The sequence below is a fragment of the Mizuhopecten yessoensis genome, unplaced genomic scaffold (assembly GCF_002113885.1).
Source record: "Mizuhopecten yessoensis strain PY_sf001 unplaced genomic scaffold, ASM211388v2 scaffold7831, whole genome shotgun sequence".
Lineage (NCBI taxonomy): Eukaryota > Metazoa > Mollusca > Bivalvia > Pectinida > Pectinidae > Mizuhopecten > Mizuhopecten yessoensis.
Window position 1 is genome coordinate 44,563 of NW_018407244.1, and position 58,821 is coordinate 103,383.

Here is a 58,821-nt window from a genome sequence, read left to right on the forward strand (position 1 = left end):
GTATATTGTACTTATGTTACATGAAGCTAGTTGTTTTGCAGACGTCAATGGATAAGGTGCATATTTATATCAAGATCATATTTACTCTTTATATCAGACCAGTTAACAGTTGTACTGTTGTATTTTGTTAAGTCCTGTTTCACAATTTGTGTTTTAATTAAATGATATGGCAATTTTAATGTCACAATTATTGTAGTTCATTTTATATGTGATTATTCTCATATATTTCATCTAAGCCTTATTTATTAATGGGAATTGTATTACCTTTACAAAAAAATATTTTTGAGGAAGAAATTTCTCATCAGGAACAAAATTGCTGTCAAAGGCAGAAGAATGAGATAAAAAAAACGATAGTATGAATTTGTTGTAAATTGTGCACACTCTTTGACTAAAGCAATGTATCCTGCTTGTTTTATCCGTTTTCATATTGTTCCATATAGCATCAATCAAAAGTGCAATGTGTTTGATGCACTTTATGATATATACAATTCTTGCCAGATATCCAGTAATTAATAAGATACATACAAAGCCCTTTTCGTTCTCATTATTGTCTTGTATTTTGTTGACTGTACGTCGAATGCTTGTAATTAGATGAAGGTTACACTCAACACTGTTAACTCAATCTACCCTCATTAGGTGGAGAGTATTAAAACTATTTTTCAAAACAAGTCAGGACAGCAATTATTAACGTATTCAAGCTCTACGATTTAAAGAAATAACTTTTATAACCAAAAAGCATCAGTTGTATTACTAATTAAAATACACACCTGAAGATGTCACGGTGGCCTTGACGACGAATTTCTTTTCGACTCAGGGTCTGGATAACGGTCTCCAACACAGGTAAGGCTAAGTTCAATAATATGTTGATCAGGTAAAACAGTGCTTTTCAGTCAGAGCTCTTGGATGAAATTTGGCCAAGATATTTAACTTTTATAAAACAGTTTAATAAATACCGAATCGTCCGTCAATGTAAATTTAGAAGCATCCTGTTACCTTGATAAAGGCAATCAAAAGTGACCGCTCCTTACTTGCGAGAATCCTGTAATCGTCACACTGTACAGTCCCGTCCTGTAATCGTCACAATGTACAGCCCGTCCTTTAATCGTCACACTGTATATCCCCGTCCTGTAATCGTCACACTGTATAGCCCCGTCCTGTAATTGTCACATTGTACAGTCCCGTCCTGTAATTGTCACAAAGTACAGCCCCGCCTGTAATAGTCACAAAGAACAGCCCCGTCATGTAATCGTCACACTGTACAGTCCTGTCCTGTAATCGTCACACTGGATAGTCCAGTCCTGTAATCGTCACAATGAACAGCCCCGTCCTGTAATGGTCACAATGTACAGTCCCGTCCTGTAATCGTCACAATGTACAGTCCCGTCCTGTTTTCGTCACACTGTACAATCCCGTCCTGTAATTGTCACAATGAATAGTCCTGTCCTGTACACGTCACAATGTACAGTCCCGTCCTATTTTCGTCACACTGTACAGTCCCGTCCTGTAATTGTCACAATGTACAGTCCCGTCCTGTAATCGTCACAATGTACAGCCCCGTCCTGTTTTCGTCACACTGTACAATCCCGTCCTGTAATTGTCACAATGAATAGTCCTGTCCTGTACACGTCACAATGTACAGTCCCGTCCTGTTTTCGTCACACTGTACATTCCCGTCCTGTAATTGTCACAATGTACAGTCCCGTCCTGTAATCGCCACAATGCACAGTCCCGTCCTGTACTAGCCCCTTTACAGAACGGATAGACCTTATTACTTAAGAGTTTCAAAAATACTGTTGTATACATTTCTATGATTTTTCTTCAGATTATTAGAGTTGGCAAAGAACTGACACTAGACCGATTCTTAGGTTTTTGACAGAATTTAATTCTGCTGGATTTTATTTTGCCTAGAAATTTAAATAACTTGAAAAAATAAACACCTTTTTGTATACGGATTTCCTGCCTTTTTGCGATTTTCAAAATAAGCTGTCGACATCTATACATGCACATAATATCGTTAAAGAAATCATTCTTTTAGTTTTGTTTTATTTGAATAATTTCCAAATAAGCCCTTGCTTTACTTTAAAATATCCAACTGTTTACCGCACTATCCAGTAATGGTTTGTACATTACATTTGGAAAAAGGGTAACTTTTGAAGTTTTCGTACGTGATTCACATTGTATTCAAAACCTTTGTACATTGAGAGCAGATATTTAAGAAGATGACATTGATCTGAAGGTAGTATAACATTACATATACATGCCATTCTTCTTCATATTATAATATAATGTTGATCGGCAATTTTTCGACTGTGCGTCCACCTCTGCGTTGTCAATGTGAGTGTTTATAGTTAGCCGCAATAAAACAAAGCAATCTGTTAAAAAAAAGATCGGTTTTCCTTAAGGAGTAAAACGAAATAAAAATGCAGGTAACACATCTTGAACGATAACATCAATCGGTCATTGGTCAGTGTTCCTGGATCGTTTATAAATTGTTGACAAAATACATTTAGTATGTTGCTTTATTGTCAAGTAAAACGCTTGGCTGGATTGACGTTAGTTACGGCACGATTTCTCACCAGACACATTTTTTCACGCGGTGAGAAATCGTGCAAAACAGATGGCATAGGTGACACGTTTTCCCACCCGGCACGATTTCTCAACCCAACTATCTATCTCACTGGGGGATGGATTTTGTCTGTGGTGTCTTAAAACTTCCTAAGTGTACATGTAATATATGAGCTGACATGACTTCAAATGAGTAGTAGTTCAATGTACAACATGCCTAATATTTATTGATTGATTTATCTATCAATCTATTTATTCATATATTATTATATAATGTCTTGCTTTTTACCGAAAGTCTATCTAAACCCCGAATACATATAAAAAAATACCATTTATGAGTACTTATTTCTATGCTATGACTATTGGACTAAATTTCCAGGGTTTTTTCCATATAAATAATTGAACTACTGGTCTTTATAGCATGCACAAGTGATTTTGTTGTATAATGTTGTTTGAAACGTTTACCTGCAAGACCACAGTTACCTTAAAAGTAAGTGTTCCGTAATCGTTCAAGATATCTGCTGGTCAAATATTAAGAGGTACATAAAAATAGTTAATAGACTACTGATTTACGATATAACAGCATAGCATTACAGACACTTCGAGGCAGGTGAGTAAACATATTTGATATACAATAAAACAAAGTAACTTGAATCTAAATTAAAAGACCACAACAGGATCCGAAAAGAGATTTATAAACAAACCAGTGTTCACAAAATACTGAGACTGTGATAGATGTTGCGGGAAGTTAAACGCATTTACCTCATATTATGTAATACCTGTCGTAATGTCTGCCATCTTGTTGAAGGTCAACAGCTTTTTAAACTCCAGTGAATAAGTTTTACATTATTCATGCACTGAAATGCTTTAGCTGCAAATCAGATGCAAACAAAATCCGATACTCTTTGTTATGATAAAATGAACCTTATATTTTAATCATACCAACTGTATTTTGTTCACATAGATTCAGTGAGGCGACAAGCCGGTAGACATTTACGGTGGCCCGTTAGAGCTATAATGTGAAATGATTTATTAATGACTGCCACTAATTCATCTGGAAACGAGGCCGCCAATTGCTTATCACACAGACGTTTATAAATCTATCATGTATTCACTTTTAAAAAACGCAACAAAAGTATCGAAAGATCTTCTGTAAGTCAGTTATTACTCTGAATTTAGTGTCTTCAAACTGTCGCTCGGTGTCTGAATGCCCCGTGTTATAAGGAAAATCAACCAACATTTATAGAGTCAATGTCGACTAGTTGGTTCACTTCTCATTCAGTCAAAGAAGGCTTATTATTTCGAAAGAATTGAAGAATGTAGTAAGGACCATAGACAGCTGTTCAGACTCCCCAAAAACTACACGGGTCAGAAAGGTGAACAAGTTCATTGATTATTTTCTGGAAAAAAATCAGCTCGATCGGAAAAATATATCGGAAGTGATCTCTACTGCTGACATTAAATTTGATGAGGAACCATTGACAAAGCTCTCACCAACAATCAAGGACGAGTTGCGCAATATCATCATAACCTCGCAATCAAAGTCCTGTGAGCTTGATCCACTGCCTACACAAATATTTAAATATGTCCTGAAGCACTGCTTCATTTGTTTAGCTCAATTATGAACAAAATTATTGGCTGAGTCAAACGTTCCATTTTGATTCAGCCGTCACGATTATTGCGGTCGGAGGGTTTCGGCAACGTTGTGGAATATCTTACCATCTGCTATTAGAAAGTCAAATACCCTGGCCAAATATAAGAATACATAAAAACTCACCTCTTTTTGTCTGCATTTTAGGCTCTTTGCAAAGACGTCATGTACATACCACTCTTTAATTATTCATTGATGTGCACATTGCGATGATTATCTGTTTGCTTAATGTATAAAAGTGATTATAAGCCTTTGAGTTTTGTTTCACAATTCTAACTAAATATTTACCCTACTATCATCCATAGGAATGAATCCCTATAGTAGAATACGGTTTTGAAAGTTTTTTCATCTATTTTCCCTATTTCATCTATTTCCCCGCTTCTCTGCCCCAAGGGGGGTCACACCCTCCGTTTCTACAAAAATATTTACATTTGCATGGCATTGTTACTATATATGCTATTTGAAATCTGTGTCGTTGATGGGACTTTAAATACCATGCACCACGAGACATAATTCGTAGCGTATTAATACAACATCGACCGGTACTACAATATCCAGTGTAAATAAACATGACGGCTGCTGAAATATCGCTGGGCATTATGTGACTTGACAATGTAAATGTGCAAAAGAAAAAAGGAAATACTTGTATTACAACAAAAACAAGACCAAGGTCTGCAATATCGTACAAAATGCACATCGGTTAAAATAACCAATGCCGGCAATGGAAACTATTTTGACACTCATGAAATTCATCAGAAATATCGTCTGTTACACTGTAGAGATGAACAGGGGTTCGTTACTAATGTCTGAAATACACATATGCTATAGACTTACTGACGCATATGATATAGACCTACTGATATGAGTCACAGGGCACATAAACATACACAAGGCATATCTGTATTTCAAACATTTGTAACGAACCCCTGTGCTCCATCGCAAGATCACTCACTTCAAACGATATCAGTATCACGCGTCTCGCAGCCACGGTTTCCTCAGTTTCTGACGACATGTAAAAAAACGAGGCTGTTGTAGAATCTACCGACTGTAGTCAGATTCCCATTCAATCAACAAATAAATTCACGCCTTGATTCCTCCCAAAAACTTCCGAAAATAACTCAATCGTGGTCAGATTCACGGTGTTCATTGTATTTATCCTTGCGCGACAGTTTGTTCCTGGGAAAAAATCGAAACAATAAAAAATCTTACTTTCAGCTCAGATTCCTATTGCTAAACTTAAATCACTCTGTTGTGTCTGTAAATGCGACAACACGCTTGTAGCCATTTTTGCGAACTACTTTAATTGTTCATGCCCAAGGTATACATCATACAAATATTCATGCGCGAGGCAATATATGATGATGGTGGTTGTGGTGTTGGAGGTGGTAATGGTGATGTTGGTTGTCGTGGTAAAAGTATTAATGGAAGTGGTAGTGGTATTGGTGATAGTGATTGTTGTGAAGGTGGCAATGCTGGATGGTGGTGTTTGTGGAGGTGTTGTTGGCAATGTTGATGGTGATTGAGATAGTAAAGGTGGGGTTGGAGGTGTTGATGGAAGAGTCGGTGGTGTTTGTGGTGGTTGTGATGATTATGTTGTACTGGTGATAGTGATGGTGATGGTGGTGTTAGTGTTGGTGGTGATGATGATGATGGTAATGGTGGTGGTTTTGGTGGTTTTGGTGGTTGTGGTGAGTGTGTTAGTTGTGATGGTGCTGGTTGTGTTATAGTTATATTTGTTTTGGTTTTGATGCTGGTGGTTGTGATAGTGGTGGTGATTGTCGTGGTAGTTGCAATAGTGGTGGTGGTAATTGTTATGGTAATGTTGGTGGCGGTAATTGTTGTCGTGGTTGCGGTAGTGGTTTTGATGCTGGTGGTTGTGATAGTGGTAATGGTGGTGGTTGTGATGGTTGTAATGGTGATAATTGTTGTTGTGCAAACGGTGATGTTGGTGATACACAATTTAGTTATAGTAGTTGTGGTTGTTGTTGTGGTTGTGGAGTAGTTGGTGATGGTGGTGGGGTTTGTGTTGGTTGTCGAGGTATTGATGGTGGTGTTGATGGTGGTGATGATGGTGGTGATTGTAATAGTGATGTAGGTGTTGAAGAAGTTCGTAGGAATGATGGTGGTTGTGTTTGTTGTGTCAGTTGGTGGTGGTGGTGGTGTTGGTGGTGGTGGTGGTGGTGGTGGTGATGGTGGTGATTGTTGTNGTGGTGGTGGTGGTGGTGGTGGTGGTGGTGGTGGTGGTGGTTATGAAAGTTGATGAAAGTTGATGAAAGTTGATGTACTGGTGATACAAATTGTAGTTGTAGAAGTTCTGGTTAATGTGGTGGAGGTGGTAATTGTTGTGATTGTGTTTGAGTTGGTACTGGTGGTGATGGTGGATGCAGTTATTGAAGCGGTGGTGGTTGTGGTTGTGTAAGTGGTAATGGTGGTTGCGATGATTGTTGTGGTGGTTGCGGCAATGTTTGTGGTGCTGATGCTGGTGGTTGTGATAGTCGTAGTGGTTGTAGTAGTGGTGGTTATTATTGTTGTAGTGGTGCTAGTGGTGATGATTATGGTGGTTGTGCTGATGTTTTTAGTAGTTGTAATGGTGGTTGCGTTGGTGGAGCTGGTGGTGGCGGTTGTGGTGGTAATGGTTATGGTGGTAGTGGTTGTGGCGCTGGCGATCGAGGTTACTGGTTGTTGTGGTGTTTATGATAGTGTCAGTTGTGATGGTGATCTTCGTGTTAGTGGTGTCGATATGGTAGTGGTTGTGATGGTGATGGTTGTGGTGATGGTGGTGCTGTTGGAGGTGGTGGTGATGGTGATGGTTGCGGTTGTTGTTGTGGTGGTGTTAGAAGTGGTGATGGTGGTACTGTTGAAGTTGTTTGTAGTTGTGTGGCGGTTGTTGCCATTGTGATGGTGGTGGTACAGGTGATGCTGTTAGTAGTTGTAACTGGTGATGATGGCTGTGGTCGTGGTGGTAGTGGTGTTGATAGTGGTACTGTTGTGTTACTAGTGGCAGTGATGATGGTGGTAATGCTTAATGGGTTGGTTGTGTTGGTGGTGGCGTTTGTTGTAATGTTGTTGGTGATTGCCGGGTAAGATACAACTGATCTTAAAAGCATATACTACTTGCATCATCATCACCATCACCACCTTATCATAACGATCCTTAAAAACCAGCAACGACGATGTAGTTGTAGTAGTTGTGGTTGCGGTGGCGGTGGTGGTGGTGATGGTGGTTGTGGTTGTGGTGGTGATGGTGGTGGTGGTGGTGNTGGTGGTGGTGGTGGTGGTGGTGGTGATGGTGGTGGTGGTGGTAGCGGTGGTGGTGATGGTGACGGTTGGAGCGGTGGTGGTGATGGTGGCGGTGGTGGTTGTGGTGGTGGCGATGGTGGTGGTGGTGGCGGTGGTTGTGATGGTGGTGGTGGTGATGGTAGTTGTGGTATTGATGGTTATGGTGTTTGTCACTCTTTCAACAAGAAACCGTCGGCTTCTCGAAAGCTAGGCCTGTGCAAGTCTAGTAACTTTAGTGCAAAGGAGAACCGGTCAGACGAAGGATTTCTTTGTTTATCAACGACAATGCTGATGAGCCGCCTGAGATACATGTATGTACTCGCATGTGTAGGTTCAAAGTAAGTATGCGTAGCCTAGCTACTTTGTCAGTTCGAATTATGTGTCACAACAGAGACGTATATACTACTGGCTTTATATGTCTCTGGTCACAACATGACTCCCCGTCCCCCTCCCCACCCTGATGCGATTTTCTTCAAGTCAGTCGGTTCAATCACAGAGGTTCGTTACACAAGTCTGAAATACACATATGCTTCACTGATATCGATCACAACACACATAAACATACACAGGTGTAATGAACCCCTGTGGTTTTAATCTAGCTGCGATAACGTAGCTTTCTGACGACGAGATATTATTATTAGACGTGTTGAAAAAAGTTTATTTTGACAAGTTATTTCATCAGTTTTGTCTCTTCTATTTAGTTAAAAACAACGAAACTTTTTTTTTTTTTTACTAGCATCAAACATTCCATTAAGTCCCCTTTACATGTACACTGTCTTTTACCATTAACGTTATTATTTCTAATACTTGTTCTACCCTTTAATTGTATCTGTATTTAATTAAGGCGTTTATTGCACCTATTTTTTGTAAACAAATAATACATATTAATAAATGATAAATGCATACTTGCCAACCTTTGGAATGTTTGTTATGGGGAAAAAGCCGTGTGCTCAAAATCAAATATTACAAAAAACATGAATAATTATAAAAGATGTGCATATGCCCCCTAGGTAAAAACACTTTAGAGTGTAAATCGTCTTTTTAGTTGTTCTCTCTGATGAAATCATTGGGTATCAGAATAGTGTAAGCAGGTTTACTGGCCAAAAATGGTCAATTCTAGCACCGACTTCGATAGCAATCTAATTCCCTGTTCTGACCTATAAGTCGAAAGGTATTAAGCGGACGTAGCTCACGAGATTTGGAAAAAATAAGCTACATGTAGATATGATTCGTCATTTCACCACGGAATTAGAGTAGACCTAGGGCCATGACTTAGACTAATTTTTATATGTTTCACTTTTCGAAACGTGTGAAATAATCAGTTCATAAATATGAAAATGAAAAATTGAACTACTGATTATATGTAACGTTTAAGTCAATGTTCAACAACACGTATAGTCAGTTTAGCTATGTGGTCACAAACACTAGCTATAGATCATTGATATATCTGGTCACATACACTAATTATACTATAAACCACTGAGATACCTGGTCACAATCACTAATTATAGTTCACTGAGTTACATGAACCTAGTCACAAACAGTAACAGACGCACTACCTATGGACAACTGAGATACCTGATCACAAAAGATAATATAGTTCACTGAGATACCTTGCCACAAAAACTTACTATAGACCACTGAGATACCTGGTTACAAACTTTCACTAGACCACTGAGATACCTGTTTACAAATACTTATCATAGACCATTGAGATACCTGGTCATAAACACCTACATTAGACTTTTGATGTAACACTTCCTCAGAGATCAAGTCCAGTCAGGATACATTTTTTTAAAATATCCCGTTCGTGAGGTGTTTAGATATTTGAGTTGTTGGGTAAACAACTTCAAGGACGAGCACTGCTTTAATAAGTTAATTGCATTCATAGCCTTAGACATCGAAATTTAATTCACAAAATTATGTAAAATGTAGTATGGCAGGTTTTGACTGTATTGTATTGGAGGTGAGTTAAAAGTCTTGCAGCTGTGAACAAGTCAGATTTGGTTTCAGAAGCTGAAATCATTAATATTAATTTGTCTTGAGCAAATCTAAATAAATTCATAACTCAGGCACCCTTAAAAGCTTTTAACTTTTTGATGTATTGGTTTTGTGCATCCAATTAAGTATGTTATTATAGTCATATGCATAACATATCTTCTGATGTCGATCACTTTTCAGATTAATTTTAGAGATATAGTTTGAAGACGCTTCACGATCAGTAGATTTCTTTACACACGTTAGTCCGAATCGGTCTGGCGTCGATTAACGACAGAACTCCGGCCCTCTATAACATGCGAGAAATAAGCGACCCGCGCCAGGGATATTTTATAAACAAATCGTCACTTTCACATACATGTCGCACTTGGATCGAAAGATCTATTCTTTATGCAAAAGAGGAACATACATCGTCGCTTACTTAAGTATTTTTAAAGATAATGTGTTGCGATGCTTTCTTAACTGTAGAGGTTAATACACACACGTGCCACGCCGCCGATCGTAAAATTCAATTAGTTTCCAATGTGATAAGAAAAGCAAAGGGAAAATGTAAATATAAATGCAAAGGTGAAAACATTTTAAAAATGAAAAAAAATCTTGAAAGAAAAGGTCAGTTGTGCTATATATATTTCTATAGTGTAATGGTCATCACACTCGCCACTCTGTAGTGGGAGACCCAGGTTCAAATCCTGGTGGAAATATTAGTACAACTTGAAATTTTGTAAATACTGCAAACATATACAAACATAAACAACTGGTTATATACAACTCATTTCCCATTACTTGGTACATTTTATATAAATATATGTATCCTTGTTAATTTGTTCTTTACTGCATTCATACAACAACAGGACATTCGAACATCTTGGTAGGCAATGAGTATTTCATTTATGATCTGTGAACTTAAGCTAGTCAAATGCAAGCCACATTTATTAATTACATGCGGATCTCATCTGAGCCAAAAAGAGGTCAAATTGACTCAATTGTCAACAGTCTTCTTATTTAGGCACCGATATGCTAAAAGCCAACACTCTTTATAGATGGAAGGGTCCTGTAGGCCTATTTAAAGTTTATGAATATTTTGCTGCCTCTGGATCATTCATTCTTCCTTGAGAAAGGGTCAATGTTTAGGCTAAAACCAAAATATATGATTTTGAGGCAACATTCCAGAGAAAAATAGGTTTGGTCAGTAAGCAGGCAATTTTATTTGATTATTTTTAATTTGTATGGATCAATATATACTTACAGTGTAATTACAAATGTAAGAAAAATGAATTTCTATGCATTTCAATTGTTATTATTCTGTGAAGAAATTTGGTCAGGATCCCAAGACCATAACAATGCATGTAAGCTTTGCCGGACTATTAAAATGATCTCCATGGATATAAAGTAGGTGATAAAATGTTCCCTAAGGTCCACAGGACACAAACAAGGTAGGTCATGATCTGGTTCCCGAAGCAAATGTAAACCTTGTTTTGGCCTTACTGTAGTTTATATGGGGAAATAACACTGTTGGGTACAAATTCAAAGTTGTTTGGAATTACTACATTTTTGTATCATGTGACTGAATTTTGATGGTATGAACATTCAGGATCTGGTCCTTCCCTAGGGCCTGTTGGGAGGGGCCAAAGACGGTTAATTGGCTGAAATTTCAATAATCATCCTCTTCAGATCCAGATAGACTAGAACCAAACACTCTTCATGGATGGTTATGTCTTAAGTCGCTATATCTGAAATTGTTATTTCATTACCCCCGTGTTGTTCATTCCTCCACTTTATCATTTTTTTCTGAAAATTGTCAGCAATATATACCGTATGTCCGACAATTATATACCCGCCAAAAATGATATATCAATAATATAGGTTGGTAACTCCCATTATGAATTTCTCTCAAGGAATTCAAAAAGCCTTTTTGAATTAAATGAACTTTTGTTCTGTTTTTGTTTGATTTGTACATCACTACAACAAAGAACATAAATGCATTACAACTCAGGTCCATGTGTCTCTTGTATAACTTGGTGAGATCACTGTTGTGTATTAATCATTTCTGTGTTGTAATTGCAATTGTCCTGTTTATATCTTTTGCAGCCTCTGGATTCTGAAGATACTGGTACAGTGGTATCATGCTTTAGGTTCAAAATATGTTCACTATATAATGCTTTCTTACATTAAAATGTAAAAGATGAAATTATTTTATCATTTAGTTTTTTAAAAGGAATAGAGCTTCTCCAATATTGGAATATGGAGAAATTGAATGCTGGTTTAGGGTTACAAAATGGGAACCATAATTATATATAACTACTTAATATTGATTTAGAATCATCTTTCATAACTACTTAATACATATTTTGAATCATCTTTGAGCTAATTTAATTGTGTTTGCATGTCACCTATAGACCAGGTAAAGCTTGTAAATGAGAGATGTTGTAACATCATCATTTCTTTATTGTTTGTCTGTTTGTACTTAGAAATTAAGTACATGAATTAAGTTCTTTGCAGGTTATGAAACGATAGATACACTCGTACTAACTGTGATTGCTCCTAGGGTCCTGTCACTCCAGCATGGTGACCTTATAACATTGAAATATTTGAAATTAGTGTCCTATAATGAAAAACACCTACTGGCCATCCATAGACACATACCAAAGTTTTCTGCAGGTCTGTTACCACCGTAGAATACAATCATGCTAGCCCCTTCCAGGGGTCATATATAGCCGAGAGATACAACATAATTATTAGTGAACTATAGTTTGAAGGTTGTTTCAAAGAAGAAAGAAAAAAAAGCCCAACTTATGTTTCAAAGTTAACATTTTTTACTAGCCTGGGGCATTAGGCTTAGCAATTTAGTCAACATGTAGATTTAATTTTCATTAACTGACTTCACTGACCTCACTGTGTCCTATAGGACCCACATATTTTTCAAATTTACCATTTTTGAAAAAGTCAGGACCATACGGTATGATACTAAAATGGGAAGTGGTTGGCTCCAAGGCTTATGCTGGTAGGTCAAGTCTTCTACTGGTACTGAAGATGGAGATTCCTGCAAGAAAAGACATGAAAATTGAATCGATTTCGAAATGTACATTTAAATATATTAATAAACATTATACTTTGACTTATGATTTCTAGTTTTTATTAAAGTACAGATACTGTACTACTCAGAAATATAAACAATTAACATATTGTCTAAAGATCAGGGGAGATAACTTAATTGTAAGACCTATACCCCCTCAATTTTGGACTTCATGTACACAAAAACAGGACACCAGCAATTCTTTAGAGAAAAGAGCCAAATAACAGACACAACAGTAAAGACTAATTACTGTACAAACAGTTCAACACCACGATGATAGGATTACAGAATGTTAACATAACACCAGCTGAGATGAAAGACAGTGATAGGAGAGGGCTGCTCAAGGTGTAAGGGAGGTAATCGTGAAGTATCACCAAGGTGTATATTGTGAGCACAGGACCAAATCACTAGTGTGTGCAGGGAAGAAAAGAAATAACTGGCTAACAGACAACTTATACTTACCAAGTGATTTCAAGATCAGCGATGGAGAGGCAACTGTGTCAAATACACTGATGGAGAAAGTGAATGCCCGTCTCGGTGACTCCGTGTTGGAAATGACCCTGTGGAACCTGTCGACCCAAAAGGTAAAATATGTGAACAGACAGCTGAAGCGGTCTCTCCCATCAAGAGTGAACGTTACTCGTAACTGTTCAGGGAGAGCTCATAGGGCGGTTTATTCTGTGAACCATGGACCGGGAACTGCCATTAAAGAACTGTGTAGTGGGATTGGGTCTCCAATCACTGCTGGAAGCTCTGTGTCCAAGGACCTAGATGAAGAACAAAAAAAAGACATTTGTACAATAAAGCACGAAGTTAATCATTGCGGTGAAATTCAGAAGAGAAATAAGAGACACACACTATTCAATTACATGCCTGTAAAATTGATTAAGAAATGTATGTGAAAGACAGAGTTATGATTGAGAAAAATAAATGAAACATTAGAATATTGATACCTTAAGAAATAGTCTTTGCTATTTTTTAATATATATCTTACAAGAAAGAAAGAAAGAAAAATAAATAAATAAATAAATAAATAGATTATTAATACAAATAAAGACAGGTCCATATCAACACAAAAGCCGGCTGCTGGCTCATGGTAGTACGGATTCAGATCCGCTTCATACTGCTACCATTGAAATATTCATTCCATGTTTAGATCTATCTTAAATAACACCCCACCATGTCATATTTAATTGACACTAAGTGGGCAAGTTCTTTAAAATCACGTTAAGAGAGTCATTTGGTCCAGTTTTTAAAACATTTGGTATGACTCTAATGTGGAGAAGACTTCCACACATACATGTAGGGTGTCACATCCACAGTGGATGACCTTGACCTAAACACAAAATACATGTATTACGTACCTGCTGATCACATCAGACATCTTGGAACATGCCAACCGGAACATCTGTTTAGTAATTTGCAGTAATTTCTGGCCTGGTTGGCGTCATGGGTATCGATGACTATGTGCTGTATACTGAAGCACAGTTTGTTGTGGCAGCGATGACTGACCTCCAAAATCTTGCCGTCACAGTCCCTCTTCGGGAAATCATCCTTCAGCAATATGTAATGTACCATCAGTGACAGTCGGTGCCCTCTCTCTGTCGTTCTGTGTCCATTTGTAAACATAGAAGTTAAAGAAAAACAGTATAATAAAATATTTGATTAATAAGAAGGATGTTTTAGGTAATATCTCATTTTAATCGCCAAGTGGTGTGAGAGTGCCAAACGTACAAAGGCTAACATTTGTTTCCGATGTTGAGGTATTTTATATTTTACGCTGAGGTTATCGATGATAAAAGACATTTCACAAGGTATGAACTATGTTGATATTTATGGTCCGATATATCAAGCAAAGGAGGGTTTCACGCCTCTGGTTGCTTCATGCAGAGGAGTTGTTTACCAAAGCTTCAGTCCTTTTTCCAATTCGGTCCTCGCACCTATGCTCTAGGAGTGTCAAACTAAATGTATTCAAAATCTTTTTAGCAGTTTTTGACTAGAGTAAGATCTCCTATTGGTTCCAGTTATAGAAAGAGCGAACGACAAAGCTCAGCAACACTCTATTTTTTTCTCAGATGGAAAACATATTTACTTAAAAAAAAAAAAAAAAAAAAACTTCAAAGATTTAAATTGATTACTTTTGTTTTTAGTTCAGCAAAAGTTGATAGATTTTTTTTTTAATTAATTGACAGCACATTGGTCCGCATCCATAAATAGAGATGTAGTATGTACTATTTCCGCTGATATCATGCACAACTTGAAGTTAAAGTGTGTCTAAAATATCGTTAACTTGTCAAGTTAACGTAGCAAGCGCAATCGAAATCAGAATTGACCGCCATGTTGGAAAGTTCGTCTGCCCTCCGTTATAGGTCAGACGTCTAAATATGGGTGTTATGACCCAATATGGAAATTGTAGTAAACATGGCGGTATCAGTAGTAATACTTTATTTGGTCACGCAGGCCATATATAGAACGGATAATTGAGATAACATCTGTCATGGTGGTCGTTTCTATTTACGGACTTCGTTAATTTCTTGAAAGAGTTTTTTCGTTGGTAAGGATTCGTTTTTTCAACAATTATGCAATATTTTGATAATATTATACTCATATGAGTTGTGAATCATTTGTAATCTTACAGATTAGCAATTTTAATTTTGCTCCATTAGTTGGCATAGGACTGCTTCGTAGCTCTGACGACGCAATATATAAAAGCATCTCTCGGCGTCGCCAGAAAGCTACGTTATCGCAACTAGTCTCACTTGATCACCGTCCCCACACTCGGCTGTAGTTAGGTTTTCTCCCTTTTATAGCCGTCTTTCCGATAAGAAACAGTATGCTAATACAAGTTCTAGGTATATCACTAACATGTCATAGAAATAATACACATGGATAAATATCGCCACCTACCTCGCCGGTGCATTCTTCCACGAACATTTTTTTCTTTCTCAAAACTAGCTTTCCATGAATTGAGCTTACATGCTCGGTAAGCACTCGACTGTGCTGTACAGATTAGTGAGGTACAACTGTAGTTGTTCCAATAGTAAAAAAGTGCAAATCGGTGAGAATATGTGCGTGTAGTTTAAATAATTGTTTTTCAAAACAGTAATAACGATCGAAAAAAATTGTATATAAACCTGTTTACATATAGTAGCATGTAGGGTGTCAGCCTGGCTGGCTTTCACGGATTTGTCTCGGTGCCAACTTTCGTTATCACAGCAACAACTCATTTTCAACAAGATCATTTCGTTTTGCGTTATTTCCGACAACCTAGACAAGTCAGTGGCCATGTGGGTTCGCGAGTTTTTGTGATTGTGTCTGGGTTTGTGCACTAATTAGTAAGTTGATAAGTGTTTGCAGAGGCAAAATGGTTCTAGATAAGATTAGTTTTCACAGAATCAAAATGTGTTTTTGTGTCCACCTCATCTGGTCAAGGACATCTCCCCAATTTACATATCTGGTAACTCCATTCTCGCTATCTGCGTATGCTTCCCCCTCCCTCCTGTTTATAAACTGTTATGTGATAACCGTGTGCATGAATACTTAAAACTTAACAGCAAAACAAAATTCTTATTTGTTATCGACGCGTGACCGATCATACATTATTTGCAATTTAATTGGGACTCGATCGGCATACGCAAATTATCAGTCAGATTAACATTTTATAGATTAGTTCGTCTTTTAATTTGTTATATTTATATACAAATTGCTAGACTCTGTGTGTCATATCATGTGTCCAAATACACTGCCCTGCCAAAACAGTCCGGTTACTTTTACTTTTATCAACACTGCGACACTGCCAAATTTCAATATTACTGTCATTAGCAGCACCATCAATTGAACGTGTATATATATACGGCATTTACTCACCTTACACCTACACTATTTCTTTGGATTTCACTCACCTTGTCAGCACTGTCAACTTGACGTCTATATAAATACGGCATTTATTCATCTTACACCTACACTTTTTCTTTGGTTTTCACTCGCCTTGTCAGTACAGTCAACTTGACGTCTGTATAAATACGGCATTTACACCTACGCTATTTCTTTGGATTTCACTCACCTTGTCAGCACTGTCAACTTAACGTCTTTATCAAATAAAGCATCAATAATAATCATAAGTTATATCTATTAAAGAACATAAACGATTTTAATTGTATTCATACTTTAAAGACAGGCTAACATTTTTAATATCTGGCAAAGGGAAAATCCGATCTTTTAACAGTCTAATTATGATGAGATCTGAGTTGATAATATTTACTAAACGACAATACATACTCTTGCGTTGGCTTGGTAATCGCCCGAACCCAAAAACGTGTGTCAGCCGTAGCTATATTAGAAAAGTAATTTTATTTCGTAAATTAATTTGCTTTAATTCCCAGAAAGGAATGTTTGTGTAAAGGTAGTATTGTTCCATATGGTCTGGGATGAAAACAAAACACGTTCATTCCTCATTTTAAAATAAAATAAAGCTCAGTGATAATTTGAGTGACCTGTCACTGAAATACATAGTTTATTCCCGACGTATTTTATAGTGGACGAATTATCATGATAAAATTTGTATAATGCGTACTACAAATCGTTGTTAATTCGTGTATTAACTTAAAATAAACATGGAAAATGTCAGCTAATCAGTAGTAGTCAATTACACTAATTATAAACTTTAAAAGTAACTTATTTATTAGGTTGGGGAAGTCAATGTCGGTACGAAGGATGCATTAATTATGGTCGGCCATTTACGAAAAATATTACCTAAATTAGTTAAGTGACAACAAATATAATTCGCACCTGGTCATTATTTGATCAGTTGTAATGGACAAATGTATTCGTAACAGTCAATGCTAAGGACAAATCGATAAATATCGCAAATTAAAAGACTGGTGACAGCACATCGAATTTTACCACACGCAATAATGTCCCTTTTTACGTAATTTTATTTCTCTGCCCGAGCATTTAAAGCCACAAAATGTTGTCTTCTACTGTGGAACTATGTCATTTGTCGGTAAATCATAACTGGGTTTGCTGATGATGATGCCTCCAAACTATTGAGATCTCGATTACGTTGTTTTGTAAATGATTTTACTTGACAGTACGCATTGTAACATAGAACCGAGTGCATCTAGTAATACTTCTTTACCGTACAAACTCTTTGTACTTCTTAACATTCCCAGAAAATATGAATGCTTGTATCTTGTTACATGTTACAAAGTGTACTGAGATGACTAATCACTATTTCTAATTTCAACATGGATGATTTGCTGTCAAGATATGAGAGATTATTATATACTGTAACCTTAATATGTTTAGTAATTTGTGTTACAAGGGGTTGTGCACGTATCTGTCCGATTGAAACCATTCAAATTGAGCTTTTGTGCCCATGTTTTCCTACCATTAGCAGTGGTACTTTTCTCAACCATATGATTATTTAAATTGTTTATCTCGTTTATACTATTTTACGAAAATAATCGATATTACTGGGAATGGCAGGGTGTACTATGGCAATTTCTTCAATTCAACCTGAGCTAAATATTTTCTTACGGTAAATAATACACTACTATGTTAGAGAAAGTTTGTATTTTCTTGTCATAGTCACTACTTTATTGTATTTACTTGTCATAGTCTCATTTTTCAGATACAACTTTCCTTGATTTTTTTCCTTTTTATTAGACCTTAAACATGCTTAAAAAATGTTAACAACATTGATTTAGAGAACATATTTATGACCTTATATTTACTATTTCATATAAGACAATAATTTTGAATTATGATATCTCTTCGTTTTATCAAATTAACTGTTTCATAAAAAGTAAGATAATTACATTTATTCTATTGAGGGTATGGTCACCAGAATTGTGGTACAATTAAAGACTGTATCTAATATGTTCTCCCGATAGCACCTCACGTTAACTTAAAGGGCCTGTCACACCTAGTCGATTTGGGTCGTCGGAGCTATATCGAAGCACAAATTTGACGATTTACGGGGATCGGTACTAGCAAGGAAGCGCAACGGAATCACATCGCTAGGAACGGTAGTACATCGTCAGGACATCGGCGAAAAATTAAGCAACGGCAGGCGACGGAAGAAACTTTTGAACATGATCAAACATTTCCGCCAATGCGCTGTCGGAGCAAGCAACGGAACTACAACGGCAGTACATCGGTTGTACTCCGGTATGGCTTCGTTGATGTCGGTAGAGCACCGTTAGCGCCACGTAAATGATCAGCGACTCTACGGTGGCCTCAATTTGTACCGTACTGGAACCGATGTGATACCATAGTACTACCGAATACCACCGAAGTAGTACTGATGCGCCGCCAATGTACTAAAGATGTACTACCGTAATATCGGCAGCGCAACGGTATCACTCCGCTGTAGCTCCGGTCAACAGTGGCACATCGTAAGAAAAACGGCGGCACCTTGGTATAAGGAGCCTCGGTAACACTGAAGTGACAGAAAAGTAGAATTCGGTAGCACATCGTCTCTTAAATCGGTAAAACAACGGTTTCACAACGGAAACGCCGGTACTACATCGGTATTGTTACGGTCAATTTCGTGTGACAGGCCCTTAAAAGCACTAATTTTGTCTCTCCCCACAGCAAGTACAGTGTGTTTTTCTTCCTATTAAAACCACCTAAGTTTTGTCTATATTTATTATAGTTATCTTCAAAGCCAAACACCGTACGCTGTCGTGAGCATCGAACTAGCAATTTTGTTAGCTGATATTCTGCAGAACTATGCTAATTGCAGTAATGGGCATCCAAACTGGAATTAGGTTTCACTGATATTTTAAACATTTTGTGCATTTGACTATTTAACAATGGCACGTTGCGACTGAGATAACATAATCTTTAAAAGAATGCACACTGAATTTATAACGTGGTCCCCAGTAAAAATATCTTAAAATTATAGTGATAATACAACGAGGGTCACTGCCATTGTAAATAGTGTCATTCACTGAATACACATGTAATAACGGCTACATAGCTCTTCGATATCAATATCAATATATGAAATAGGATCCTAACAATCCTTAAATATCAGCAAAGAATAGTAACTATGCATGGTTTTTTTCACAACAAAAAGAATGGAAAAGGGCTTCAGATATTTTGATAGAGGAAGTAGATTAAGAGCTTCATTAAAGAAGAATGTTACGCAATTAATAGGAAGTTTTACTTGTCAAAATGTTGTCATGACTTCAAAGTCTTCTAATTATTTTTTTTCCAGTTTCATTTTCTTAGTTTGCACTTTAAACTAATGTACTAATTACTTGATGTAACTGAAGTCAGTAAGATTTGAACTTGTGTACCAGTGAATGATACAATATATGAAAACTTTTTCTATATAAAATTATTTTGATTTTTCATTCGAAATCATAATAATAAACTTCTTTGAAGAGCAAAACTGTCAAACTAAAGTACTAAGCAGGGATACATGCAGTACTCCTTAAACATTGCGCCGAGATATAATTGGCCTTTGATGTTTTACTTGTGTTAACTTCTTAAAACACTGATCAACAACTTCCCGAAAATATACTAATCTCAATCATAAAACTATATCATAGCGCACTTCCTTTTCTCATAGACTTATATCATTACACCTCCCTGTCTCAATCAACAGTTAACTGCTATATAAACTATAGTATAGTAGCTTGTCTAGCAAATGACGGGTCATTTTGGGACTTTTGTGTAACACAATTTATGATTTCATTTCATTTCAACAAATTTTATTCATGATGTTGTATGAATTGGATCGGACAACAGGTTAGTCCTATATCAGTTCTCTCCTGCATGTATTTGTATAAAACAGTATATATATATATTATAATTTATTGCGAAATGAAAAATTGAAAAAAAGACAAAAAGTATTTACAAAACAGATATCATATAGTAAAGGGGACATAACTCGAACTACTTATGAAAGTTCAAAGGTCAAGCTGTGCTACTTCTTGACCTCACCAGAGTAATGAGTGAGTTTTAGACAAATCCTTTACTAGATCCTCCCTATGAGTTCAAAATCCACACAAAGTGACTCATAAATAGTTGAATATTAGGCTTATATACATTACATATTATGAATTAGCTATGTAAATAGTGTATGGTATATTAATATTCACATTATAATACGTTAGGAATATAATTATACAACTTGTTATTAGTTACATCCACAAGTCCATGTTGATTTAAGGGGTGAGTATATCATATTCACACTGTGTTTATAGTAAGTGCTTTATGATATTGATAACAATCAGCATGTTTGATGTTCATGTTTAAAATATTAGTACATTATGATATAAGTTGATACAGTGTATAGAAAGTTATATACATCTTCTTGAGTTCACGATAAAGGATGAGACACTCTCTAGGATATTTTTATTAATTTCATTGTAACATTGGTTTCAACCATTTAGTTAGGTATGTAGAGTCTAGTGCGAGTGATAATCATTGAATAGAGTAGTAGAGAGTAATTGTCTGTGATTGTTGTATCTGGCACAGTCAAAGAAGTAATGATAACTTGTTTCCTGTATATAACCACACTCACATAAAGCAGATTATAATAGATGATCATTAAAGTAATCAAAGTATATGTTGCTAGCATTATTTCTAATTTGACACAGTAAAATATTGATATTTCTATCACCAGAGGTTTTTTTAACACTGTCTGAGTACCATTATTAGGTATACTATTAGTTATGTTAATTAGTTTCTTAAACTGGGTAAGAGATTGAGATATCTGGGTCTAACTGATTGTAAAGTCGAAAGGTTGAGGAAAAAAAACTATTAAAGTAGCTCTTAGTTCTAAATACCGGGGGTTAAAAATTCTATTTAGTCTTAGCTGATACCTCACATTTGTTAAATCATTTAAAAACGTATCAACTATATCATTAAGGTATTTTAGTGATGTATTATGCAATATTTTATACATTAAAATTAATTTATGTTTTCCCTCCTAGTAGCTAAGGTTTACCATCCCAATTTTTTGTACATTTTATGGTGTGATGTACCTCCACGAAGCCCTGTCAGTACTCTAGCAGCATCTAGTTGGACTGATTCTAATAATAATTTTGATTATTACATTCGCATATTCTAAAATTGGTCTAACACAATTTATGATGCAAACCAGACCAATTTATGATGGAGGGTGCCTGCCCGGCCGACACCCATTGGTCTGGCTTGGTGCCCAATTTTGATATCGGAACAACAATTGTTCTACTACAGGGGTAGTACAGTTTTCCCGAATTTATCTATATACGGTCTTTTGTATTTTCTGCAAAATTATCAGTCGTAGAAATTTATGCAATTGTAAAAAGGTGCAAATCGGTGCGAATATGTGCGTTTAATTTAAATAAAAGATGATATTTCTTTTAAAATCTGTTATAACGATAAACAAAATAGCTGTATAAACTTGTTTACATATAGTAGCATGTAGGAATTCAGCCCGGCTGGCGTTCACGGATTTGTCTCGGTGCCAACTTCCGTTATCTCAGCAACAAATAATTTCTCAACAGTATAATTTCGTTTTGCGTTTTTTTGTGATTGTGCTTTGGTTGGTGCACTAATTTGTAAGTTGTTTGCAGAGGCAAAATGGTTCTAGATCAGATTAGTTTTCACAGAATAAAAGCATATATATTAATCAATACAATTTTGAGGAATTCTCTGGAGCTGCCTTATCTGGCGCTAACATCTAGTCCTATGCCAACTGTCTATTATCTCCCTATGTGTGTATGCCTGCGTGCGTGTTGGAGAATTAATGTGTTCTGTTTGGTGTGGGATCTCGCTTCCAACGGCATCATTTATAGTGCCACCTCCCTTGAAAGCTACAGCACAGATATCGCAATATACACCCCAGACTAATTTAAACTCCACCTGGGTTTTTGGAGTTGTGAGTGCAGGGGAAAATACACTTTCTCTGAGTATCCATGCGTACGACGACTTTTGGGAACAAACCCTGGCCGCCTGCGTGGAAGTCCGGAGTGTTAACCACTCGACCCATCCGCCCGTACTTACCTTACTGTGTTTGTGTGTTTAACATGTCCCTATGATTGAACTATATAATCTTGTCGATCAATTCAAGTTTGTCCAACGGTAATTATACATAGACGTACATAAAATGTGTCTACATCGCTTAAACATCTACAGTACTGAAGAATATATCACTTGATGGTTTGATAATTTTTTACTTGCAAAGGTTTCTCATTGTAAGAGTGAGGAGTATACACCTTTTTATGGAGAGTGTCCTCATAATACAACTGGACCTTGTCTTTTGGTAAGAGTCAGAAAGCAAAACCATTCTTTTAGGAAAGTCTCACAAAATACTTCATAATAATATGCCCCTGTAAGAGTAGTAAATCGCTACCATTTCTATGTGGAACCTCCTCATTATACTGCTGAACATTGTCTCATTGTAAGAGTAAGGAATCAAAACCTCAATCGGGAGACTCCTCATAATACTACTAAATATTGTTTAATTGACATTGTAAGATTGAGGAATTCAAACCTTGATCGGGAGACTCCTTATAAAATTTCTTAATAATGTCTCATTGTTAGAATGAGGAATCAAAACTTAAATCGGGAGACTCCTCATAATACTGCTGAAAATTGCCTCATTGTTAGATTAAGGAGATGCAACCTTAATATCGAGTTTTCATATTATTTCTAAAAAACGTCTCACTTTAGAGTTTGAAACATAAACCTTAATTAGGAGACTCCTTATAAAACGTCTTATCGATGATGTCTCATAGTAAAAGTGATATATCTTAACACATTTTATGAGTTGCCTCATAGCGATGCTTATTTAAGTCTTACTGGAAACATGAAACAAAGATTTTTTTTGTGAAGTCTCTTTATAATACTACTGAATAATATCTTACAGTAAGGGCGAGGAACCGAATGCTTTCGTCTCATTATACTGCTGAGAAATGTCTCATTGTCAGTATTGAATCTAAACCTTTTTATCTCTTTGATCCGATGATATTATTCAGTGAAAAGTTACATGTTATATAAGTGTGATGTTATTAATTAATTCATGTTATACAACCTTTTTGACGCCAGCAAATAAGATATGAATGACGTCACACACTTCAAGATTGTAAGCAGAATAATCAAAGATACCGCATTTAATTCATTATTTTAAGAAGAATGTTCATGTAGACTAGGGAATACCATCTCCCTATACTTTTCCTGATACAGTAGATGTTGATATTTTGAAGAAAAAAACAAAGAACCGAAGGATATAGTGTCATGATATTTGACTTACAATTTTGCATCTTCGTGGGAAGGAGCCTGACAATGTTTCAGAGTAAATATGATCTTCACCTACTCTGAAGTTAATAAGAATTAAGACTTATGTTGTCTTTTAAGGTCATAGGTGTTAAATTTGACAAAGATTTAAACGATTTCTCCAGAGGATCCAATAGGCCAAGAGTCACGATATTTTTCTTGTCTTGATTCCTAACGAATAGAGTGGGATATAGTCATATTGATACGTCTGGTCTTTTGTCTCAGCTAATGATAGGCCGTAATGGAGTCTTAGATCAGCATAGAGTAATTCATATTGATATTTTAACTTTTGGGAGATCTGAAATTTTGATTGTTTTAAGCGTGGCGCGCCATCAATCGCCCATCCGGAGTCAACCTTTCCCTTTAAACAACTTCTTCTCAATGACTCAATGATGAAATTTTGCCAGAAACATGCTTGATGGAGATACAGATGTCTCATGTGTCTTATGTGTTACATTCGTCTAGAACATTCTTCTCAATAACCAAGTCAATCTCAATTTGTAAACGACTCATATGGGACCAATTCTAAGGTCAAACGAGCCAAATTCTACAGAATGTTCAAACATCTTCTTATTTAATTATCAGGAACCTAAGATGTTCGTAATTTGACTATTAGCATGCCTTGATAAAGGGCTACCATTTTGCTGAAATCAATTACTTGACATAGCTCTCGTGGTCACAGAGGTCAATGTATTAAAATATTGTATTACGTTTCTCTACAGAACCAAGAACAATGTACTTGATAGTGTTTCACCTGAAGTGTCATTTAATCAGTTTAAACATATTTGATTTTGGGACCTCTTTTATGGTAACTGGTATACGATGATACACAAAGTGAGGTATACGGGCTCGTTTGGTTTCTTGTCTACTCTCCGCAAGGCGTCACTATGAAAATACAAATTGGACTGAGTTCCTTGCCGTAGAATATCTTTTCTCTGCCAGCCTTCGCTTAAAAAATACAAAACGTAGTATAAAGGAGTGCAGCTTTTCGACGAGAAATGATATAGTAGTAAGTAATTCAGTGTACATTATGACTTTCTATGATGTGACCAAATAAAATGATAAAATGACGTCAACGTTTTGTCACACCTGAGTGATTTAAGCAGGTATGCTTTTAATGCATCTGCCACTGAATTAGCGTTTCAATAAGAGACAACAAGGAAATCGCAAACTGTATATAACCCATTTTAATAAGCATGGTAAGCACTTAAGCAAACTTGAAATTAGTACAAAAGAAATAAAATGAGTACGTAATACTCTATCCGAATTTAGAATAGGTCCAAACGTCGAGTCTATTGTTCGGAGTATCGCTCACACGATCTCCCCTTTTCTGGGAGAAAATTAAAAAAATCCAAATGAAGCACCCTCAAATATGTGGGGTTTAAAAAACCAGCGTATATGCAATACAATCGTCATTGTCAAAGAAGACAAGCTTGAGAAAAGGTTTTAGATCCTACTTATACTGCTGCTCCACAAACGGTCAGCTAAAGCTACATACTTCGTATATCCTTAGTGTAATTTGGGGTTCAGCGGTTTTATAATACTGCATCTATTATATTCCAAATTATCACAAACTGTCGAAAAATAACCAGTAGTCCAGGAAACTTAATTTTTGTTAATTTGTTAGTCTTGGATTAATTGCATTTATCCAAAGCAGATTCCACTTCACACGTCTCAAAATTTTGTTTGCATGTTGAAGGTATGCAATCATGTTGATTAATGCAATTTCGATGACTTTTTGCACTTTAACATTTGTCACTAATATACGTCAACGAAACAGCGCTGTTTTATATTATCTTTTTGGAAAATAACACTGTGCTCTCCGCTTCGTCTCTGCGATAAAACACCGTATGTAAAATATATGTTTTTCCCATTTGGATCGCGAAAAAGCGAAGAAATTCTGGTTTGTCGCTGCAACAGAGCGTCATTTTAATGTTGTGTTTTTAACATTTAGCATTCACAAAAGGTCCAATGAAAGCATGGTAAATTTAAAACAAACTGGAAAACCATCCAACTACTGACTTTCCAACAGATAACACCGCTGACCCTGCAACATCTAATAATTTGCCGAAGACATTCTTATCTTCACGTTCGTATTCTTTTCGGACGTTGTTACGCATGTTTTCAGTGTCCTCTCGGTGTTTTCGTTCCATTTCCTCTAATTCGAGTTTTTTCTTACGTTCGAATTTGGCAATTTCAATTTCCCTTTCTTCTATTTCTTTTCTTTTTGCTTCCATTTCCTTTTCCATAATCTCTTTTTTTCGAAGGGTTTCTTCAAGTTCCATGGATGTTTCATAATTGTTTGTTTCCACCGTTAGATTTTTCAGATCCTGTGTATGAATTTCCAGTCTTGTGGCTTCTATTTCTCTTTTCTGTGCTTCAATTGTTTTTTTTTGGGCTTCCATTTCTTTCTCTATCTTCTTCTGTTGCAGCGCTATCTTCTCTTCTCCCTGAAGTTTGATCTCCTTTGCTCTTCGCTGAAATTCTAGTTCTGATCTCTCAAAAACATCATTCGAGAAGTAAGATTTTCCTGTTTCATTAATGATAGTTTGTACCATACTCATCAGTTCGCGTACGTCAAAGTCAGTTTTCTTACCTCTAGGAGAGTTATCAAACGCTAAATATTTGTGACCACATCTCCGTAGAATAATTTTCAGTTCCTCTGGAACCTCGTTGACATACTCTTGAATAGTCACACCGTCGTTTTCTAAATCATCTCTTCGTGTAAATAGTACAATCAGGTACCTGAAGAATTCTTCACCAAAGATTTGGCTGAAGTGGGTGATTGTGTCCTGCTCTTCTGGTGTGATGCGCCCAACTTGTACAACAAGAATAAAGGCGTGTGGTCCGGGAGTGAGAATTGCTATGCATTTAATGATTTCTTTTGCGACAACGTCGTTGGATAATGACGTGTCAAACAGTCCCGGAGTGTCCACTACTACCAACGTCTTGCCAAAGCGCTCTGCTGTATGGAATTCACATCTCTTTGTCACTGACGACCCGGACAGTTTAGACTTAAAGGCTTTCTTACCAAGAATGCTGTTTGCGGTTGCACTTTTACCATTCCCTGTTCGTCCTATCAAAGCTATCCGGTACTCGTGTTCTACTCCGTATGAAGTATTTCGATCTATAGCAAAACAAATACAAGAAACATAAGTGTGTGGAACGTGGGAACAGTGACAAATAGGTTAAACTTGTACAGTTATATCAGCTCCAAGTATTATTGCCTGTATTGTGAGACAACTAAAATTACTACGACAGAATATTGTAAATGCATCAGAAAATGTAATTGAAGTTTCAATGACAGAATATTAAAATACTATGTCTTATCACAATTCATTAAATTATGATATTTCCTTGATGACTCGATTTGACTTTTATCCATATAGATTATCAGTTATAACATTGAGGACCTCTCTCTGTTCCTGTCCTTTTCTTCCTGTCCTTTTCTTCCTGTATGTCTCTCTCTATACATGTATCTCTCTCTCTCTCTCTCTCTCTCTCTCTCTCTCTCTCTCTCTCTCTCTCTCTCTCTCAATTCGAATTCTGTTAACCTTTTAAATAAAATACATACCACTCACAGCCATATTTTTCGTGTCCTTTGTTGTCTACAAACAAAGGGAGATAATTAGATATTATATTAGGCAAGTATGTTATTTAAAATAGACAGATAACTTAGAGTATTCACATGTTGTAAAGTCTGCACAATCAATATTATTTCTTTTCTTATACCTCTGTAAATCTATCCAATTAATGCATGACTACCAACTAATTTATATTATTGAAATAAAATAATAAAACTGTCTGTGATTTTGTGCTTAAATTGTATATACAATATGCATGTACCTTTATTTTCTACTTAGTTAGCAGAGACTTACAACCTATGAAATACTGGAGGAAAATATTATCTGATTTTTGTAAAGTTGTAACAATTTGATGTTGGTTCCTTAACTACTTTTCTTAAGCAATGTTATATATCAGATAAAATGACACTATAGCATAATAGGCATAGAAAAAGATAAAAAAAAAAAACAAGTGCTGAATTATATACCAATGTTATTTAAAACTTAAATAAAACAGTTGATTTTCATTTTTATTAAACATTTAAGGCAAGGATAGATATGAAAATGTCCATGCGTGTTTAAATGGAGAAATAACTCAGGTATTTCAGGTTTAGGAAAAAAATAAAACTAATTGGAAAAACGTGTCATATTGATTGATTCCTGAGAGAATACATGTATATTCTTTTACACAAAAACAAAATGTTGATCTTATTCCAAGTATCCAGTCAGGGCCTAAACTAGGATTTTTTTACGACCTATACTATATTTTCATTTTAAACGCCTTAATTTCTATTCGGCCCTCACTAGTGGAAAGAGTGTCTATGAAAATGCTTATGAGAAACAATATCAGTTGGATATGTTAAACGTTCTTTTGATTTGTATTCCTTTAACAAATCGTGTGTTAGGAAAAAGGTTAATCTGTAATGTCAAGCTAAAACAATGCAAACAGGGTATTTTTTTGTTGTTTTTTTATTATTTATTTGAACTATCAAGAACGGTATTGTTTTGCATGAATCAGTGCTAACTGCCTTCAAACATTAACATCTGGTAAAAAATTGTAGTATACATTAAACTGCTATATATACAGCGGGACTACAATCTGTCTTTAAATTATCATAAAACAGGAAAGCCTTATTAAAGTACCAGTACAATGAACAAACAAAACAATAAATATTTATTCTGAAAAACATAACTTCACGTTACATTATGTAACGATGAATCTTCAAAAATACACCATTTTATTAGAACTTGCAATTGTGTATAGCCCGATGTTCAATCTGCATGTGATCGGATTTACGGAGTTCAAACGGTTAAAGAAGATTTTCTCAAAACTAGCTTAAATTATATTCTAGAATACATGAAAACTATCAAAAAAGAGAAGAGAAGATACCTTTTATATTTTCTAAAACAAATCTTCAACTTAAACAACACCTTATCACGCCAAGCGAACTAAAAAGCGAGGGACAAAACTAAATTTAGCAATGCACTTCTTTCTGTATGCTGTAAGAAAAATTTATATTTTAGCAGTAATTTATAGCAATCTGAAATATGTCACATAGCGCTAAATTAAGTGTTATTTATCATATACTTAATATATATTAATGGCTGATCAATAAATCTCTAATCTGGGAAGAAGTCTAATAAGAAAAAATACTTCGTCACAAATTATTGTTATACACTTTAAAAATGTATATATATCATTGTCAAAATCGACATGAAAACTTTTGTAACTTGGATATAACAAATTGATATACACAAGTAAATAAAACTTACCAAGGCAGCACACAGCTTTTCTGTAACTGCTGGGATATCTCCGAGTAACCAGCTGCAGGTCAACGTCACACCGGGTCGTCTGTATGCACTCTCGAATGTATTCAGATTGTCCGCTTTTTATAAACGACATCCCAGTGATCAAGTGGGTTTTCCCGGTAGTCTCACATTTCACTTCAGAGAAATTTCTTACAGGATGATTTTCATGATTTTTTGTAAACACTCGAACGCTTTTTAAAATATATGGCAACTAAATTCAGTATTTTTCATGCATTTAGGAATTTTGATATTTATCTTCTTTTATATATTTGCTATCTTATTGAACAAAAATGAATAGATTTTGTTGGTTTATGCATCATATTAACAGCTAAGCTCGTTTAAGGACGTGCGTTGTTTATGATATGTATGCATGTGTGCTGAGGACGGCGGTATATTTAAACCCTAAAAACCAGGCTACAGTTGAGTGCAGACGTAGACCCCAGTGCAAAGGTAGATTACAGTTGGTTGCAAGGAATACCTTTGCAGATCCATGAATGATTCGTTCTGACTTGGTAAGGTTCAATGACTTGAAGATATCAAAAGGAAATCACGTTTTCTTACATGCTGTGTCTACCTTGGTTACATTTTGTTATTAAATCTGGAAAATCCGTTATAACTGGAGGAATAACGAATCCTTCCTGGTATTCAGGTCTGCTATATATTCTAGCAAAAAGTTTTAAAACGTATTATAGTTCACGTTCCATATAGCAGTGGGTGGTCTGGTGGCGCAGTGGACAGCACACTTACCTTTCACCAAGGCGGCTGGGGTTTGATTTCCCAATCAAACGTAAAAAGGTATCGGGTCACCTGCCCAACCATGTAGGTTTTATCCGGTACTCCGGTTTCCTCCCACATCAAGACTAAATAATTATGATTAATATAAGTTTGAAATCAAATAAAAAAGGTGTATCTATACATTCCATAGCCTGAATAGGTTTCAGGTCTCCATAAACATTTGCTGAACGGGCAAGATTTGCTAATTCCGTGGCACATCGTCTATCATAAGTCAACCTTACATTTTAATCGATTCCATGCCAAACACGTTTATGGAATTTTGACTTGATATGGCATGAAATATCCCCGAGAAAAGGTGATTAATTGATATATATACGGCATGCGTAGTCCCTCATTGACCTAAGGAAGCATAATGGAACTTGAGTTATTTTTAATGATCTCTTATTCAGAACTGGAAAAGACTTGAGCCTGATTCGGCATTGAAATCGTAATATTCCGATAAAATGGCGATTGAAAAAAGGCTTTTCGTCTTTTCATTTTCCATTTATTGGGTTGTGTGGTACGGTACCTGAGCAGGCCCGGGGCGAAAATAGACCTGTTGTATTCCACAGCATGTTGTAAGTTTCGACTTATCTGGACCCCTTTGAAATCGTTTTATTTTCTTCGGTGTTTTCTTTCCAGAAACCATCCAAGAACAAATAATAATGATAAACTATATTTTCTGAGAGGATAAAACATGTTTATCAAAGCGTATATTCCACAGGTTCCTCTTAGTAAAATATCAGTTAGTAAAATAACATAGCACAATGTCCGGGTCGTCTGTATGCACTCTGGAATGTATTAAGATTGTCTGCTTTTATAGACGACATTCCAGTGTTCAAGTGGGTTTTCCCGGTAGTCTCACATTTCACTTCAGAGAAATTCTTACAGGATGAATGTCTTTATTTGTTCCAAATAAACTAAACTAAACTCAGTATTTTTCATGTATTGAGGAATTTCGATATTCAACTTCTATTATATATTTGCTATCTCATTTAATAAAAATGAATAGCTTTTGTTGGTTTATGCATCATATTAACAGCTAAGCTCGTTTAAGGACGTGCGATGAGTATGATATGTATGCATGTGTATTGTGGGCGGCGGTATATTTAAACCCTAAAAACCAGGCTACAGTTGAGTGTAGACGTAAACCCCAGTGCGACGGTAGACTACAGTTGGTTGTTAGGAATACCTTTGAAAACCCACGAATGATAAGTGCTTGCATATTAAACAATTATAATTATGATAAAGATGCCGGTAGTCAGTACAATAATGATCACAATTACTATGCTAAAAAGATAGGGAGTAAAGAGTTAACAGTAAAGAGTTAACAGTTAAAAGTAACCAGTTAACAGTATACAGTAAACAGTGTCAAATGTCCCTTCATTGCAACACTAGCAATCAGCATCTAATTTTGTTTCTCCTGTCGGTAGTGTCTCCATTGGCACGTTAAATCTCCGACAAACAACCAGACATTGTTCGAAAATATTATAACAATTGTCAAGAAAGAATGAGCACATAGATTGTGGGTTAATACTTATTGTATTCCAAGTATCTTGTTATTTTTTTACCAGATTTACAGGATGCGATGAAGAGCATTTTGTGTATGTCGGTGTGATCAGGAATACTTGCCAGTATCAATTGATTTTGAGCGAGCAAGGCTACGGAGGTGTAGTAAACACCGTATTGACACAATCATTCCCTTGGTGTTGACACAGATTTAGCACAGATATATATATATGTATCATGGTTGTCGGGTGGCGCAGTGGATAGAGCACTTGCCTTTCACTAAGGTGGCCGGGGTTCGATTCCCCGATCGGACGTGATAGGTATGGGTCACCTGCCCGACTTAGTAGGTTTTCTCCGGGTGCTCCGGTTTCCTCCCACATTATGACCCCCTGCGCGCTAAAATGCGGGCCAACAAAAGAGTGATTTATATAAGTTGAAAAAACTGGCTTTTTTTTTTAGAATTTCCCGTTGCTGCCGCGGGAAACACAGAGTAAAGCAGTTAAGCATATCGAATAATGACAAGATAATGAAGATGCCAATGGTTTATTATCTTTAGTAGTCGTTTATCATCATTGGATTTGATTACATACAAAATGTACGATATTGTAGATGGATCACAAACGTTACAACAAAACGTTAATATATGTGTATATGTGCCGGAGACAGGGTATATGGGTCTACTTGCCTGCTTCTAATGGCGCTGATCTGATGCCGACTTTCAAGTGCTATCTCACTGAAATATCATGCCGAAGGCATCCAGCATAGCATTCCACCCAGCTACATTAAACTAACAGCAGCTGAAACAGTTGCCTTGACCCTAAATGCTGAACGCTCAGCAGGAGATAACAGCTATCAGTTTTAAGGACTTTGGTATGTCCCCCCTTAGGGACAGAACTCGTTGCCTTTCTTACAGGGGCGAACGTTTAGCATTAAAATCTAAAGTGAAGTGTTGATAAGTAAGGCGCTAGCCAGTAGGAGAGCTCCAATGGATTCTTCGAAATGTCATATTAATTGATGCATTGATATCTAAATTGCTTATTTATGTACTATAAAGCGCCTTAAACTTATTGTGGCTAAAGATGCATGTTTTAGATAGATATGATTATTTATCAAATGCTGTTTGATTATTACTTTTTTATGGTTTGAAAGGTATTATTTTATTTATGATTTTTGTACATTTCATATGCAAGATAACTCTCCCTTGTTGTTAAAGCATGAATATTAATTGTAGTATGTTGGCAAACCACAATTGCTTATGCTTGAAATACTCATTAATATTTACATATAGACGCTCAAATTACAATATTTTGATATTGCGAAAAGTGAACAGTTGTCAGCCGTGATTATGTACGATCTTGTGACAGTTTGCATCGTAGACTAAGTGTCGACAATATGCACTCTAAAGCGGGATGTATTTGTCCGCCTGTGCACGCTTGTGCGACCACAATCATGAGAGTTGTGAAGTATTATTGCGACCCCTCTTGACCTCGATTGTACATGTTAATTACAAGACTGTAGTATCGAATAGATCGTTTTAACCCTGTGCATGTCCAAAAAGGGATTAGACTTGCTGTACTTAACTGCATGTTGTAAAGGGCGACTTATTTGCCCCTTCCCCGATCTATTCACTCATAGTGATGTTGTTATATATGTATTGTATTAATTGAATTACTCTCTGCTTTGAGGGGGGGCGACCTCTGGGATTATATGGAGAATTCCAAATGTTTTATTTAAGTGTGGGCGATGAGAAAATCGATCGAACACACAATCCACTGGACACTGATAAGTGCTATTAATCTGTATGATACTACCTATATAGTTAACAAATCACAAACAAAGGACAATATAGCATGTCCTCGTCATCGACAAATGGAAATAAATGCACAATAACTTTCACAATATTTGCCTGTTTTTTATCATAATTTTCGAAGTAATCTGTCAATTGTATGCCTTATCTTTTAATTTCGTTTAGGTATACAATTTCTTTTGATACGAAAGAAAAAAAAAATGGCAAGTAGGGTTGTTACTTGTATGTATCACTTGATATTATAAACAGAAGGTTTTTGTAGAGAGAGAAAGACAGAGAGACAAAGAGACAAAGACAAATACAAAGAGAGACAGGGACAGAGAAAGAGACAGTTAGAGAGACAGGGAGACAGAAAGAGAGCGACAGAGAGAGGCAGACAGAGACAGAGAGACAGAGTGAGGGAGGAAGGAGGGACGGAGGGACGGACAGACGGACGGAGGGACGGACGGACGGACGGGCGGACGGACGGACGGACGGACTGACAGACAGACAGACAGACAGACAGACAGACAGACAGACAGACAGACAGACAGACAGACAGAGAAAGACAGAGACAGAGAAAGACAGAGACAGAGAAAGACAGAGAGAGAAAGACAGAGAGAGACACATAGAAAGATCTTCAATGTTGTAACTGATTATGAATATGCGTATTAAAATCAAATAATGCAAATATATTGATAAGTAAAAGCTTAACGTAAATGACAAATAGAGCATCAACAGATTTAACAATCAATCGATAAAACTGATAAGACTTAAATAGTATACCTTTCAAGGGACAAAGTGCTAGTTTTGGATATTAGTTCTAATAAATTATCTTTTTCACAATCAATCAACTTGTGGCTAACGCTTAATTACTATAATGTTTACCTCGATTCATCTGTACTATCTTTCAACACGAGTATGTTCCGTATCATATATTTATTGTTGTAGATCATGGTACTTACTATGGGTCAGAACACGAGGACCGGATAGCTTTGATACGACGAACAGGGACGGGAAAAAGTGCAACTGGGAACATTCTGGGTAAGAAAGCTGTTACGTCTAAACTGTGTGGGTCTTCATTAACAAAGAGATGTGATTTCCAAACAGCTGAGCGCCTTGTCAAGAAGTTGGTAGTAGTGGACTCACCGGGACTGTTGGACACGACACTATCCAACGAAGTTTTCACAAAGGAAACCATTAAACAAATAGGAGTTATCACTTCCGGACCACACGCCTTTATTCTTGTTTATCAAGTAGGTCATTTTTCATCAGAGGAACAGGACAGTTACCCTCTTCAGTCGTATCGTTGGAGAGGAATTTTACAAGCACTTGGTAGTACTAATTACACGACTTGTATCGGGCTACGATTAATAATAATCAGATTATCATCTTTAGCAGCATGATGGTCCTGTTGATTGTTTGGACGATGACGAATATATCGAGTCTAAACGTTTTCATGAAATTCCCATATACATATGTTTTTTGTGTGTGTTTGATTATTAAAGTCTATATTTTGGTAAGAAGAAAAGATACCTCATAGGATACACGCCATTTTGGTAAGAAGAAAAGATACCTCATAGGATACACGCCATAATGGACTGACTGTCTGCTGTTTTTTTGTTTTGTTTTTTTTACAATTTAGGAGCTGCTGATAGCATGCTCACTTTATCCGTTTGTTTCTAAATCATATTTCCGTATTTCAAATGGTTCTCTTTCTTAGTTTGCTGAAATGCCTATTATGATTATTAATAAATATACATATAGCTATTTAACGACAAACACGTGCGATCCAGTGTCCGTACTAAGATCATTCAGCTTATTGTCAAAACAAGTTTATTTCATGGTGACATCACTGTGGGGAGTTTTGGTTTGACATCATGTTTACTACTTCTTTAGTTCTATAATTCACCGCTAGGGTGTCGTCTTTAAAAATTTAACATTTACATCTCGATTATCTGCGTTACAACAATTTTTCACCTCGACTGCGCTCTTTGAAAGTTTTGGTTTTTTAACAAGATTACTTGCAACAGTACCGTTTCTCTTCTCTAGGCTGCGATCTTTGACACTAATATGTTGCATTTTTTGGAGCAGAACATGCCGGAAATTTATAAAATCCTTAAGAAAGCAATCCAAATCATTTTGAATTTTCGAAGCAGAGACTGGCGGAGATTAGAATAACTACGGCAATCAATAGAGTATTTTTTGTATGTTCAGAGCAATGCATGGCGGTGAGTAGAAAAAAACAACGACAAGCAATCTAGTACATTTTGTATATTCGAAGAAAAGTCTGGCGGAAAGGAGAGAAAGTACGCCAAGCATTCCAGTTCTTTTGGAATTCTCGAAGCTTCTTTTTGCGAACAATGCGAAAATGCACGGAAATCAGGTCAATTTATTTTTTCAAAAAAAAAAGTTTGAAATGACACTGCTCTAAGCAATTCAAGCATAATCAGCGTCTTAAATACGAAATGTGCTAATTCCAGCCAATATTTTTGACAGCGACGTCACGGACGTGTCCCGAGAATATGGAATGACTGTGGTTTTGAATCAAGGCACATCATATTTATGTTGGGCCAACGAAGTGTGTGTCTACTTAAAGATCCGAAACTGGTTCTTTTCAACAGAATATCGCTGTTTTCTACACTAGCGTCTGTTGCAGATGAAATCATCCCGGCTCGTCGGCAAGTCGACTCAGCGACAATGACACATGCCGAATACTGAAACTATGAGCTAGTCCCGTTGTCACAGTCGGTCGACACAATAATTCAGTCAACAGTATCTTTTAAATTGTCATCTGGTTTCCTAGGAAACTCCACATTTCACGAATACACTTTCAATTTCATTTAACCCATATCGTTGACATTTGATGAGCTCAGCCGCTGCACGACCGTTGTGTATCGGTTAGCTACCTTCGAGAACACGGAATAAATTTCTGACTTTTCATAACTAATATATTAAACATAGTATTTTTGTTTCAAATTGAGATCTACTGTCAAGTTTAAAGATAATAATTGCCTTTTAAACATGGTGGTATGTAAATTGAATTATTAAAGATATGGCAAGTGAAAATATTTGTTTATTGTTCAACTGTGTATTTCGTCACCATTGACAACGCATTTTTGTTCCTCTCGAAAAAGGCTGCGTAATTATTGTTGTTTTTAGGACGGTGAATTGTCTTTTTACGTAAAAAACTAGTTTTCTTAAATTGAAATAATAAAAATGAGTGTAATATAACCTAAATATAAAGTTTGAAATGCATGTAATGCGCATCATGGAATATGTTTGAACGGAACTGTATTGCATACCTTTATAAATGTTAAAAAGATACATTTCAAACCGGAAGTAATCCTATCATCACTTCAGTATCATTTTAATTCATGACGATACCAATGAACCAGAAGAAATGAAGAAGAAGCCTCGCAGATAGAAGAAAAAACATTGACAGGTAATGAAGCTCAGCTCAGTTCGCATATTTTTTTTTATTTTTTATTTTTTGTGTTGGAAATTAGCTGAACAATATCCACACGTAAATATATGTTTTCGTTTATATTTTTCTGAGAAAGTAAGAAGTATATATAGATTATGGTAATATATATGAAAAAAAAGATAAGCGAACCATTGGCAATGCATACACATAACACAGTAAATAATTACATAGGCGAGAATTTCCAATCTTTCTATTTATCTGCCCTAGGAATTAAAAAGTCAGTGAAACCATTTACTTTTACTCCGGGACTACAGTTTTTTCCGGCAAACCCTAAATGCGTATGACGACAACAATTCTGCGACAATACTGTGACCTTGATAATTTGTCTTGACCAATTTTACATGTAAGGGTTTACTAAACAACGTTTCATTGTTCGTCAATGACAGTACAGCATCCCCTTCTTCCAGGAATGTCCCATTCTAAACTGTGGACTAAATTGGATCGTAAGTTATTGTGCAACACCATTTCTGTTCGTGTGTCAGTGGTCATTCCAATTTCATTTTTTTTGATATTCAGAAATAAAACGTAAGGGAACCGATGTACGTTGGGTCCTGAACATTTTAAAGATCAATGTTGTGGCGCTGCAGTCATAATTTGTTCAATATGGGGAATATAATTCTTTTGGAGAGTATTCTATGCCAATTAATTACATTTAATCTATACTTAGATATAGGTTATGGGTCGTCATGCAACATTTCCTTTCTCGTTTTTTAATATCTTGAAAGCAAATTTCTTTTATAAAATGCTATTTAAAATGTTTAATATAAGAAACATCAGTTTATTATCTGAAATATCTATATATTAAGATGCTTTATGTCAATCAATCTAAGAGATATATTATGTAATGTATATGCCAGACATGTTATGCTTGATTTAAAGAAATGTTAATCCGTGTTTCCGTTCATATACAGCTGTATACTGACAGTTGATGTAATACTTCGTCGTGCCGATTACAGTTGATGTAATACTTCGTCGTGCCGATTACACGATGCAAAAGCTGAACAATCTACTTTGTCCTTGAGTTGTTGAATTAGTTATATATTGCGTTTTTCCGGTTTCATAAATTGTCCGCAGCGTAACATCAAATATATGGCTGAAAGTTTACAACATGCCTTATCCTCTATCTGGCCCAGATCTCTGCTGCAGGAAGCTGCACTTAACTTATATGACACAGAGTCCTCTTCCCGGGAATTAGTATTCGGATGAGAAAAACTCCCATCATAATTAACTGTTAAATATTTTCTCTTTCTCGTTCCGAGAATACCTTCAAGGAGTTTCATTTGGAGATTTTTGTAAACACTCAATCACTGACGTTCTGTATTTGTATACTGGTCGTGAGAAATACATTGGCTTTTTTACGAATATATGTACTGTGCCATATAACAAATAAATATGGCTACCTTGTGCAGAGATGCTTCATATTTTGTATTTCACTCCTCTCATAGGCAAAACCAGCATAGACAGCAACTACAGGTCAAATTTATCGAGGGTTAATCCATAACATTCTAAAACCGGTACACTCCTTCTGCCTCAAGGAGCCCAAACATCTGGTATAATTTATTGATTTCTCTTTGCAAAGTAATTTAAAATGATAGCATTTTATTCCTGCATGCTGCAAGCGAAGCGCCATAATCCTTAGCTCCTTAATTTATTAAATAAAGTTGCCTCATATTTCAAGTAATGTGACCATGATGACCTTGATAGTTGGTCAAGGCATAAACAAACTTGAAAGTCCTTTCCTTAAGGTCAAATATCATTGGTTCATTGCAGGTGACACCGTTGTAAGCGTCTTGTCGCTTCTTGAGGTGCTTCTTAATACTATTCACCTCACTTCCGGTTACATTTGGAGGCATTGAAGAAGACTTTATTTTTATAAAAAAAAGGAATGACAGGCCTATATAGATCACAAGTCTTAAAAAATAGGGGTTTATTTTACTATTTAGTATGAATACACATTGTGGTTAATTTGTTACAGACCTGTCAATAAGCTGTACTTGGAAGTATAGATATAAAAAGGTTTCATGGTTTAAAAAATACTGAATTTAAGTTGGACATAAGGGAAGCCTGTATGTATTACCCCAGCTAGTTAGTAGAAGCTTGTTTCAAACTTGTTGGAGTGATTTTTCCAGTGTTTGTTTAACCTGGTCTTAAAAGAAAACAGAGATGGCGCATTTACCACTTGATCAGATAGACAATTCCAGTTGTTTACAATTCTTGATTTGAACGAGTGGCCACGCAGATTACTTCTACACCTTAGTTTTTCTATTTTCCGGTTGTGACCTCTGGTTGTTCTTGTTACAATGACTTTAAGAATATCATCTTTGATGTTATCGATCCTAGTTATGAATTTAAAAGTTTGCACCATGTCTGACCTGAGTCTCGTGTACTACATTGTGGGTAGCCCAAGAGCGTTAAGTCTTTCAGGAGGTCTTACAAGTTACTTATATAGGGTTATGAACATTTCCTTGTTTACACAGATAAAGGTCCTAAAAATCATTCCTACATTTCTGTTTACTTTGGCTAATGACAGGTTTACATGTTCACTAAACTTTAGATTAACGTCTATAGTCACACATAGATCCCTTTCACTATTAACAGATTGTAGTTTGTGTTCTTACCCCGGTTTGATGATGCTGTATAAAGTATCACATTTTACAGCTCCTTGATGTAATGTTAGGTGCTTACACTTATCAGAGTTTAGCTCCATCATCCATGTTGTCGTCCAGTTGCTTAAACGGTGTAAATCTTCTTGAAGAAGTTGCCCCTGATCTCCTGGATCCATTGCACAATATATCTTTGTATCCCTCGATGATCCAGGAAGTAGTTTCCCAGCTATTAAGTAACTAGCTGATAAAGGACACACTAGTATCATGTATTGGTATTATCCCTCTGCAACAGCGTGTTAAGACCTTGGAGAATAAGGTTGATAATCTTGAGCAGTACTCAAAAAGGAATAGTCNGACCAAACAGAGGACTGCTGTTTATGCTAAGGCCAGGTACCTAAAAGACAGGGACTGATCTCTGGCGCATGGACTAATGATAAAAGGATTGTTATCCGCAACCAGCAAGGGAGAAAAACTCAGGTAACCATGTTGGATGAACTGTCAACATACCCAGATCCCCCTCCTATTGTTTATAATCGCGATCGGCCCTTACGTGGTCATCGTACGGATACTGAGTGACTCTAGTGTACCATTGTCTAAAACAACCGAAGGGAAAATACCATCCTCCTCCACCTCTAGCAAATCCGGTACGTGCCTCTCCGTGAACAACCAATCATCTTTATCGAAACGCTGACTTATAGACTTTCATTCCATATATATGTTTTATATTATCAATCAATTCATGTTTAAATATCTATATATAGAGCTCATATATCTATATTGTCTTTCTGCAAAAATCTGTGTTTTTACGTAACATAATGTCCTCCCACATTTTGGTATATCTATAGCGTGTTTATTCCTGTAAACACTATACTATTTTGATGTCCATTAGCCACGTGTACACACATACATAACTTACAGTAGTTATATATCAGCCAATACATATACGATGATTTCATAGTGTGACATGACTATTGTGCTGATGTGTAAACAAAATAAGGAAATGAATGTACACCTAAATGCTTGTATATGTGCATAATATTTAACAACTCATGTTTAACTACCTCTCTATATATCTAAATAATCTTTCTACAAGAAATCTCTTTTTTTACGCAACGTAATGTCCTCCCACATATTGTTAGTTTATTTGTTTATTCCTACCAACAATACATTTTTTATCTCCATTATCCCACATGTACCCACCGCCATAACTTAGGTGTAAGTGTGTACTTGCATGCAGCTAATACATGACTATGGTGTTGATGTGTAAAAAGTAAGGAAATTTATTACATTTTTTGCCAGTGAAATATCGGATTCTATCAACTTGATAAAACTGATATCTTTCACACTGTGACAAATATTAAAAGTGATATTTTCACAGTGTGAAAATATCACTTTTAGTATTGACCAATCATAACGGTATCTTCTATTTGATGTATCAAAGGCAACGATATTTTGTCACAGATTCACATGAAGCGACGGTAAAATAAGTAGTTGTTATGGTCAATATATATTTCAAATATATTCAGTAATAACAAATAAATTCCACTCGTGTCGCTAATATTTTGATATTTTTCACTCGTGCTGCGCACTCGTGAAAAATATCAAAATATTAGCCACACTCGTGAAATATATTTGTTATTACTGAAGACACCAATGAATATCCTCTATGTATGCACACCTAAATGCTTGTATATATGTTTAACATCAAACAATTCATGTTTAAATACCTTTATATATATATATATATAGCTCAAATATCTATATACTCTTTCTACAAGAAATCTCTGTGTTTTACGTCACTTAATGTCCTCCCTCATATTGTTATATCTATAGCATGCTTGTTTATTCCTACCATCACTTTATTTATTTTTATCTCCACTAGCCATGTGTAGACACAGCCATAATTTAGGTGTAGCTGTAATCGCTTGTCAGCTAATACATATACGATGACATGGCTATGGTGCCGATGTGTAAACAAAATAACATAATATCAAACAATTCCTGTTTAAATACCTCTATATATTTATATATATATAATCTGTCTACAATAAATCTCTGTATTTATACGTAATATAATGTCCTCACATATTGTTATTTATATAGTATGTTTGTTTATCCCTACCATTACTATATATTTTTTTTATCTCCATTAGCCACGTGTACACACAGCCATAATTTAGGTGTAGTTTTTTATGTGTGTGTCAACTGATACATGTATTATAGTGTGACATGCCTATGATGTGTGTACACCTAAATGCTTGTATATATTTGGTAAATAGCTACCAAGCTGAACTCCTCCGATCCTTCGTTGCCTCATCCCATCCCAGACCCACCCCTCTTTATCTGCCCTCACGCTCTCCCTGTACATGTAAATAGCTGAATCAATAGGGTTGTGCATTGTTTTCTTATCAATGGCTTGTCTATGCAACTGAGAATACAACACTACTAAACGAAATTGTTTATATAGTATTTAAATGATTAAATATCTTCTATACAACATACATCTACATACCTTAGTATCTCAAACACTAGTCACCATTTCAAAATTAATAATCCATTCCGGTATATTTTATCCACACTAATGAACAGGCTTATAACCTTGTATATGACTATTTGTATGAAATTACGTGAAAATCCGTGCTCTTCCTCACATTTATTAGTAACTGGCTGTTATTCCTGGATTACACGCATGTGCTACCAATTTTCTATTCAATACTGTTCGCACTGGTCTGTTCGCAGCTAATGGTAGGCATTCGGGGTTTTTTCATGGTCACCTAAAAGTTTGATGTAACGAATGCCTATAGATATATGCAAAATGCCTATTTATCCTAAACAACATGTTTTCATATAGACCACATGGCTGCCGTTTGGTAAATTTATGTCTGTAAAATTTTGTTTGTGTTTTTGTGTTATCATTTTTGTAGTTATTTTTCATTTCTTAATTTAGCTCGGCTATGCGGACGGTAACACCTTGAGTCTGCAAGCACATTAATCTCAAACAACACCATTTTTTCGTTGCTAGTAACGTCATTACTATTAGCATGCTGGGATACATAATGTGTTATTCTTAATTCTATATATCTACCTTATTTATTGTATTTGCAATCACTCGTGGGACCCACTCACTGGCCATAGCTCTACTGATTATCCGTACCTTCTTTTTCGATAATGGCTGATAATAAACATAAAAGCCATGTCCAGCCCAGGGTGGGGTTCATCAGTGATGCACAGTTATACTCTAATCTCTTTCTATCTCTGAACACATCATTTCTAAATATTAATTGTCAGTGCTTGGTTAAGAAAATACTGTTACTGTTGTGTATGGGTGTACATCTAAACCCAGGCCCAGATATAAGTAGTGACCAGTACCTATCTGACAACATAAAAATTGGTCACATAAATATTTGTTCATTATTAAATAAAACTCATCTAATTGACACTGAACATGGTGACTGTGACATTCCCTGTATTAGTGAGACTCATCTCAATCCTTCAGTTGCTGATGATGACATCCATACTGAAACTTTTTCCAGTCTTTCGCAAGGACAGACAGCATACACGATGTGGCGATAAGAATAACACAATTGCTTAACGTAGATTAGACCTGGAATCTGATGATGTTGAAATTTAGTTGAAAAATAAACAAATGCTTGTAGGATGCTTATATAGGGCTCCAAATCCCTTAGTTAACTACTGGGATAAGTTAGATGAAATTCTTAAAGAAAAATCTGATCTGAATATGAGTTTCTTCCTACTTGGTGATATTAACCAGAATATGCTGAATTTGACCCCAAACTCTCACCTGAAAAGATTGATGCTGGTGTAACCTATTGTTACAAGTTCAGGAAATCTTGGCTGTATGGCTTTCATCTTCAACATGGCAAGGTTTTCGCGTACTACGATCTCTGGATAGTAGCTGGCTTGGCTTCAAATCAAAGTTGAGGGATTTTCTGGAGTTAGGATACTAGTCATATTTTAATGTCAGTGCGACTCTGTGATTGACACTACACTCAATACCTCACTCCAAACAAATCTAGCATGATATATTTCAGGCACCTAATATGGGTTCCATGCTGGGGTTAATGCTTATCCCTTATATTATGACTTAATTATGATAGGACAGCTATGTCCTTTTTGAGAATGAGTGTCCATGCTTTTGCAAGGCTTAGTCCGGGTGTATTTCGTCGCGTAGTATTTTGAATTATGCGCGTAACGACACAATGTTTTTTTTATTATTTACTCCACGACTTTTGACCTGAAATGAGTTCAGATGAACGCCACTAGTCTTCAATTCCTTGTTAAGGTTATTTATACCTGTGTTCAGTAAGTTAACCTGGCGGCGAAGCTCAATATCATCTTCCTTGTCCGATTGTTTTGGTGAATTCTTAAATAAATTCCACACACTTCTATAGAGTAGTGGGTGGTATCAATGAATTTAATGTCAGCCCTTGGGGTATTCTTTACCGAGTTCACAGCTATTCAATATTGCTGTAGAATTTGTTCAAATGTAGCATGGTCTCGGGATTGGAGATGTATAGCCTAAGTCACTCTGTCCGTTATTGTCAGATCACAGGTTCCACTCCAGAAGTAGAAGAGCAAGGATCTATGTCTCTCCATAGTACTTATTATTTTCCGCTGTAGTGTGTTGACCAATGTACTAGTGTTTGCTCCTGCTTGTCCCCACAGTTCACAAGGAAAATCTGTTCCACTGCTATTTTTTTAGTGAATAGCCTTTGCTGGCTGTTATTAAAATGGGATACCTAGTCCTGGCATTTACACTAAGGAGGGAGAATATATCTTTCTCTAGAAATTTTGTTTAACTTATATTCAGACATTAATTGAAACCGACATGTGGACACTTGATATAAATTGTCGGTTCTTCCAAAAATACTAAAGCTTATTAAAGAATTTACCTGACTAGCACGACTTCAATGCTGGGTCAGGTTTTCAATGTATGTTCCAGTAATCTGAACAACTGTGGGATATACAAAGACTTATATATAAGTATACAAAGCTAAATAAAGGATTACAAGTCTAAATAAAGGATCTACATGTCTAAAATAAATAATTTACCTGACTCAAGTTCTATTACCATCAGTACAAATATAATGACCCTTGAACTATACAGGGTTGGTATGGTATTGAAGACTGAACTTCTGAAGATAGCTCTAGATTTAGGGTTAATATGTATTGTTTTAGATCTTGCCTATTACTTATACAATAGGCTACACCGCTGACTCGGTAACACAACTATCACTGATCCAATGCTTGGTCTGACCTAGCGCGGCAGGCCTAATACCTAAATCATTAAAATGAATCGGTCAGACAATGCCTACACTGAACATAACATGTAATGCATACAAGGTGGCTGGAAGGTAATAGTGTGCGCATAACGATGGACCACTGTCCACTATGCTAACTTTTGAAATGGCTGAAATAGACCGAACTTATGTGGAAACCGCCATCGTAATTTTCATAAATGACGCCTATATGGAACAACCTATATTGACAGTATTGTTGGGCAAATAGGTGCTAGACATGTATAAAGATGGAAAGGTTAATGGAAGAATCCGTAATAGGTGATCGTTAATAGGTTAACAAGTGGGAAAGACACCTGAATCAACCATCATCGAACATTCAAAGATGGCAGATGTTGGCATCAGATCACTTCAACTGGTTTGTGGTCATAATCGACCACAACAAGTCGGATACTAACAAAATATGTATCAAAAATATTTGTGTATATGTTACACTTTAGACTAAAAAATAATTCATGATGGGAAATGAAAATAGCAAAACAAGGGAAGATTGGCGGAGCTCAAACACAACACCTGGCGTTGTCCTCTTCGCAACCAGAAGATCGTGATCATTTTTTTCAAGCGTTATAATAGATTTTAACACATTGATTCTTTTAAAACTGAGTCACTGTCATCTCTATAGATAAACTTAAAAGCCCTTCACCCAAATATACCTCAGGGCATCTATCATAACACAAGCATTTAAGTTATACAGAAATTGTCTCAAAATTGTATTACATTTGGCAATGTCAAAGGAAATACTGATAGGCAGATTTAGGAGATTTAGCAGATTTTGCTAAGTCTTGCACACTACGAATGTACTTTAAGCTGAAGAAAAAAATTAGATATACATATTTCAACCTCGTTGACGAGAAAATATATATATTAATAGAAAATGTGTCTTTTTCATGTTTACATTTTGAACAACTATGCATCACATAACAATACCTCGATCGTTGTTGTACGACTTCTTTTCATGACAAAGGTAAATGTCTAATATAAAAAAATTGGGAATGAAACATCGTCAATTTGTTTATAATGAGTTGTCAGTTTCTTTTGATCACAAAAAATATGTTATAGTACAAGTGTATCGGTGGTCAAAGCGGCATAGTATACTAGCGGGAAAAAGAAACTGCATGTGTATAACGTAGAACAACAAGGTTTTCAGGGACTTTTTATTTGTTATTTATTAACAGTTGCATGTTCAATGGATGACAGATCGGGGGAAACATCAGGCCAGGGCAACACGTCAACGTTCTGCTGGGCCAGAAAGTCCATAGCGACACGAGCTGTGTGTGGCCTGGCGTTGTCCTGCTGTAGCGTAATGTGACGTTGCTGCCGCCGCAAATCATAACGCTGCGTCCGCCGAAAGAACGTCCTTTTACCTCACACGCGTAACGGAAACGTTCTCCAACGCGACGATACACTCTGGAACGGCCGTAACTACTATCCAGGTGGACTCGCGACTCGTCCGTAAACAAAATGCCTGCCCAATCCGGTCGAGTAAATCGCAGATGACTTCTGTACCAGTCCATACGTGCTACAAGATGATGTGGCAGAAGAACTTGGCGGATTGCAGGACGTCGCAGACGGATAGCTCGTTCACGCAATCGGTTACGTACAGTTCTCAGGCTTATTGGTAGCAACCCAGGGATTGTCTGTGCAGTCAAACCTGCCGTTTGGAAGCGATTTCTCAAATTGACAAGCCGAATATGGTTGTCCTGTTGACGTGACGTCACACGTGGACGTCCCGCACGAGGTCGATCGCCGACGTGGCCAAACTGTTGATGTCGTCTACACAATTGTGTTTCGGTGGACATGAAAACGTGTAGAGACAACGGCTTGGCCTATACCAGCTTGAAGCATACCAATAACCCGGAGGCGGTCATTTTCATTGAGCTTCGGCATAGCATTAATCACAAATTAAAACGTTATAATGCTATTTTTACTGTCTACTGGTCTTAACAGAGTGACCCAACAGTTGTAAACTAAACTTTCATTGGTGAATGGGGTGGCTGGACGAGAAAAACGTGCAAACTGGTCAACGCCTATAGAGATCAAACTGCACGGGAAAAACTGTCAATGACACACGGATAGTGTGTATGTGTCATACTCGGTCATGTGTGTGAATTATGTATGTACAGTTGGTAGTACATGTTCTATAACAATTCTCCGCATGCACAGTTTCTTTTTTCCGCTAGTATATTTTTTTAAATGTGACTGCCAATACGAAAACAGGGACAAATGCGGCTGACGTCATAATGATAAAAAGCCTTCTTAAGTCACGAGACATATTCTCATAAATTCTGCACGTGGTTGGAATGTGATTATTATTAAAATGTTTGTGTTTCTGTTCAGAAGTAGTTAATATGATTGTGCGATGGTTTTATGCTGTTATAAATCGAAATGAGTCGGACATCGGCCATTTAATAACTTGGTTTAAGCAGAGACGTATATATTACAGAGATTGGCAACTTGCTCTTTACCTTACCATTGGTCACGGTAACCGGATGTCATATCGCGAGCAACGCTTCACCTGCGCCATATTGGATATACGGTTCGCTGCATTCAATAATCCTGTCCTGTTCAAAACATAATTGTGCCATGAGAAATCATCGAAAATCAACATAATATTAAACATGTAGCTAGCTGAGATTTCAGATTTCACATCGTGGCTGTGTTTACATATCGGTAATGATTCTGGCTGCAGGAGAACACAAACTCCGTTTTTGTAGTTGAGATAATTTCAAAAAAGTCTTCAGAAATTTATTATTTGATAATATTTCTAACCAGGTTCTTAAAATGAGGTTGTTACAAAGCTTGCAAAATTTGATAATTAGCTCTGAAAATACAGGTTTTTAAGAATTTTGTGAGGGATATTTTTCATGACCCATTAAAACACGAACTCCTTTCTAATTCATTAAATAATTTCTAAAACATTTTCAGATATTTATTCAAACATAATATCTCTAACCAGCTTTTCCAAATAAGGTTGTTACAAAACTTGCAAAGTTTGTCAATTAAGCTCTGAAAATACAGATTTTTAAGAATAAACAACTTAAAATGGCGGCTTTGATGTTTGAGGGTTATTTCTTTCGTGACCCATTAGAACACAAACTCCTTTTTTTATTTATTCCATTTCAAAAACATCTTCAGTTATAAATTATTTGATAATATTTCTAACCAGGTTCTTAAAATGAGGTTGTTACAAAATTTGCAAAATTTGATAATTTAGCTCTGAAAATACAGGTTTTTAAGAATTTTGTGAGGGATATTTTTCATGACACAATAAAACACGAACTCCTTTCTAATTCATTATATAATTTCTAAAACATCTTCAGATATTTATTCAAACATAATATTTCTAACCAGCTTTTCAAATAAGGTTTTACAATACTTACAAAGTTTGAAAATTTAGCTCTGAAAATACACTTCTTTTAAAGAACACGAACTCCTTTTTTGTTAATTATTTAATTTCGAAAACATCTTCAGATATGAATTATTGGATAATATTTCTAACCAGGTTCTTAAAATAAGGTTGTTACAAAACTTGCAAAGTTTGTCAATTAAGCTCTGAATATACAGATTTTAAAGAATAAACAAGTTAAAATTGCGGCTTTGATGTGTGAGGGTTATTTCTTTCGTGACACATAAGAACACGAACTCCTTTTTATCAATTATTTAATTTAAAAAACATTCTTCAGATTTAAAACATTTGATAACATTTCTAACCAGGTCCTTAAAATGAGGTGTTACAAAAATTACAATTACCTGTCCAGCGACGACAGCCAATCTGACTCGGAGACTTGGGACTTCAAACGGAAGGAGTTTGTTTATTTGTAGATCTAGATTTCCCTTCAAAATAAAAGCATCCAAATTAGGGAAGGATTACGCAGAAAAGTACATGCAAATACAAACCCAATCTTATCTGATGCACCATTTTAATACTTGGCAGAGATTAGTATATAGCTACTTTTTAGTCATTAATCCAAACTTTTGTAGCCCCTTTCCACAAACAAAACACTCTTAATATTAATGTATATTTACATTTGCTTTGCATCCTTCCATTGTAATGCATTGCTAAGGTAAATGATGTTATGAGACTATAACAACAAAACCAATAGTCTGTGAATAGTGCAAACTTTAGCTGGGCTAGTGCATGTGGTTCTAAAATCCACTAAATAGTCCCATTGATTAGTCAAAATCTCATTTTGCTTATGATGTTGAGTGGTATTGGTTTACTGGAAGTGGCATTTGGATGTGGACAAGTAAAAATTGGAAACTCTTTCACCAAATGACCAACTAGTGGTATTAAGAACCAATTTCTAGCACTGCTTGTTATAACTTGATCCTGTATCCCTAACTGTACTACATTCATTCTTAATTATGCAATGAAGTTCTATTGCAAGGCAGGGACAGGTGTTATAATGTGTTCCTTCTCAATGCAGTTACCAAACCTTTCCTTATTCTTTTTTGACCCAAATTTGACCCAAATTTGCCAAAGAACACTCTGGGACATCCTTTATTGTTCATACTTTTTGATAGTGCTGCATGGCCACAGAACTGTTAATTTTGATCCCAGGACAACGGCCAATAATAAAACAAAACAGTATACTTTTATTACATATTCACCACACCTTTTTAATTGGATATGACTTTTTACTTGCAACGGGTTTTTCACTGTTAAAGTGAGGAATATAAACCCGTAAATGGGTATTCTCCTCATAATACTGCTGAACCTTGTCTTTCGGTAAGAGTGAGAATTCAAAACTTTTCGTTTTGGGAAGTCTCTCATAATACTTCATACTTATATGCCCCTGTAAGAGTAGTAAATCGCTTGGGGGAACCTCCTTATTATACTGCTGAATAATGTCTCATTGTAAGAGCGAGGAATCAAAACCTTCATCGGGAGACCCATTTAACACTGCAGAATATTGTCTCATTGTAAGAGTGAGGAGTCAAAACCTTTAAATCGAGTTTTCATAGTGTTTCTTAATAAAGTATCATTTTACAGTTTGAAATATATACCTTATTGGGAGACTCCTCATAAAACTGTTGATAAATAATGTTTCAGAGTAAAAGTGATATATAACTTTTCATGGCGAGTTGCCTTATAGCGATGCTTATTAAAGTCTTACTGGAAACATGAACATTGAGAGTTTTTCTGTGAAGTCTCTTTATAATACTGCTGAACAAATGTCTTACAGTAAGGTTGAGGAACTTAAACGTGTTGCAGTGGTTCCGTCTCAATATACTGCTGAGAAATGTCTCATTGTCAGAGTGTTGAATTTAAACCTTTCATCTCGTTGAACAGTGGAAACTATATAATGAATAATTGCATGTTATATAAATGTTATGTTTTTATTAATTAATTCATGATATACAACCTTTTTTGGATGTCAGCAAATATCATATGGATGACGTCACATACTTCCAGATTGTAAGCAGAATAATCAAAGATACCGTATTTAGTTCATTTGTTTATGAAGAAAGTTCATGTAGACTATGGAATATCATCTTCCTATATTTTTCCTGATAGATGTTGAAAGTTTGAAAAAAAAAATGAATGTTATGGTGTCATGATATTTAACTTACAATGTTGCAGTTTCGTGGGGAAAAGCCTGACATTGTTTTAGAGTAAATATGACCGTCACCTACTCTGAAGTTAACAGGAATTGAAAATGTCAAAAAAATAAAACGACTCCATCTGAAGAATAAAAAAAAACTATTATCACTGTATTTGACTATTCAATGGAGCCTGACAAACTTTCCGATAATCTAAGAAGCGTCGTAGGTAGTAGTGCGACAAATGTCTTACAAAAATGACTTCGAGTTACTTTAAATTTCTTCATCTAAAGAACAACACGGCCTAGGGTCATGATATTAGGCTGGATGCTTCGCAGGAAGGCGTCTGACAAAGTTTAGGATTACAAAATGACATTTATCTCTTTTCAAGGTCACAGGGATGATTTTTTTTTTTACTTGATGAAGCAAAACTTATAGTCATGTTATAAGGCAAAAAGCTGTATTAGATAAGGCCCGGTAACATTTCTTAACCAGTAATGACTTGTGCTGTCTTTTAGGGTCACACGGGTTAAATATATCAACATTTTGAACGATATCTCCTGAGGGTCCAATAGGCCAAGAGTCACGTTAGTTTTCTTGTAGATTTTTGACGAATAAAAGGGGATATAGTCATATTGATATGTTTAATCTTTTGTCTTACCCAACATTAAGCTGATATGGAGTCTTTGGTCAGCAAATAAAGTATGTATTGTTCCTTTAAATTTCAAGAAATATGAAGTTTGACCATTAGCACGCCTTGATAAAGGGCTACCATTTGCTGAAATGAATGACCTTACATAACTCTCGTGGTCACAGAGGGCAAATGTGTTAAAATCTTTTATTATGTTCTTCTACATAACAAAGACGAAATGCATGTAATAGTGTTTTGCCTTCAGTGTTATTTGAGCAGTTTTGACATATTTGACTTGTGTCCCCTTTTAACGTAATTGTATGCGATAGATACACAAAGTGAGGTATACGGGTACGTTTGGTTTCTTGTCTTCTTTCCACAAGACGTCACAATGAAAATAAAAACTAGAGTGAATTCCCTGCCGTATTTTTTCCTCTCTCCGCCAGGTGTCGCATCACAAACCCAAAAGGTGATTTTAAGGAGCGCATATTTTCGACTAGAGATGGTACTTAAGCGAGAAGCTCAGTATAGATTATTTTAAATTTTAACGACACACTCTGATGTCACAACAAAGAATGACGAAAAGGCATCAACGTTTTGTCACACCTGAGTGATTTTATCAGGTATGTTTTCAATGCATCTGCCACTGAATTGGCGTTTCAATAAGGGACAACAAGAAAATCAAACTGTATACAAACCGTTTTAAGAAGCATGGTAAGCACTTCAGCAAACTTGAAATTAGTACAAAAAACATTACTTTGAAAAAGAAAAAAATGAGAATGTATCCGAATTGAGAACAGGTTCAAACATTCAGTCTATGGTCTCGAATGTCGCTCACAAAATCCTTTTTCTTCTGAGAAGAAAAGTAAAAAAAAAAAAATGAAGCACACTCATATATGGCGTCTTAAAAAGCGTATATGCAATACAATCGTCATTGTCAAAGAAGACAAGCTTGAGAAAAGGTTCTAGATGGTGATCCTACTAATAGTGCTGCTCCACGAACGGTAAGCTTAAGCTACATACCTATCCTACTTGGTATATCATGAGTGTACTTTGAAGTTCAGCGGTTTTATAATATTGCATCTATTATATTCCAAACGATCAAAAACTGTCGAAAAATAACCAGTAGTCCAGATAACTAATTTTTTGTTAGTTTGTTAGTCTTGAAGTTATTGCATTTAGCTAAGGCATATTCCACTTCACACGTCTCGAAATTTTGTTTGGATGTTGAAGGTATGCAATTATGTTACTTAATGCAATTTTGATGACTTTCTGCGCTTTCATATTTGTCACTCATTTACGTCAGCGAAACAGCGCTGTTGTAGATGAACTTTTTGGAAAACAACACTGTGCTCTCCGCTTCGTCTAAAACACCGTTTTGTAAAATATATGATTTTCCCATTTGAATCGCGAAAAAGCCTGAAGCAGTCATTTGCAAACTGTGTTCATATATTAGAAATGAGCGTAATAAATGTTGGAAATCGTGGTCCGGATCAGCAATCCCCACCCTGCATATGGCTATGAGGTAAAATCAGGGAAATGTCAAAAGAATATCACATTCAGTCCGATAGCATAATGAAGGATATTATCATTTACAAAAGCATATATATATATATTGTAAAAGTTAGTTATGTTGGTATAGTAGTTCAGGCAGGTAAATATGGTTCAGGGTTTAGGTTGGCCATTGCATACATAAACATGCCGCTAATTCCTTTTTTTTCTCCCTGACCTTTCCTTTTCATATGTTGAAAATGCTAGTACTCTAAAGCAACAATATCCTGTAACGAGAATGATGTTCGTTTGATTCTTCAAAATAGCCATCCACGTTAGATTTTCAAGTTCCTGTGCTTGAATTTCCAGTCTTTTGGGTTCTATATTCCCTTTTCTGTGCTTCAAGTGTTATCTTTAGGTTTTCTATCTCTTCCTGTATCTTTTTCTGTGTCAGCGCAATCTTCTCTTCTCCTTTAAGTCGGATCTCATTTGCTCTTCGCTGAAATTCCTTTTCTGATGTCTCGAAAGCATCATTCGAGAAGTAAGATTTTCCTGTCTCATCAATAATAGTTTGTACCATCCTCATCAGTTCGAGTACGTCAAAGTCAGTTTTCATACCTCTAGGAGAGTTATCAAACGCTAAATATTTGTGACCACATCTCCGTAGAATATTTTTCAGTTCCTCTGGAACCCCGTTGACATACTCTTGAATAGTCACACCGTCGTTTTCTAAATCTTCTCTTCGTGTAAATAGTACGATCAGGTGACTGAAGAATTCTTCACCAAAGATTCGGCTGCATTGGGTGATTGTGTCCTGCTCTTCAGGGGTGAAACGCCCTACTTGAAGTACAAGAATAAAGGCGTGTGGTCCGGGAGTGAGAATTGCTATGCATTTACTGATATTTTCCTTGACAACGTCGTTGGATAATGTCGTGTCATACAGTCCCTGAGTGTCCACTACCACCAACTTCTTGCCAAAGCGCTCCGCTGTATGGAATTCACATCTCTTTGTCTCTGAAGACCCGGACAGTTTAGTCGTAAATGCTTTCTTACCAAGAATGTTGTTTCCGGTTGCACATTTTCCAGACCCTGTTCGTCCTATCAAAGCTATCCGGTACTCGTGTTCTACTCCGTATGAAGTATTTCGATCTATAACAAAACATACATCAAACATAAGTGTGTGGAACGTGGGAACAGTGAAAAATAGGTTAAACTTGTAAAGTTATATCAGCTCCAAGTATTATTGCCTGGATTGTGAGACAACTAAAATTACAACGACAGAATATTGTAAATGCATCAGAAAATGTAATTGAAGTTTCAATGAAGGAATATTACAATACTATGTCTTATCACAATTCGATTTGACTTTTATCCATATAGATAATCAGTTATAACATTGAGGACCTCTCTCTCTTCCTGTCCTTTTCTCTCTGAGTGTCTCTCTGTCTCTCTTTTCATGTATCTGTGCATGTGTACGTGTGTGTGTGTGTGTGTGTGTGTGTGTGTGTGTGTGTGTCTCTCTCTCTCTCTCTCTCTCTCTCTCTCTCTCAATTCGAACTCTGTAAACCTGTTTAATAAAATACATACCACTCACAGCCATATTTTCCGTGAGCTTTGTTATCTACAAACAAAGGGAGATAATTAGATATTATTAAAGTATGTAATTTAAAAAAGACAGATAACTTCGAGTATTCACATGTTGTAAAGTCTGCAGAATCAGTATTATTTTTTATTTTTATACCTCTGTTAAAGATTTATCTATCCAATTAATGTATGACTACCAACTAATTTATATTCTTGAAATAAAAAAAAGCTCTCGGTGATTTTCTGCTTTAATTTTATATACAACATACATGTTCCTTTATTTTCTATTTTAGTTAGCAGAGACTTACAACCTATGAAATATTGGGGGAAATATTGTTTGAATTTTGTTAAGTTGTAACAATTTGATGTTCCCTAATTACTTATCTTAAGCACTGTTATACATCAGATAATATGACACTATAGCTAAAAAGGCATGGAAAAAGATAAAAACAAGTGCTGAATTATATACCATTTTTTTTTAAACTTAATTAAAAGAGTTGATTTTCGTTTTAATTAAACATTAAAGGCAAGGATAGATGTGAAAATGTCCCTGCATGTTTAAATGGAGAAATAACTCAGGTATTTCAGGTTAAGGAAAAAAGTGATGGGAAAAATTTGAACAACACCTTATCATGCCAAGCATACTAAAAAGCGAAGGACAAATCTATTTTAGCATTGCATTTTATTCTGTATGTTTAAAGAAAAAATAAATATACATTTTAGCAGTAATTTATAGCAATCTGAAATATATCACGTAGCGCTCAATTAAGTGTTATTTCTACCACAATACGCTGTGTTATTCCACTCTCAGATCATTGCATTAACACCCAAAATGTTGGATAAATATGAGTTATATACCACACGTGGCCTATGACCTACACGAGTTTTGATTAGTCGAGAAGATGAACTTTGACCGGGACGACTTTTTCCACGCGCTTTTTGCTGCCACTTACTGTTTTGTTTACGTCGTCTGCTGTCAACATCCGATAATGTTGGTGACTTTATGAGGTTATGCAGAAAAGGGTGTTATTTAGGAAATATTAAAAGAAGATGATACTTAAAGATTTGATCGCTAGTTTCAGGAAAAATTACTACAGACGCTCGATATCGATTCGACGTCCCATCATCGCGTATCCTGAAACCAAAACTAGATCTGTCACAGTGTCGGAAAATATTTCGTTCTCCCAACGTCCCGTTATCGCTATTTGGACGGTCTGACTATGGCTGAACTTTCACTATAAACGTCAACCATAGAACCGTCACGAAGAAGCGTCCCAGGCCTATGGTTTTGGACATTGACAGCGATAAGTTCGTCTTCACTACTTGGCAGGAGGCAGACTTCGTACGATATGCTTACGCACATATAGTCCGTGGTTAATTTATATAAATAAATGCAATACTGCTACTCTCAATATTTAAAGTGGTTCAACTATTCATTTTTTCATGAAGTTGTTGCCGAAACATTAATTTTGACAACTATTACATTGTTTAAAAAAAGTCATTTTTGAATAGTAATGAGTGACTTTTTACATATGGGTCACTACGCCAGCTTTGTCAACAAACACATGCGTGTATGTTTTTTTCCGACTAATCATGAGATTGTGGTAGAAACAGATCACACGACTCGTGGTTGTTGAGTATGGTTTTTATTTCACTCTCGTCAGTTAATTTTTAAAAGTTACAGAAAGACACTCGCTAAAGCTCGTGTCTTTTGTAACTTTTGAAAATTAACTAACTCGAGTGAAATAAATACCATATTCAATAACCACTCGTTGTGTAACCTCTATTTATCATATACTTAATATATATAAATGGCCGATCAATAAAACTCTAATCTAGGAAGACGTCCAGAAAGAACAAAAATTTCGTCACAAACTATTGTTATACACTTTAACACTGTATATATATCATTGTCAAAATCGACATGAACACTTTTGTAACTTGGATATAGCAAATTGATTTACACAAGTAAATGGAACTTACCAAGGGAGCACAAAGCTTTTCTGTAACTGCTGGGATATCTCCGAGTAACCAGCTGCAGGTCAACGTCACACCGGGTCGTCTGTATGCACTCTCGAATGTATTAAGATTGTCCGCTTTTTTTAGACGACATACCAGCGTTCAAGTGGGTTTTCCCAGTATTCTCACATTTCCTTTCAGAGAAATTTCTTACATGATGATTGTCATTATTGTTTGTAAACACTCGAACGCTTTTCAAAATATATGGCAACCTAACTCAGTATTTTTCATGCATTGAGGAATATCGATCTTTAACTTCTATTATATATTTGCTATATCATTTAATAAAATGAAAAGATTCTGTTTGTCGGTTTATGCATCATATTAACAGCTAAGCTCGTTAAAGGACGTGTGTTGTGTATGATATGTATGCATGTGTGCTGAAGGCGGTATATTTAAACCCTATAAACCAGGCTACAATTGAGTGCAGACGTAAAACCCCAGTGCGACGGTAGACTGCAGTTGGTTGTAAGGAATACCTTTGCAGACCCATGAATGATTCGTTCTGACTTGGTAAGGTTCAATGTCAAAAGGAAATCACTTTTTCTTACATGCTGTTTCTACCTTGGTTACATTTTGTTATTAAATCTAGAAAATCCGTTATTACTAGAGGAACAACGAATCCTTTCTAGTAATGAGGCCTGTTATATATTTTAGCATTATGTTTTAAAACGTCTCATAGGACACGTTCCATATAGCAGTGGGTAGTCTGGTGGCGCAGTGGACAGCGCACTTACCTTTCACCAAGGCGGCTGGGGTTTGGTTTCCCAATCAAACGTAAAAAGGTATTAGGGGTCACCTGCACAACCATGTAGGTTTTATCCGGTACTCCGGTTTCCTCCCACATTAAGACTTATTAATTATGAATAGTATAGGTTGAAATCAAAAAAAATAATGTGTATCTTTACATTCCGTAGCCTGAATAGGTTACAGGTCTCCATAAACATTTGCTGAACGGGCAAGATTTGCTAATTCCGTGGCACATCGTCTATTTTAAGTCAACCTTACATTTTAATCGATTCCATGCCAAACACGTTTATGGAATTTAACTGAATATGGCATGAAATATCCCTGAGAAAAGAGGATTAATGGTTATATATACGGAATGTGTATTCCCTCTTTGGCCAAAGGAAGCTTAACGGAACTTGAGTTATTTTTAATGATCTCTTATTTAGAACTGGAAAAAGACTTGAGCCCGATTCGGCATTGAAATCGTAATATTCCGATATAATGGCGATTAAAAAAAATAACTTTTCGTCTTTTTCATGTTCCCTTTATTGGGGTATGTGGCAGGGTACCTGAGCAAACCCGGGGCGAGAATAGTCCTGTTGTATCGCACAGCATGTATTAAGTTCCGACTTATCTGGGCCCCTGTCCAGGAATCGGGTTTTTTTCGGTGTTTCCTTTCCAGAAACCTTCCAAGAACAAATACTAATGATACACTTTATTTTCTGAGAGAATAAAACATGTTTAGCAAAGCGTATATTCCACAGGTTCCTCTTAGTAAAATATCAGTTTGTAAAACAACATAGTACAATTTCATCATTATCAAAGACAGAAAAGTAAAACATATTTTACGAATAAATTGTTTGAAAGGATATTGGTACATGTAACAGCTCATAAAGATCATGGCTTGTATATTAAACAATTATAACTATGATTAACATGCAGGTAGTCAGAACAATAATGATCACAATTACTATGCTAAAAAGAGTGGGAGTAAACAGTTAACAGTAAACAGTTAACAGTTAACAGTAAACAGTTAACCAAATGTCCCTTCATTGCAACACTAGCAATCTACATCTAATTGCTTTTCTCCTTTCGGTAGTGTCTCCATTGGCACGTTAAACCCCCCACAAACAACCAGACATTGTTCGAAACTATTATAACAATAGGCAAGAAAGAATGATCACATAGATTGTGGGTTAATACTTATTATTATATGCATGAACATTTCTCGCAATCACTTTGGACGGATCCTATACACGTGACCAGTCCTCAAAAACTCATGTAGACTGGTTATCCGGTGAATATCAATTTCTAAATATAGCCTATATGGAAATTCCCCCGATCCTGTCGTAGCGCATGCGCAGTTATACCGGAACGCGATCTGTCAGATGACAATAGAATATGGCTGCTGGCGAACGTTTCTCCTCCGTTACATCAGAACATTACCAAAACTATTCGAGTTGAAATATGCTGTTAACATAAAAAAAAAAGGCCATTGAACACGCAGTGCATGTCCTCCATGCTTATCTTAAGAAAAAGAACCTTCGAAAGCTACAATGCTGAAGTGTTGAATTTGAACCTGGCTAAATTGTACACGGAGACTCGCGTACGAAAATCAGGACCTTGAGTTTTGTTTTATTTTATCTTATTGTTGAAGCATATAATAAAACAGTAATGGCTTTTGTGCTGGTAAATATTATGTCAATATCACTTTTTCAGGGTCATCTCACATCATATTCACCAGCACAAAAGTCCATAATTGTATATTGTATTATGAGTATCTGGTTATTTGTTATCAGATTTACAGGAAGCGATGAAGAGCATTTTGTGTATGTCGGTGTGATCAGGCACACTTGCCAGTATCAATTGATTTTGACCAAGCAAGGCTACGGAGGTGAAGTACCCACCGTATTGACACAATCATTCCCTTGGTGTTGACACAAATTTAGCACAGTATATATGTACCATGGTGGTCGGATATCGCAGTGGATAGCCCACTTGCCTTTCACCAGGGTGGCCAGGGTCGATCCCCCGATCGGACATGATAGTTATGGGGTCTACTGCCCAACTGCCTGGGTTTTCTCCGGTTGCTCCATTTTCCTCCCACATTCCACATTATGCCCCCCCC

The 58,821-nt window shown here is 36.1% G+C and overlaps 3 protein-coding genes across 3 annotated transcripts; all 3 read right to left on the reverse strand.

Annotated features, from left to right (window-relative positions):
* Positions 1–4,641: 4,641 nt before the first annotated feature.
* Positions 4,642–7,609, reverse strand: LOC110454393 (integumentary mucin C.1-like; the record flags this gene model as incomplete). The annotated part of the gene is made up of 6 exons (XM_021503871.1): positions 4,642–4,697; positions 5,582–5,633; positions 5,816–6,297; positions 6,502–6,891; positions 7,306–7,369; positions 7,451–7,609. Coding segments are annotated over 6 exons (1,203 nt in total), but the record flags the coding sequence as incomplete, so codon positions are not given.
* A 17,405-nt stretch (positions 7,610–25,014) lies between these two features.
* On the reverse strand, positions 25,015–29,270 carry LOC110454396 (GTPase IMAP family member 7-like). The gene is made up of 3 exons (XM_021503874.1): positions 29,180–29,270; positions 27,418–27,451; positions 25,015–26,970 (listed from the first exon to the last, which is right to left on the reverse strand). Exons 2-3 carry the CDS (start codon positions 27,428–27,430, stop codon positions 25,832–25,834), a joined length of 1,152 nt encoding a protein of 383 aa, XP_021359549.1. The 5' UTR covers positions 27,431–27,451; positions 29,180–29,270; the 3' UTR covers positions 25,015–25,831.
* Positions 29,271–51,168: 21,898 nt separating this feature from the next.
* LOC110454397 (GTPase IMAP family member 7-like) lies at positions 51,169–56,013 on the reverse strand. The gene is made up of 3 exons (XM_021503875.1): positions 55,929–56,013; positions 53,949–53,982; positions 51,169–53,510 (listed from the first exon to the last, which is right to left on the reverse strand). Exons 2-3 carry the CDS (start codon positions 53,959–53,961, stop codon positions 52,705–52,707), a joined length of 819 nt encoding a protein of 272 aa, XP_021359550.1. The 5' UTR covers positions 53,962–53,982; positions 55,929–56,013; the 3' UTR covers positions 51,169–52,704.
* Positions 56,014–58,821: the final 2,808 nt, after the last annotated feature.